At 36.4% G+C, this 72,089-nt stretch overlaps 4 protein-coding genes and 1 non-coding gene across 6 annotated transcripts; 4 read left to right on the forward strand and 1 right to left on the reverse strand.

Moving 5' to 3' along the window:
• Nucleotides 1-28,554: 28,554 nt before the first annotated feature.
• LOC111989006 (phytochrome B) lies at nucleotides 28,555-36,244 on the forward strand. The gene is made up of 4 exons (XM_024020805.2): nucleotides 28,555-31,046; nucleotides 31,946-32,753; nucleotides 33,884-34,177; nucleotides 35,412-36,244. The coding sequence occupies exons 1-4, from the start codon at nucleotides 28,970-28,972 to the stop codon at nucleotides 35,629-35,631; spliced, it is 3,399 nt and encodes a 1,132-aa protein (XP_023876573.1). The 5' UTR covers nucleotides 28,555-28,969; the 3' UTR covers nucleotides 35,632-36,244.
• Nucleotides 36,245-40,518: 4,274 nt separating this feature from the next.
• LOC111989009 (uncharacterized) lies at nucleotides 40,519-47,327 on the forward strand. Of its 2 annotated transcripts, XM_024020808.2 has the most exons (13): nucleotides 40,519-41,603; nucleotides 42,227-42,647; nucleotides 42,725-43,385; nucleotides 43,621-43,661; nucleotides 44,014-44,082; nucleotides 44,313-44,413; nucleotides 44,584-44,662; nucleotides 44,947-45,045; nucleotides 45,147-45,215; nucleotides 45,351-45,400; nucleotides 45,535-45,616; nucleotides 45,927-46,021; nucleotides 46,746-47,327. In XM_024020808.2, exons 1-13 carry the CDS (start codon nucleotides 41,116-41,118, stop codon nucleotides 46,861-46,863), a joined length of 2,373 nt encoding a protein of 790 aa, XP_023876576.1. In that variant the 5' UTR covers nucleotides 40,519-41,115; the 3' UTR covers nucleotides 46,864-47,327. The 2 variants fall into 2 exon arrangements, with proteins under 2 accessions (XP_023876576.1, XP_065626341.1); XM_065770269.1 differs by lacking the exon at nucleotides 46,746-47,327 and having other exon boundaries at nucleotides 45,916-46,021.
• Nucleotides 47,328-57,921: 10,594 nt separating this feature from the next.
• On the forward strand, nucleotides 57,922-59,150 carry LOC111989001 (glycine-rich cell wall structural protein). Its single transcript, XM_065770320.1, is given in 2 exon segments — nucleotides 57,922-58,275; nucleotides 58,278-59,150. Coding segments are annotated over 2 exon segments (717 nt in total). The 5' UTR covers nucleotides 57,922-57,983; the 3' UTR covers nucleotides 58,703-59,150.
• A 7,316-nt stretch (nucleotides 59,151-66,466) lies between these two features.
• On the reverse strand, nucleotides 66,467-66,569 carry LOC111989026 (U6 spliceosomal RNA). Its single transcript, XR_002880504.1, has one exon. It is a non-coding gene; the product is annotated as a U6 spliceosomal RNA (small nuclear RNA).
• A 2,120-nt stretch (nucleotides 66,570-68,689) lies between these two features.
• Nucleotides 68,690-69,907, forward strand: LOC136066256 (uncharacterized). Its single transcript, XM_065770299.1, has one exon. The coding sequence runs from the start codon at nucleotides 68,690-68,692 to the stop codon at nucleotides 69,905-69,907; it is 1,218 nt and encodes a 405-aa protein (XP_065626371.1).
• Nucleotides 69,908-72,089: the final 2,182 nt, after the last annotated feature.

A 72,089-nucleotide genomic window follows, 5' to 3' on the forward strand; every position in this document is an offset into this window, starting at 1 on the left:
TCCGTGTTGACGCACATTGTGTTAAGGTTGTGCGAAATAGATGTGTGTAATAAGCACTACTCTTAAAATAATTTATTTTCTACCCACACCAACTACAACCCATGGCCCAACCCATTGCAACAACCAACTTTAACCTAGAAACAACCCAGATTGTTGTCCGAAACCCAAAACCAAATCCACCTCCAACAAAATTGAAATAGCTAACATGACCACCACAAAACCAAAACAACCTCATAGCAAACCACCTCATGGACAACCTTATGACCGTTGCCATGACAACCCAAAACTGCTGCCACGACAAACATTGACAATCAACCCTAGCCACAATGACAACCACCAAAAACAAGCCTAGCAAAACCAGAGCCAACAACCCAACCTAGCTACAATAACCATTGCCCCTACTGCCACCAACCAAATGTATAAAAATGCCCTAATCCAACAATGACAAGTGACAACCATCCAATGAAGAGAGAGCCAAGTAGTCATAGACTCATAGTGAGGAGGTAAGAGAGAGAAGAGTGAATAAACAAATGAAAAAAAAATATGATATAAATGTTGCTACGATAACCAGGGCCAGCCTTTCCCTTAGGCGAGTTAGGCAATTGCCTAAGGCCCCCAAGTGGAAGGGGGGCCCCAAAATTTTAGAAAAAGAAGGGGTAGGAGGGGAAAAAAAAAAGTTTCAGATGAATATCAAAAATTTGGCACATCCTTTTAACCAAAAAACAAAAATTTTGGTAAAACTTTCTCTCTATATATATATATATATATTATTACTTATATGCTTATTTTGGTTTAAAAGTTGTTAACTATACAAATTGTCACAATTGGTTAAGACACCCAAACCTATGGTTAAATATTCGGATTCTGGATTGGAGTGGAGCTGGTGGCCATCAGGACTAGCCATAAGGCATGCTTTTATACTTTCTTGGATCACCCTTGTTTCGTAAGTGGTCTCAGGCACTCTCAGCTATTGTAAGACGACACTTTTCCTATTCTAAAACTTCGCCAACCTTGCTTATCCAATGTGGGTGTCTCTGTCTTGTTTTTTATTCTTTTTGCATGAAGCTCTTTTGTTTTGTTTTGTTATTTTTTCATGGTACGCTGCTAAAACAATAAAAAGCCTAAAATACTCCCTCAGTCCTACTCTAAAAACTAAAATAACCACACTACCAAAAAAAAAAACTCACTGCTTTAAGCCCACATGGCCATGGGTCCATGCCACATAGACCTTTCTATTTTTTATTATATTTTTATAAAGCATCATTGACCTTTTGTGGAAAATAAAAGACTGATGATCGTATCTATATATTTTATCCTAGCTAGCTAATTAAGTACGCCTGTTTACAAATATTATTTTTGCCAACTTATTTTACTATTTAGTTTATTTTTACAACTATTCATAAGTTTCATTGCACTTTTTGATACTATTTATGGGTCCTATTATACTATTTCAGCTGACTTTTATTTTTATCGACAGTACTTTCAGTAAAAAGTTTTCAATTTCAACAAAATAAGCAAATCTCAAATAGACCCTAAGAACATGCAAAAGTCCTTTTAAAAAAATGTAAATAGAGTACACCATTCACAAAAATACATAAAAACCCCTCCATCTTTTGAACTAGTTTTCTAAATATTTTACAACATGCTATGGTTATATGTAAATATAGATGTTATTGTAGCAACATCTATATCATTTTTTCCATTTTTTTATTCACTTTTCTCTCTCTTACCTCTTCACTATCACTTCTTAGCTCTCTCTTCATTGGGTTGTTGTCACTTGTCATCAGGGGCAACTTGATGCATTTGGGAGCTTAAGGCGAAAATTGATTATTTTGTTTTATAAGCAAAATTACTTCTAATTAACATAAACAACACACACACACACACACACACATATATATATAGAAAGTTTATAGGCAAAAAATGACAAAATTTTTAACACATGTTGATGTGGCATATTTATAATGGTAACTAGTAAGTAAAAGAGTAATATTAGTAAAAATTTGCTAACTCAATTATTGTGAAAAATATTGTGAATTTTTTTGTGTATTGTTCTTTTTTTTTTTTTTTTTTAGAAGTGTTACATTCACAATAGTTTTCACAACAAATCCTAGATGTTAAGGTACTTCTTGTTTTCTATTTGAATCCACCACTAAAATAATTATTTTTCTTTCAATAACAGCATATAACAACTTGCTACTTAGGATTTACTATAAAAGTGTTTGAGAAAAATGTTCTAAACATAGCATTTCTCTCTCTTTTTTGTTTGTTTTTCATTTGATAAAAAAATATTATTTTATTTATTGGTTAATATTTGGACTTAATTAATAGTTTAATACTATCACAGTGAAATAAATAGTCCTATTCATTAAAATTTGGGGGCCTTTTTTTTTTTTTTTTTTTTACTTGAGGCCTTAGGTGACCGCATCAATTGCTTATAGCATTGAGTCGGTACTATTTGTCATTGTTGGATTTAGGTGATTGTTTTATATTTGGATGGTTGCAGTGGGGGCAACGGTTGTTGTGGCTCGGTGGGTTGTTGGTTTTGGTGTTGCTAGGCTTGGTTTTGGTGGTTGTCATGGTGAGGGTGGATTGTCGATGTTTGTCGTGGCTATAATGGATTGTCAGTGTTTGTCATGATAGTAGTTTTGGGGTTATCATGGCAGTGGTCTTAGGGTTGTCCATGAGGTGGGTGCTATGAGGTGGCTTTGGTTTTGTGGTGGTCATGTCAGCAATTTCAATTTTGTTGGAGGTGGATCTGGTTTTAGGTTTCGACCGTCAATATGGGTTGTTGCTAGGTCCGAGTTGGTGGTAGCAGTGGGTTGTAGTTGGTGTGGATAAAAAATAAATTATTTTAAGAGTAGTAATTATTGCACACATCTATTTCGCACAACCTTAACACAGTTTGAACTGAAATTGTGATTTCAAGTGACAATTTCAATTCAAATTTTGTGTGTGTGTGTGTGTCTGTGTGTTTTTAAGGGACAAAGTCTGAATTGGAATATAACTTAGGGTAGAAAAATGTAATTTCCCTTGATGGTTATTAGTTCAATAGATAACAATGGCAGTTTTTATAAATTTATGTTATACTAGTTATGGTAAACTAAAAAGTTTTTGAATAGTTATAGTTGAGAACAATATTATGAACATTTATTATACAATATTTTTTTTTTCAGAAAACATTTATTATATAATCATCTTCACACTTTATTATTTATACATAAATTTTAATGAGAAAATAAATTATTACAAAAATTGTAATTCAATATCAAATTTTCTTAAGATCTTTTAACGGTAACATTAATTGTTTTTCTTCTTCAATCAAAACTCCTGCTTCAAAGAAAAATTATCATAAAAGAAACACTAAAAATATATCACAAAAGAAACACATGCAAAAAAATGCAATTACTAATAAAGACAAATGTTACGTTGACAACTAATTTCAACCCATTAATCTTCATACTTATAAATAATAATAAAAAAGTCTCTCTCATTTTCAATGTGGGATTACACATTTAATTATTTCCTTATCTTAACTCTAACATTTTTACATTTAAGTTACCAAATTATTTATTTTAATTATTTAATATAAACTACTACAACATATATATATGTGTGTGTTTGTGGGTGGGTGGGGTGTGAAACAGAAATGTTTAGGCCTTTTTGGATATACACCAAAAAAAAAAAAAAAAAAAAAAAAAAAAAAAAAAAAAAAAAAAAAAAAAAAAGCTTAGGCCGGAGCCAGGGGAGGTCTGGAAGCGCATTTGTTAATGTTGAATTATTTACAATAAATACTACAACTTTGGGATTAGGAAAGAAGCCAACATTTGTATTTTTACATCGAGACAAAAAATAAATGCCTTTAAGCTGAATTGTATATTCAATTTTTAACTTCTGCTTTGACACATTTTGTTTTGTTATGTTTTGTTGTTTTCACAACTTTCTTCGAATGTTATCTTAAGAACACGAAATGATTGGCATCATTATGACTAGTCACAGGTCTGTCTTGATTATATATTCTACTGCATCTAAACAAACCGCTAAATTAATTTTTTTTGGTCTACCGGAAATTTTTACAAGACCAAAAAGTTTGTGGTACAACGCCTTATAACTTTGCTGGGAGAGTCACTAGCATCTTCAAGTTAATCTTATTTGTCAAAATACAATAGGTAACAGATAAGTAAATATAGTATTGGTTTAATTAACATTAGAGGTTAGGCCTTTGTGTGATGACAAGTGCCTTTCATCAAAAGTGATAGGTCACGAGATCGAATGCTTGAATTAGACTCTTTAAATATATATATATATATATATATATATTTGAGGGCAAGGTTGCCTACAATCACCTTTCCTAGACCTCAAAAAAATTGAAACTTTATGCATGCAGGGTGTTTGGTTGAGGGGGAAAATAAGAAAGAAAATTGTGGGACTCAAGAGTTTTCTCACTGGGCCCACCATTTGGGGTGATTTTGGAGTCTCCTCAGTCCCCATTTTGGGGAAAATGTGGGGGGAAGAGTGGACTTGATGGGAAATTACCCATCTACCCCATCTCCTCCCACTTGTGTTTTAATGTTGTTTGTTTGTTTGTTTTGTTTTGTTTTTTTTTTCCTCTTCACTTTTAACATTTAGTTTTTACTTATTTATTTTTTATATTGATAGTAATTTTTTTCTTTTAATTTTTTTATGTTATAAGGGCATTGAAGTAAATTTATACAAACTGCATTTTCTATTTTTTTTTTTTTTTCCAGTTTTCTTCTCAATCAAATAAAAGATTTTGGATAAAAACTAGCTATTACACACATGCTGTTACGTACACATGAAAAAAAAATTGAATACTGTGTATAATAAACACTATTCAAAGATTTCTCTTTTTCACTACTTTTCAAGCTCAAACAAACAAACATAAGAGAAAACTAAATATCTTTTATCCTTCAACTTTTTCATTATCCCACCATTTTTTATTCCCCCAACCAAACAAAGTCTAAAGAAATGGCTACGGACGTAGGAAAAAACAAAAAAGGACCTATCACTTTAAAGAAAGCAGCCTCTAACATAGAAAAAGTAAGGTAGTGAGATATATATATATATATATATACTATTTTGTAGTTTCATTGCAATATTCTTAATTATTTTTGATTGATTTTTTTTTTTAATAAAATTTTTTTCTAAACTTTAGGTATTTAGATTAATTGATGTTAGGTTCTAAAGATTTAGGAATTTATGTATTTAGAACTCTAATGTGTAATGTTGGCAAACCATGATCAAAACAGGTTGTTTAGTCTTGTGTAGGCGTGCTCAAAGTTATGTCTTTTATGTAAAGTTAGAATCGAGCTGATGCAAAAGTTACTGTGCATCTTGGCCTAGCTCGATTGATCAAAGCTTAGGCTCGATCAATCGAAAATTGGGCAACATTCGTTTTTCTGCAGAATTCTAACTCAGCCCTATCTTATTAAAACATCTTGGGGTTCAAGTAAAACTCTCTTATATATAAGGGAAACCTTAAAAAGTTTTTGAGAGCTTTTAGAGAGATTAAAGTGCCGTCTTGTGCCTCTTTTTATTTTTTAGGGTTTTGTACCCAAAGGCTCTCTAAAGGTTGTTGCTCATATTGTTGTTTGTGTGAATCTCTTGTGAGATTTGTGAGGAGTTTTCCTTCACACAAGCTTAGGATTATCAAGAAGGAGATTCGTTCAAGAACTTGATGATCACTCAGTTGCTGCCATTAGAGCTTAAAGATACACAAGCGGGTGTGCTTGTTTTTGCTGGAGAATTCAAGAAAGAAGGAGTCTGTGGACTCAAAGCTTGCACGTGGTCGTGTCAGTAAATTCTACTGGTGGGTAGCAATAAGAAGTCAAGTGTAGGGGCTTGTAAGTCTTATTGTATGAACTTCAATTCTTTCAAGATAATGGATTCAGGTTTACCTTGAGGATAGCTAGGTTAAATCCTCCCTAGGTTTTTACCTGTGTGGTTCCTAGGTCATCATATCTTTGTGTTATTTTTCCGCTGCTATATACTTGATATGATTATATGAATGTGTTAACCTAGATTTGAAATTTGGACTAAATAATCACTTGGCTAATTTACTAGGTTAATTCGGTTATGTTTTAAGGGGTCTAAAAACTGTTTAATTGATTACTTTGATTCTTAGTATCTAAGAACTAATTATTTTTGTTTCTTTATCTTAATGATACAAATCATATACTTTTAGATAATTGAGATTATGGAGAAATATGATCATAATAATGAGTTTAAGTATTGGGAATAAAAAATCATATGGCAATTTTGAAATATGAAAAAGAAAACATTTAAGATTGTAGAGTAAATTGAACTAGGTGTGGTAGTTTTTTTATTTTTTTATTTATTTTTTTTACAACTATTTATTTATTTTGTTATATATATTGATTAATATTTTTGAGGTTGGTTTTGTTAGGTTCTAAAGATTTAGGAATTTATATATTTAGAACTCTAATTTGTATTGTTGGCAAACCATGATCAAAACAGGTTATTTAATCTTGTTTAGATGTGCCTAAAGTTATAATATTTATGTAAAGTTGGAACAAGCTGATGTAGGATTTAATAGTGCTTCTCGGTCTGGTTCGATTGACCGAAGCTTAGGCTCGATCAATCTAAAATTGGGTCAAATGCGTTTTTCCTGCATAATTCCAACTCAGCCCTAACTCCTAAAACGTTTAGAGTTTTATGTTTTTGCCCTAGGTATATAAGGCAAACCCTAGCCAAGTTTTAGAGTTTGCTCATATTGCTGTTTTGTGTAAATCTTTTGTGAGATCTAGAGGAGCTTTCCTTTACATAAAGCTTAGAGTTTTCAAGGAGGAGATGTTATCTACACCTTGATTTTCAACTCAATTGTTGCCATTGAAGCTTAAAGAAAAATAAGCGCGGGTGCTTGTACTTGCTAGAGAATCCAAGAAAGAAAGAGTCTATGGTTTCGGAGCTTGCACGTGATTGTATCAGTAAGTTCTTCTGGTGGGTTGTAATAAGAAGTCGAGCGTGGGGGCTTATAAGTCTTATTGTATGAACTTCAATTCTTTCAAGATAGTGGATTTAAGTTTATCTTGAGGATAGCTAGGTTAAATCCTCCCCCGGTTTTTACCATGTGGTTTCCTAGGTCATCATATCATTGTGTTATTTACTTTTCTACTGCTTTATATTCTTGATATGATCGTTTGATTGTGATAACCTAGATTGGCATAATTTGACTAAGTTAATCACTTGGCTAATTAACTAGGTAATCCGGTTGTTTTAAGGAGTCTAAAAATTGTTCAAGTGGAATCAGAGCGGGTAGCTCTCTGTTTGAGATCTTTTGATCTCTGAGCTGATCCTTGACCCCTGTTGTCATGGAACATGGACACTCTATGGTTGTTCCTCCTCACTTTGATGAGAATAATTATGCTTATTGGAAAGTAAGGATGAAAGCATTCCTGAAATCAATTGATGAGAGAGTCTGGAACTCCATTGAATACGGATGGGAGAAGCCCACTACTCTTGTGAGTGAGTGGCAAACTTCTCAAAAAGAAGCAACTAGGTTCAATAGCAAAGTTATGAATGTCATCTTTAATGCTATTTCTATGGAGGAATTTAAGAGAATCTCTAATGTTGAGATTGCTCACACTACTTGGAAAATCCTCTAGACCGTGCATGAAGGCACTAAGGCAATTAAAATCAATAAGTTGCGGTAGTTAACTTCTAGATTTGAAAGCATTAGGATGTCTAATGATGAATCTTTTGATGAATTCTATGCTAAGTTGAATGATATTGTTAATTCTGCATTTAATCTGGGTGAAATCTATGATCAACCTAAAATTGTTAGGAAAATTCTTAGATCTTTAACTGAGGACTTTAGACTCAAAGTGATTGCCATCACTGAGAGCAAGGATGTGGACTCCATCCCTGTTGATGAACTTGTAGGATCTCTCTCATCCTATGAGTTAGACCTACCTAAAACAAAAAAAAAAAAAAAAAAAAAAAAAAATCCAAATTAATAGCTCTTAAGTCTGTTGATGATGTTAATGTTGGTGGATTTGATGATGAGCTCTCTGCTACAAAAATTTCTTACCTTGCCAAGAACTTTAGAAACTTTCTTAGGAATAACAACAGAAATGCAAGAGGTACAAACACTGCTAAACCTAGTAACTTTAGGAAGAATGATCCCACTAAGGTTAATAACTTTGAAAAACCTAGAGAAAAAGTTGGTCAATATTTGAACAATTCTTAGGGTCCTCAGTGTTTTGGATGTCAAGAGTATGGTCACATGAAATTTGAATGTTCCACATACTTGAGGTCTAAGGGGAAGGCTATGGCTGTAACCCTTAGTGATAATGAAGTTTCTAATGATGAGTCTGGATGTGACGAGGATGGAACTTCATTGCTTTCACTACTACTGCTATAGTTAATGAAAGTATATCTGTTAAAGAGAACCCTTCTTGTTAGGACATATGTGTTTTCACTTGTTAAGAACATACGTCACTTATTTATGTAAATTGGCTAATCCTTTGACAAAACACACTCTACTTGTAATTGGGTAGTTCTAGGTGTTTTTAATACTTCAAGAAACAAGGTTTCAAGATCAAGTGTTGAAGTCATCAAGTCTGTCCAAGAAAAACAAGCTGAAGTGCAAAATCATTAAAACTCAATACCTTCTCGATAACTCCTCGACACCTACTATCTATCGAGATTTATAAAATCAGATTTTCTAATATGATTTCTTGGGATCCGTGAATATGTTTTTGAGCCTTCTTTTCTCCTAACCCTAAACATATAAAAGGATTGTTTTAAGAGCCGTCAAACTGTACACAAGTTGCACAGGCATTGAGCAAACTCTGTTCAAGCAATTTGTGATCAAAGACAAAGTTCTTGAGCTAGTTTAACTTCTCTGAAGAAGTTGCTGTGTATTTGCACCAAAGGGTTTTGTGACCAAGCATCTTCCTGATCTTCATCGTGTAGGATGAACTGAAAAACTTTACAGCCAACCTCTCGTTCTAAGTTGGTGTTTAAAGTCACGTACTGGGATCCGTGCATTGGTTAGTCACGAACTTGGGAGCCATGCAATAAAAGGGGGAACTGCCACTACAGATCAAGTCCAATTGGGTATTGGGGTAAGAGTTCAACTGTAGGTTGGTAAGGTACTTGAGATTCCTTTATTTATAACCGCTTGATTTGATAATAGTGGAGTTTCGAAAGTGGTGACCTAAAATCACCTAGTGGGGTTTTTGCCGCAAGGGTTTTCTCCATTCGTAAACAAATTACCGTATCTTTTAATTTCCGCTGCATATTTAGTTTTTGGTGATTTGTTTGTGCTTTCACGCGTTTGCATGATAAATTAATTTGTTTAATCACAAGGGGTTATTCAACTTGTGGCCTATCAAGTGGTATCAGAGTAGGCACACTCTAATTAGGTTTAATCTTTGCTGTGTTGATCTATTGACCCTTGTTTGTCATGGATAGAGGAAAGTCATTAATCATACCTCCTTTATTTAATGGCACTAACTATGCATACTGGAAAGTATGCATGAGAGTTTTCTTGCAGTCTTTAGATGAGAAGGTATGGCAAGCTGTAGAGATTGGCTGGACTAAGCCAAAAGAAGAGCCAGCGGATTGGGATGACTCCAAGATCAAGGCGGCAAACTTCAACAACAGAGCGTTGAATGCCCTATTTAGCGCAGTCACCAATGAGAAGTTCGAGAAGATATCCTCTACTGAAACTGCAAAGGAAGCATGGACCATCCTCTAGACAACCTATAAGGGTACAAAGGCTCTCAAGGATTCAAAACTTCAAAGGCTCATTACAAGCTTTGAAGAAATAAAGATGGAGGAGGATGAGTCGTTTGATGAGTTCTATGCCAAGCTCAAGGACATAGTAAACTCAGCCTTCAATCTTAGGGAAACCATCCCTGAACCCAAGATTGTAATAAAGGCGCTCAAATCTCTACCCCAGAGATTCCATGCGTAGATTACTGCTATAGAGGAATCAAAGGACATTGACAAGATTCCTTTAACTGAGCTAGTTGGAAACTTGCAGACCTACGAGATAGGATTATCTAGAATTGGCAAAACGGGTAAAGGTAAGAGCATGGTCTTGAAGGCAAAGAGCAGTGATACAAATGAGTCTTCCAATGATGAAGATTCCAAGATGAAGTCCTACATTACAAGGCAGTTCAAGAAGTTTATGTAGAATGCCAATGGGAAGAGCTTCGATAAGGACCGCAGACAATCCAATTCTTTCCAGTCTAAGGTGCAAGACAGAGGAAAAAAGGATACTAAAGAAGGTGGTCAGTACACTGTTCCTGCATGACCAAAGTGTTTTGGATGTCATTGATTCGGTCAAATGAAGCATGAATGCCCGACATATCTTAAGAGCATTGGGAAGAGTAAGGCACTTGCTGCAACCTTGAGTGACACTAAGCCCGAGGATGATTCCGATAATGAGGATGACGGAATCTTAAATGCCTTCACTACCATAGTCAATCCTACTAAATGGATTGTTGAAGAAGTGAACAAAGAAGAAGAACTGGTGGAGTCCAAATTTGAGAAGATGGATGATCAAGATGATATCCATTCAGCCTATGAGAAGCTTTACAAGCTCTCTGAGAAGCATGAGAAATTGTATAGGTTGGCCACCAAGAAGCTCAGTGATGTGGAACTTGATCGTGAAGAGTTGTCCACAAAGTTTGATGAGGCGAATAAAACTATTGGAGCACTGAGGTTTGAGAACAATTTCTTGGCTGAGAAGACCAAGAAGCTTGAAGCAAAGCTGTTTCAAGTTAGAGCTCAACTGGAGAGGACTTCAAGTGCAAAGCTTGATAAGATGCTCAGCATCCAGAAATCTGCTTCGGATCGAACAGGTTTAGGATAGGGTCTTTCTTCCTCTCATATTGCTTCTACTAGTGCTATTGTTTTTGTTTCTCCTGCTAATAATACTGATATTGAGAACACTGATGATAAAACTAAATTAGCTAGTGAGAACTTAGACAATGGTAAATCTATCTTAGGAACACCCCCTAAACAGGATAAGAAAAATGTTAAAAACCCTAGGGCTAAGAATGCTAACTCTCAAAAGCCTAAACAAAAGAAACAGCATCTCTATTATCATTGTGGAGCTGCCGGTCATACTCGACCAAATTGCTATAAGTGGCTAGTCACTCAACAGAGCAACGGCATGATCGCGTCTGGTAGCCAGAATCAGCTTCAATCCACTCTTACTCCTCTTGGTGATCTTCTTAAAGCCCTCATGCTTCTTTCGAACTTGAACGATTTCAATTCTTTCCCCTCACCTCCGGTTTAAGGGTTTAATCAAAAGAAAGGTTCTTCCAAGGTGTGGAAGAAAAAGGACTTTAAGTGATTTCATCACTTTCTTCTCTCTTCTTGTTTTTCTTGTTTGTTGCATGTGTGTTTTGCATTTTTGTTGAGTCAGTCTAGTTTTATACTTTGCTTTGTTTAATATGTTTTTGTGTGTTTACTTTCGGTTTTGTTTATTTTGTTTTTGATAAAAATATTAAAAAAAATTGAAAAAAATCAAAAAAATACAAAAACAGTATGTGTTTTGTGTACTTTGGTACTTGTGTACCTTTGATGGCCAATGAAACAGATTTTTCTAAATTTTGTATCTCTTGTAACTTAGATGAGCATCTTTATGCACAACTAAGCAAGTAAGCTTTGTGGCTCTTGTTTGTGATGAGTAAGATTAAATTATCTCTTAAACTTAACACTCATATCACTCTTTTTGACGGGTAGGACTAGAAAATCCTAAGAGAAAGGCATAAATAACCATATCACCACTGTCACCCGCCAATCATAATATGACACCTGTATGTTTCGGCATAGCAAAAATGCAGTGTCAAAGACATTCATATGCTTCGGCATAGCAAAAGTGCGATGTCAAATGCTTAATATCTTGGGTATTTCTTTTCTCTCTTTTTATGCCCATGCATGATATGCTTAAATAAAAGAAAATATGCAAAGAAAAATAAAAATCAAAAAGATAAAAAAAAAATGCTTTAAATATGGTTGCAAGCTTGTATTCCAGGAGATGTGGGAGTTATAGAATGTACCCCGAAGGTGATAGTCCCCATCAAACAGTTATGATTGTGTGTGAGTTAAAGTTATTTTCTCATATCTCAGATCGTCATAACATGTATACACATATGCAATCTTGCGATGTTTTTCACACACAACACGCAATATTCTTTGCTACTCTTGATACATGTGCGGGTACAATGTGATTTGTCCATCACAAAGGTTTTACATGTGCTAATTTATGCTCACTAAACTGTCTTGACTTATTTTTAAAAAATAAAATTGGTTAGACCTGTTTAGTGTGTGTGTGTGTTTTTGAGGATCCATGTGCTTAAAATTTTTGTTGAGAGATGATTTTGAGAGCTTAATATGTTGATTGGATCATTGGTTGAGATACATGTTGGATTGCATTCATATCTGTGTTTTTCTCTTCTTAAAAAACTGTTTTTAAAAGCTGCCTCGACACTTCCTCGATACCTTGTTATCTGTCGAGCTTCTCAAGCCTTTTTCTTTTCGTAATCTCGACACCTGATGGATCGATCAAGAAAGTTCTTGCCTCCTCGATACCTTCTCGATACCTTGTCGATCAATCAAGCTTCTGTTCTTGGTTTTGGTGTTTATTCCTTGATACCTTCTTGACACCTGTAGCTGTCGACGTTCATTTTCTCGACACCTACCTCGACAGTCGTCTAGACACCTCTCCACACCTCAGCTGTTGAGAATTACTGAAGCTCCTATATAAGTTTCTGTCGCGATCTGCAATTCATTTTCTCAATCTCTCTCGACCTATCCGCAGCTGTTCATCTATCCAACCTCTTTTTCTCACTCAAAGTCTCCAACCCACGTGATTTTCGGCCATTCCTTGCTTCAAATCACTTGGTAAGATCTCTTTTTCCTTCCTTTTTCATGCATTTCATATTTTGAATCTTAGGTTTTGGGGTTTTTGAAAAGTTTTGGGGTTTTTCAAAATTAATGAGTTTTTCTTGAAATTTTGGGTTGGGTTTTCACTTGAATGTATTCAAAATGTCATACATTGCATTTCATGTGCATTAGAATGGTATTTTCATGCATTTAGATGTGTGTTTTCTACTTGTGTGCTGGTAGGATTGGATTTGGCTGAGCCCATGATGCTTTTTAATTTGCATGTCACATGTTCATGCATTCCCCATGCATACGTACTCATTATTCAATATATTTGATATATGTGAACTATTTTGAGACTTTTTTGATTGTCTCCTTCTCTATCTCTTTCTTATTCTATTTACGTTAGTAGTGTCTATGGCACCTAAGCGTAAATCCACTCCTGCTCAGAACCCTATTCGTTTTGGAGCTTCCTCCTCTTCTGATTATGTTCTTCTTAATCTTCAGTTCCGTGATGATAATGCCCACAAGACATTTTCGGAGAACTTTTCTCGACGAGGTGTTCATTCGAAACGCCAAGTCATTTTAGCAGACTTCGCCGACACTGACCTTCCCTCTGTCATTCACAGTAGGGGATGGGAGTCACTGTGTGACGTCTCGATCACTTGTCCTCTTGTGCTCATTCAGGAGTTTTACTCCAACATGCACGGGATTGATCGTTCAGTACCTCTCTTTTTCACTCGCGTTCGAGGTATGCGCATCCCTATCACACCGCAGCAAGTTGTAGATGTACTTAGGGTTCCTAGGATAAGGTTTCTTAACTATCCTTCTTGTCAGCGTCTGTGGACTGTGTCCAAAGATGAGCTTATTTCTGCTTTCTGTGAGTGCCCTGCTAATTGGGGTGAGCATCAGTATACATCATGTAGACCTTTTGCTAAAGGTCCTAGATTCTTAAACATGGTGATGACTTTTGTACTCCATCCACTCTCTCACTACAACTCCATCACAGAGCCTCATGCTCGATTTTTTTAATCTCTTCTTGAGCATCTTACTATAGATTTTCCTTCTTATTTCATCCTTTCTATCATAAATGTTCATTTAGATTCGGCGTCCCGTGATAAGCTTATCTTTCCTTTCGCTATCATGAGGATCTTACGCCATTTTTCTATCCCTTTTCCTGTGTCCGACCACTTCACACACATCTGTACCATAGATGCCGCTACCGTAAAATATAGTGAGGCTCAATTTAGGTCAAGACAGACGGATTCCACTCCTCCCTCCCATTCAGCTCCATCCAAATCAGCTCCATCTACATCTGTTTCTTCTTTTTCTATGGGTGATGTTTCTCTCAAAGACATCATGGCGCAGCTGCAACACATGGATGCTCGCCTTGATACACTCTCCACTAAGTTGTATCAAGTGAATGTTCGTGTTGGTTGTATTGCACGACGGCAAGTGACCATGGGTGGTTTTGCTCTTGAGGCTACTCCTTCACCACCTCCTCTAGCGACTTCTGACTCTAAGGATGATGACGATGATGGTAATGATGATGATGCTTCGGATGATGATGATGATAGAAATGCTAGCTCTATTGATGAGATGTCCACGTGACACTCTACCCTTTGTCACTCGTGACAAAAAGGGGGAGTAGTTTTAGGTTATGAGAGTAGTCATCTTAGGGGGAGAGTTAGTATAGGACATTTTTGATAGGGGGACTGTTGACTGATAGAGGGAGTGTTGATATTTGAGGGATGTAGTGAGGTTTTGATGTATCTTTTCTTTTCTATTCTTTATAGATACATTGATCTTGTATATGAGGTCTTGTGACCAGTTTTACGTACATTGTACTTATTTTCTCTCTATATGTGGATGTATGTTTCTTTCACCTCTCTCTTCATGTGTTATTTCTTTTCTATCTTTATACACATGTTTATTATACTTGTATGCAATCTATTATTTCTGTTTCACCCAAGATGCCTTAATGAGTTTTGTTTAAAGTGTTTTAGAAATACAGGTTGTCAAAGTCTATTTGCCACAAACTTTCTTCTTGTAAAGTTTTTCAAGAGTTTGTGTTAGAATAGATTTTATTGTATTCAACAAGTGAGTATAAGTTGAGTGATTTATGACTTCTCTCGTATGTTCATTTGTTTGTTGTGATTTTGTCACGGATTGCCAAAGGGGGAGATTGTTAGGACATATGTGTTTTCACTTGTTAAGAACATATGTCACTTATTTATGTAAATTGACTAATCTTTTGACAAAACGCACTCTACTTGTAATTGGGTAGTTCTAAGTGTTTTTAATACTTCAAGAAACAAGGTTTCAAAATCAAGTGTTGAAGTCATCAAGTTTGTCCAAGAAAAACAAGTTGAAATGCAAAATCATTAAAGCTCGACATCTTCTCAATAGCTCCTCGACACCTGCTATCTGTCAAGATTTATAAAATCAAATTTTTTGATCTAATTTCTTGGGATCCGTGAATATGCTTTTAGGCCTTCTTTTCTCCTAACCCTAAACATATAAAAGGATTGTTTTAAGAGCCGTCAAACTGTACATAAGTTGCACAAGCATTGAGCAAACTCTATTCAAGCAATTTGTGATCAAAGACGAAGTTCTTGACCTAGTTCATCTTCTCTGAAGAAGTTGCTGTGTATTTGCACCAAAGGGTTTTGTGACCAAGCATCTTCCTGATCTTCATCGTGTAGGATGAACTGAAAAACTTTGCAGCCAACTATTCCTTCTAAGTTGGTGTTTGAAGTCGCATACTGGGATCTGCGCATTGGTTAGTCACGTACTTAAGAGCCGTGCATCAAAAGGGGGAACTGTCACTATAGATCAAGTCCAATTGGGTATTGGGGTAAGGTTTCAACTGTAGGTTGGTAAGATATTTGGGATTCCTTTACTTGTAACCGCTTGATTTGATAATAGTGAAATTTTAAAATCGCATGGTGGGATTTTTGCCGCAAGGGTTTTCCCCATTCATAAACAAATCACCGTGTCTTTTAATTTTCGCTGCATATTTAGTTTTGGTGATTTGTTTGTGCTTCCACGCGTTTGCATGATAAATTAATTGGTTTAATCACAAGGGGTCATTCAGTTTATGGCCTATCACTTCTGATGGGGAACTCTCTAAGGATGCAAATCTTCAAGAAGCCTGCAATAAACTTTGCAAAGTTGCTGCAAAGGATACCATGAATGTTGAATTAGGCTTAAAGAAAATTGCTTCTCTTGAGCTCGAAAAGAAAAATTTGCTTGTTAAATTGTTTGATACTAATGATCTTTTGAACAATGTGAAATCTAAGAATATGCTCTTGCTTGATAAAGTTAAAATTTTGGAACATGATTTATCTGTTGCTAGATCTGCTAGTTCTAAACTTGATCAAATGCTGAGTGTTCAAAAGGCTCCTTCTAACAAATCTAGATTAGGTTTTGTTAAAAGCATCTTTGTGTCTGCACCAAATTCCACAAACTTTGTTCCTTCTTCTTCCACTGAACCCCTTGTGAGTGAGGTTGTGAGTGAGATTGTTAAACCTGTAGAAGTCACATCTCCTAGGAAGATTAGGGTTGATCTGAAAGAGTCTAAAGCTAAGGAGTCTACCCTTTCTAAGGACAAGATGCATGGTAAGCCTGTTTGGGTTTGTCATTTTTGTGGAAAGTTTAGACACATTCATCCAAATTGTTATAAGCTACAAGCAGCTAAGTGAGTAAATAAGCCAAAAATGGCTGTACCTTAAACACAAGATCCTATGGCACTCATTGGTGAATTGGTAAATGCTATAAACCTTTATTCCAATCTTGGAGTTGGAAATCACTGTAATGTGAATAAGAACTCCAATGCTCGTAGTGCATCTAAAATGTTTTTAATGCAAAAGGCTCGATCAAACTAAGTCTTTCTGACATGGTCCTTGTGCTTCATTACTTTATCTTTTGTGACCTTTGTTCTTTGGTTTCTTTTTACCTTTTTGTTTCTAGGATTTGCATTGCATAACATTGATGTATTTCATTCTAAGATTCTTTTATTAAAAGAAAAAAAAAAAAAAAAAAGGAAAAAAATTGTGTATTCTCTCACTTGGTTTTTGAAAACAAGGTTGGTCAATTTATTTTCACATAACATGTCTTTGTACCTTGTTTAGCTTTGATGAACTTATTTATTGCACTTAACCAGTTGAAGTTTTGTAGTGCATGTTGTGTAGGAAAGATGTTTATGGTGTTTATCACTTTGTCTTAATCTTGAAGTCACATGTTATTTGACTGTCGAACTTGGTCTTTTTGAGAAAGGCATAAATAACCATCTCACCACTGTTCACTAGCCAATCATGAACAACTTAGTGCATATCGTAAGATTCTGTACTCGAGAAAGTGTAGCACATGTACAAAAAGAACATAAGGTGTATCCTCGGTTTAATTTCTTAATGCTTAAAATTGATGTGTACTATTAGGTTTAATGTCAAATCACATAATTAAAATTGGTGTGTACTATTAAGCTTGATGCCAAATCACATAACTAAAATCTGTGTGTACAATATAAGGCAAAATTTAAGAAACTTACATGATTGCATGCTTATGTTCTAGGAGATGTGAGAGTTATATGATGTAACTCTTTAAGTGATAGTCTCTTTTAAATTCTATGTGATGAATTTTGTAGACTTTGTGATTGATTGCTATTCACATATCACCTCACATGTATCTCAAACTTTTGCTAGTTGCACACACTACACAAGTTACTCTTTGCTAAATATTGTACATGCTATTGTGTGTGTTTTTTGTTTAACCAACCAAGTTTGAAATATACCTTGAGATTTATGCACAACTGATTTATTGCTTGAGAACTAAAAAGGGAATTTGTTTGAAATATAAATTATTGGGAGCATTGGGTTTAAATCTTGGGATTTTGAAAAAAATTTCATCTTATACTCATACATGTCATACTCTTTTTTTTTTTTTTTTTTTTTTTACAATTTCGATCGATCGAGTCTGTTTTTCGATCAATTGAAATTGCGATTAAAAATTTCTGTGAGCCTTTGTCTGTTTCGATTGATCGAAAATGTTTTTCGATCAATCGAGTATCGTGAATTAGGTTTTTAAAAAAATCAGATTTGACTTGTTCAAACCACTTTTTCAAAACCTTTTCTCTCTCCGACTCGACAAGGCTCCACAACAAATTTTTTTTCGTTTTCCTCCTAATTTCTTGCAAGGTTTCTCTCTCCATAAGCCGGTCTATCCGTATTACCCTTCTTTTGCATTGTTTTTCATGTTTTCATGCATTAATTCATGGTTTTTGGGTAAATTTTTGGACTATGCATAAATTGGGATTTTTGTTGAATCAAGCCTTCTTTTGTGAAATTGATCAATGGATTTTGTTGTTATATGGATATATTCATGATCTATGATGGTTAATTTGATCAATTTGGGGTTTTGTGAGAAATTAAAATTTCTAGGGCTTGTATTGAATCCAAATTGGGGATTTTGTTCAATTGGGTTTAAATTGATGAAATTGGCCTATTGTTTTGATGTAATTGATCATTCTAATATGTTTTCAAACTTGTGTGATGATCAATTCGTCAATTTATTTCAAAACATTCAAGTGGTTTTTCAATTTTTTAGGTTTTTGTTATAAACTCTATGCTCAAGCCAATTTTGTGCATTTAAACTTCAACTGAACCTTGTTTCACTGCATTAGAGCATGCATCATGTCATTTAATTTGTTCATGCATCATGTAGATTTATGTTCTATATCTATTTTGTGCTAACTTGCAGTCTGCCCTTGGTTTTTCTCTTTTCTTGTTTTTTCTCTTTTCTTGTTTTTGGCCCTGCTGAGTGTCCTTGTTCTCTTCTTCTAAGTCTCCCTCTAGGAGTGAGTTGTTCAAGGATGCAAAATGCAAAGAGGCCTTTGATAAGTTGAATAGTAGGAGAAAGATTTAGGCTGAGCGTTCTGATATCCTAGATGAGGTTGATTCAGCCATTAGGGCTAACTTTGAGAGTCGAGGTTGGTCGTCCTTGTTGGATATAGATCATCCACCTTTGACCGCCCTCATTAGAGAGTTCTATTCGAACCTCTCTTGCCACGTCTATGATTCCAACACCCTTGTTAGAAGTTGGATACGAGGTGTTGAGTACACCATTACCCCTAGGGTAGTGGCTGAGGCTTTTGGGGTCCCGGTCATTAGGCAACCTGACTATCCTTATAAGGAATCTCCACCCTTAGATGACGTCATGTCATACATCACTGGACCATCTATCCAGTAGGTTTCTGATCCTCGGATCACGTCCGTTGAACTTCCTGTGACTACCTATCTCTTTCTTAGGATATCTTGTCATTCTTTGTGGCCTATCTCTCATTGTCATTCTGATTCATAGGAGTAGCGCTGTTGGTCACGCTCTTGTCTATCCTATCTTCATTCATAGGATTTTGTTGTTGTTAGGGTTAGCTGGTTTCCCCACGTCTGAGCCCGTTCATATTACTAGTCCCATAGGTGCCTCTTTTCTTCATCTGAGGGCTGCACATTTGAGGCCTCCTCATGTTCAGTCTTTTGGAGTTGCACCCCATCCTTCCTCTTCTACAGGTGATGCATAGGCTGAGGTGTCTAGTGCTGCTACTGCCACTGATGCTGATGTTCCTCCACCGACTGCTTTAGATGATTCAGATATTCGACGTACATTGGATCATGTCTTGACCATTCAGACGGCTCATGGACAAATTTTGGTGGACTTGCTCGATGAGGTTTTCTGCCTTCCATGCAGAGTTGGCACATTCTAGATGATCTCCTACACCACCTCCTTTTGATGATGGATTGTGATTGTCCTTTGTCATTTCGTCACAAAAAGGGGGAGTTGTCTTTGGATTTTCTTGTAGAGTTTTTGCTGATAGGGGGAGTTTTGTGATTCTTTAGAGCCTGTGGTAATTAGACTGTATCTAGGAGCTGTACCTTGTATTTACATTCTTTTGGCTTTAGATGTATTTTTGTTGGGCCATTCATGTTAGGGGGAGATACTTTTATTGTTTCACTACTTATTGACTTATGTTTTGTGAGTTATTCGATTGATATATGTCTTTATTTTGTGTTTTTGTGAAATCAAGAATTTATTTTGTTTACTTGTATTTCCCACACATACGTTTATGCGTTTATTGAGTATTTCAGGAAATACAGGTTGATTCAATTGAGTTGCTGTCTACACTTGCAACTGATGGATAGTAGTTAGGATTGGATTTGTTATGTAAAGGGCTGTTTTATTTGTAAACTTTGAGCTTTAGTTTGTGTTTTGTCACGGATTGCCAAAGGGGGAGTTTATTAGGTTCTAAAGATTTAGGAATTTATGTATTTAGAACTCTAATTTGTATTTTTGGCAAACCATGATCAAAACAGGTTATTTAGTCTTGTTTAGACGTGCTCAAAGTTGTAATATTTATGTAAAGTTGGAATAAGTTGATGCAGGATTTAATAGTGTTTCTCGACCTGGTTCGATCGATCGAAGCTTAGGCTCGATCAATCAAAAATCAGGTCAGATGAGTTTTTTCTGCATAATTCCAACTTAGCCCTAACTCCTAAAACGTTTAGGGTTTTATGTTTTTGCCTTAGGTATATAAGGCAAACCCTAGCCACGTTTTAGAGGTTGCTCATATTGCTGTTTTGTGTAAATCTCTTGTGAGATCTAAGGAAGATTTCCTTTACACAAAGCTTAGGGTTTTCAAGGAGGAGATGTTATCTACACCTTGATGATCAACTCAGTTATTGCTATTGAAGCTTAAAGAAAAATAAGCGTGGGTGCTTGTACTTGCTGGAGAATTTAAGAAAGAAGAAGTCCGTAGTCTCGGAGCTTGCACGTGGTCGTGTCAATAAGTTCTACTAGTAGGTAGCAACAAGAAGTCGAGCGTTGGGGCTTGTAAGTCTTATTGTATGAACTTCGATTCTTCAAGATAGTGGATTCAAGTTTACCTTGAGGATAGCTAGGTCAAATCCTCCCCAGGTTTTTACCATGTAATTTCCTGGGTCATCATATCATTGTGTTATTTACTTTTCCATTACTTTATATTCTTGATATGATTGTTTGATTGTGATGACCTAGATTGGCATAATTTGTCTAAGTTAATCACTTGGCTAATTAACTAGATAATCCGGTTGTTTTAAGGGGTCTAAAAACTGTTCAGGTTTTTTTTTTTAATATATTATCTTTTAATCTTGCATTTCTAAACTGAGATTTTGGCTCTACCATTGTGTATTGGGTAAAACCCATTAGTTTTATTAACATTATGTTACCAATACTTAAAGCATCTCCAATAAGCTATTTAGACCTATTTTTGGAGAGCAAACACGCAATAAACCTACTTCAATAGCCTTTTCGAAATGCAAAATTCAAACTACTCCATTTTGCACTCCATATGAATTTAATCCAATAAAATATCAAATTACTCCATTTTTGTTCAGTTTTTTTTTTCTCTCTCCCCCATTCCTAACTTCTCTCTCTCTCTCTCTCTCTCTCTCTCTCTCACTCAAAAATACCCAACCCTCTCTCACTCTCAAATGTCTCTCTCCTTCTAAAACGTCTCTCTCCTAATCCAATCTAACCACCATTTGATTGAAGTCACAGCCACCACAAATGGAACCAAACGACACAAAACCCAACACGACAACACTACCAGTTGAATCTAACAACATAAAACCCAACCAGCACCATTGGGATCCTTGCTTTTAATTTAAATAAAACACAGCAACACAAAACAATTTTGATGTTGTTGGTTGATGAAATCTAAGAAAAAAGTTTGGTATTTTTTTCTCTTTTTTTCTCCCTCAACCCAACACATATTACAATTTTGATCTTGTTGGTTGATGAAATCTAAGCAAAAAAATTGGGTTTCTTTCTCTCTATTTCTCTCAACCCACCACCTCTATTTCTCACTCTCTATGACTTAAGATTTGGGTCTTTTCTTTCTAATAAATTATTTGGATGTTATAGTTAATAAAATCTTAGCAAAAGAAAGCTTTGAATTAGTTTGGTTGGTAAAAATCTAGGCAGAAGAAATGTGACTTGTGAGTGTGGTTGATTGATGAAAATGTGAAAGAGATTTAGGTGTTTGTTGAATGATAAAGTGTATCAGATTTGGGAATAATAATAATAATTAAATGGAGATAGAGAAAATATCATGGTTTTAAAAAGTGAACTAGCCAAAGAGCCAGAAAAGGGACATGTTCCTGGTTTTTGTTGGTTCTTGACAAGTTTTGACCAATTCCTTATTCAACTGGTTGAACTGGCCAGTTCGATCCGGTTTTATAATAGTGGAAAAGATAGAGTTTCTATTGGAAATATATATTTTAAAAAATATGTAGAAAAAACTATTTACTCTCTAACTAAGATGGAAATTTGGCTAAGCTGTTGGAGACATACTCTTGATAAAAGTAGGAAAAATTTAACAAATGCCCTAAGGGTAGTGTTATTAAACCCAACCTAGCCTAATAACCCGGTGACTCAACACATAGACCAGTTTAGGTCATTAATTGGATTAGATGTGCATAAGACCCAATCAAAACTAGTAAAACCTAGCAGGTCTTAAGCAAACCGTGTGACTCGGCTGGGTTTTAATAACTCAACTAGGTTTGTGAATTATGCAAAATTACATTAAAAGGTTAATCTGATTGACTTTACGGTTTAATGTGTGATAATATGATAACTTAAATAATAGAAAACCTAAATAAATAAATAAAAATGCACTTTTCAGTTTCACAAAACTAGTTAGCACGTAGTTATGAGTATATCCTACATAATTTATGCATAAACCTTTTCTCTTCTTTTTGTTTACATTTTTTGAGCTTTATTTTTTTTTATTGATTTAAGTCTTTAACTTTCTTTTTCCTCTTCTTTTATTTATATATATTTAAAATTTTAAAATATTTTTATTTGACCCTGCGATTCAAACCGTTGACTTACTAGTTGAACTAGTGATCCAATGACTCAGCTCATAGATAGGGTCAACGTTCGGTCTAGGTTTAAAACTATAACTAACGGCATTAGTTTAGGAAATATTTTTAGAAACTTTTATGTAAAAAAATAAAAAATAAAAAATAATTAATTTGGCGCATATTATATTTTCCAAAAATATGGAGTCAAAACTTTTCTAAATTGATTTATTATCAATTGCAAAGGCTTCTCTAATCTCTATCATTTCAATGAAAGAATTATAAATTGTGGCAAGCTTAAAAGAGAACTAACAGCATACAGTTGTAATTCTTGGGAAAGAACCCACTTTAGGACACAAAAGAGTATCCAACTTTTTCACACCTTGTCAAACCTAACCTCAAGTACAAAGAATGCAACTTAACAATGCAATAACAAACCCATACAAAGCAGAGATAAGAAACAGTTCACCCAAATTATGTAAAAAAAAAAAAAAATTAATAATTATTTTGATGCATATTATATTTTCCAAAAATATAGAGACAAAACTTTTCTAAAATGATTTATTATCAATTGCAAAGGCTTCTCTAATCTCCATCATTTCATGAAAGAATTATAAATTGTGGCAAGCTTAAAAGAGACCTAACAGCATACGGTTGTAATTCCTGGGAAAGAACCCACTTTAGGACACAAAAGACTATCCAACTTTTCCACACCTTGTCAAACCTAACCTCAAGTACAAAGAATGCACCTTAACAATGCAATAACAAACCCATACAAAGCAGAAATAAGAAACAGTTCACCCAAACACAAGCACTCCAAAACTAAATTTACACACACACACACACACACACACACACACACAAAAAGAACATCTAATACCCAAATATTCAGATGAGTCAGATCGGACCAAATGGGTAAAAACTGAGTAATAACAAAAAATCCAAACAAATAGGAAAAAATTAGGTACAACAATCCCTAGGCACTACAACGTTCGCATCACACTCCTCAAATCCCATCAACTGCCGCAATTTACACCATTCTATAGGCAAACTCTCATTAGTGCTACTTATTGCAGACTTCACACGCTCTGGTATATCGAATACGCTTACTGCCAGCGGCTGAGGCGGAATGTATTTAGCAACGAGAGCGATTACTGTGATGATGGTTGTTGGAGCCAAGATATACATAGCAACGAACTGCAACTATTTGATGAGTTCTGGTTGTCTTAGTCTTGGTGGTGACCATGTGGTTGATGGAGTGAAAGGGGGCAACTGGGGAAAAGGTGGGAGTGGAGAAAACGTAAACGTTGGCGATGGTGGCGGTGGCGATGGTGGAGAGAGGGTGGTTAATGGTGATGGATCAAGGGTTGGAACAGGTGGCTCCGATGGGGGTGGGATGTCGAGGATGAAAACATGAACAGGGTAGCCATGGTGAAATATTATTCGAATTCTAGGTAGGAGATGGAGCTGGTGGTCATTAGGACTAGCCATAAGGCATGCTTTTATACTTTCTTGGACCACCATTGTTTCGTAAGTGGTCTCAGGCACTCTCAACTACCGTAAGACAATACTTTCCTATTCCAAAACTTCACCAACCTTGCTCATCCAATGTGGGCGTCTCTGTCTTGTTTTTTATTCTTTTTGCATGAAGCTCTTTTGTTTTGTTTTTTTTTTTTATTTTTTCATGGTCCGCTACTAAAACAATAAAAAGCTGAAAATGCTCCCTCAATCTTACTCTAAAAAAAAAAAAAACACAACGAAGCATTGATTATTTATTGAAAAAATTCCTACCGTGAACTGGACCCTCTCCATTTCAAAGGGGAATGGAGAGGATCCGGATTCGGACAGGAAGCATATGACAACAAATTATTAAAAGAATTTAAACATCAAAAAGGGATGGGGTTTTGGGCGTTGGGGACGTGGGTCAGTCTCTGCTTTGTGTTTGTCTCATATATAGTTTATATGCTTTCGCAAATTTAGCAGTAGAATAATATAATCAAAAAGTTCACTTAAGATAACATTTCATATACTTAAGATAACATTTGGCGAAAGTTGGGAAAACGACAAAACATAACAAAACAAAATGTGTTGAATCAGAAGTTAAAAATTTAATATGCAATTTAGCTTAAAGGCATTTATTTTTTGTCTCAATTGTAAAAATTCAAATGTTGGCTTCTTTCCTAATTCCAAAATTGGAGTATTTTAGCTGTAGAAAAATATAATTTGGCAACTTAAATGTAATAATGTCAGAGTTAAGATAATGAATTAGGCAAATGTGTAATCCCACATTGGAAAAGATTGAGAATTTATTATTATTATTTATAAGTATGATAATTAATGGGTTGAAATCAATTGTAAAAGTAGCACTTGTCTTTATTAGCAATTGTACCTTTTGTGTGTTTCATTTGTGTTATCTTTTTAAAGTAAGAATTCTGATTGAAAAAGAAAAATAATTAGTGTTACCTTTAAAAGATGTTAAGAAAGCACTACTCTTAAATAAGGGTCAATTTAGTAATATTGTTCTAGTAACGTTGTTTAAGTTTTTTGGAAATACGTGTGAGTGAAAAAATGTTAGAAAAATACGTGTTGTGTTGTTTAAATAACAAAAACTGTTGTTCAAAAACACACACCAAATAGACCCTAATTTATTTTTTACTCACACCAACTCCAACCCATTGCTACCACTAACTCAGAGCTAGCAACAATCCACACTGACGGCTGAATCCCAAAACCAAATCCATCTCCATCTCCAACAAAATTGAAACTGCTAACACGACCCTCACAAAAAAAAAACTACCTCATAGCACCCACCTCATGGACAACCCTAAGACTACTGCCATGGCAACCTCAAAACAGCTGCCACGACAAACACTGATTATCCACCATAGCCACAACAAATATTGACAATATACCCTAGCTACGACGACCAAAACCAAACCCAGCAACACTAGTGCCAACAGCCCACACCCCAGTCACAATAACCACTGCCACCACCCAAATGTAAAACAGTACCTAAATCCCACAATGACAAGTGATAACAACCCAATGATGAGAGAGCTAAGGAGTGATGGCAAAGAGGTAAGAGAGAGAGGAATGAATAACAAATAGAAAAAAATGATATAGATGTTGCTACGGGAACGTCTATATTTAGATGAAACAGTAGCATGTTGAAAAATATTTTGGAAAATGGCTCACCAGATGGAGGGGCTTTTGTGTATTTTTGTAAATGGTGTACTCTATTTACATTTTTTTAAAGACCTTTGCATGTTCTTAATTAGACAGGATAAAATAACTATCATCATCACATACTTTTTTTTACCACGAAATGTCAACGATGCTTTATAAAAATATAATAAACAGAAAGGTCTATGTGGCATGGACCAATGGCCATGTGGGCTTAACGCAATGAGTTTTGTTTGTTTCGTTTTTTTTTTTTTTTNAAATCCTGTTTTCTGTTTTGTATCAAGAAGAGATAATGGCATGTAAGTGAAATTGTGCAGAGCATGCAAGTCATTATATTCTTCCCATTTTGGGTTATGTTAATTATTTTAATATGAATAATACCATTTCTATATCCTTTCTCGTCCACATATGAGACGGATCATTTGAAAGAAGCTTGAAAGTTCCTGAGCATGAAAATAATGTCTTCCTTAAAAGTTTTATATAATTAAATAAGATTGAACATTGAAATTTCTGTTTAGACCCCAATGATTAATTAGCTAAATTATCAAATTATATTGGTGAAGTGATCCACTCTGACAATTAATTTTTCACTATAATTAAGCAATTAACAAATCAATAAGTAATATAAAAAGCACAATTAAACATTTGGTGATGAAGTGGAAAATCAAAGAAGAATATTTTTAATGGAGAAACCACTTTGGGGATCCAAAAAATCTTGAAGAAAATTCACTGAGATAAGAAGAATAGTTACAACGATATACTTACAAGAGTTCTGTACAATTAGACCCTTTATCGTAACATATTAAAATATTCTGCACTCCAAGATCTTTAAAGATTTTGTTGTAGTGAATCTCATTGAAAAAAGACAATGGTTTCAATCTCACAAGCTTCACTTTGGAATGGCAAGTAGAAGCAGTAAACAAATGTTGTTTTTTATGAAGCACAAATAAAAAAAAGGCACAAAGTTTTCTCTCTGAATAGCATAGGCCATGGCATTTTTTCCCCTTTATTGAAAACTTGTGCAAAGCATAGTTTATATAGTTGCACAAATAGGGTTTAAAAAGACGACATAAAACTTATTTGTAAATAGAGTAGGAAAGTAGATTTTTACGACCTCACTCAAGCGAGAGACATGCAAAACTCTTGGACATGCAAAACTCTCGGACCTTTAATGTTCCACTTAAGCAAGTTTACCATCTTGCTTGAGCACACCTCACACCGCACTTAATTGATCTTGACATTCGCTCAAGCAAACCTCTTTAGTAAGCATTCTTTGAATAGCTCTAAATATAAACTAAAAAACTAACTAGATTTTCAAATGGATAAAATTACATCAATAAATTTGAATTTATTACCATAAAATGTTATGGAATGGACCAACACTAAAATCCTAACACACACGATCTTAATTCATAGTGTAATCAATAAGCTTAGTGGCACAATTAAAAAAAAAAAAAATCCATAGTTGTTAATATAGCCTATTATAATCGGTTCATAAGAAAATAGTATCAATGATGAGTTTATGTGAAATTAAAAAAAATGATTACTTGTATGCTTAATGTGGATCATGACATATATAGAGAGCTAAGAGAGGTGATCAAAAGGATACTGTTATGGTGTTGATCACAAGTTCTTAGATATTTAAATTAGTGAATTTCTCTCTTTTGAAAAAAAAAAAAATCTCATAATAAATAAGTTCTTTAATCATAATAAGAAGATTCATTTATAATGATTCTTGATGGCATATTATGGATGCAAGATTTTAAAGAACATGTTTATCATTGTCATGTTTAAATTGATTGGTCTTTGAGTGAGCCGAGTTGAAATCATGCTTGGTCACCTTGACTTGATTCAAATTAGGTTGATTCTAATACAGTGTATGCAAACCGAGTAGATGACATAGAAATTTTATGTTTAATAACCGAGTAGATAACATCTCTTTCATATGAAGTACATACTCATTACTATGCTGATTTTTCATACAAGTAAGAGAGAGTTTTGTTTTGTGTTAAAGGAGTTGATGAGATGTGGAAAACGTTTAAAATATTTTTGGCTGTAAAACATTTTCTTGCGCTCAAAATTCATTTCTTGGTCAACTGAAAATATTTTTGGATTAATTAAAATTTTATATCAAATAAACACTTGAAAATATGAAAAACATTTTCTAACAAAACAAACACAATTTTATAAAATAAATTAAAAAAAAATTTGCAAGTAGAAGAACCATTAACTCCAAATCAAATGCATCTCCCTCCCTTTTCCACATGATAATTAGTGGAATTGTAGACTCAAATAATACTACCATTTTATTTTCATCACTTATTGCTTGTCACCTAAAAAAAAATTTGATGCGGCCCCACAACAGAAAGTAAAATAAAAATCTGCAGTTTTTTAATGCATGGCATGCCCCACTTCCCAAACAACAGAGCATGACCACGAGTCCAAATGGCCTCATATTCCCACCAGCGTTAGCTTTTCTTATACCCACAAGTATTTCCAGCACAGCAAAATGAAAAAGAAAAAGGAAAAAAAAAAAAAAAAAACACAAACAACAGGAACAAAATAACAGCAACCAAAGCAAAAAAAAAGAAAAAAAAGACAAAAAACAAAACAAAACAAAAGGTAGAACAAGAGCCCTCAAAATCAGAAAAGCAAAGAAAGACCTCAATCAAAAAGAAGTTCAATCAAACCCCAATTTTTTTTTTCGTTGCCTTTTCGCACTTCTCAAAGGGCATCACATAATGCAACAACAACGACAAAAACAGCAACACCAAACACCAAACACAACAACACCAAATTTCGCAAACCTTGAAGCAAACACTTTTTCACTTAAAAAAACCTTAATCATACCTTAACAATTCTCTAATCAGCACTGAGAAAGTGAGAATTTTTCCATGCTCATGTGGGTTTTTGAGTATTTTAAGGTTTGAGGTTATTTATTTTTCATCACCAAATCTAACAAACTCTGAAATCAACTGGGAAAAAAAAGAGAGAGACCAAACTCATCAATGGCTTCAAGTAGCAGAGCTACACACTCACACAGCAACAAAACCAACACCAGCAATAGCCAAGCTCAAAACATGAGGCTTCAACAAAGTGAGTCCACAATCCCCAAAGCCATTGCACAGTACACAGTGGATGCTCGTCTTCACGCTGTGTTTGAACAGTCTGGTGAGTCAGGTAAGTCCTTTGATTACTCTCAGTCCATTAGAACCGCAACAGACTCAGTTCCTGAGGAACAGATCACAACTTACTTGTCTAGAATCCAAAGGGGTGGTCATATCCAACCTTTTGGTTGTATGATTGCTGTAGACGAAGTTTCTTTCAGTGTAGTTGGTTATAGTGAAAACGCACGCGACATGCTTGTTCTTTTGCCTCAGTCAGTTCCCAGTTTAGAAAAGCCTGAGATTTTGACAATTGGGACTGATGTGAGGACGCTCTTCACGCCCTCCAGCTCTGTTTTGCTTGAGAAGGCGTTTGGAGCTAGGGAAATCACGTTGCTGAACCCGGTTTGGATTCTTTCCAAGAATTCTGGGAGGCCCTTTTACGCAATTTTGCATAGGATAGATGTTGGGATTGTGATTGATTTGGAACCTGCAAGGACTGAGGACCCAGCTCTGTCGATTGCCGGGGCAGTTCAGTCGCAGAAGCTGGCTGTCCGGGCGATCTCGCAGTTGCAGTCACTACCTGGTGGGGATGTTAAGTTGTTGTGTGATACTGTGGTGGAGAGTGTGAGGGAGCTTACTGGGTATGATAGGGTTATGGTGTATAAGTTCCATGAGGATGAGCATGGTGAGGTTGTGGCAGAGAGTAAGAGGCCGGATTTGGAGCCGTATATTGGGTTGCATTATCCGGCCACGGATATACCTCAGGCGTCGAGGTTTTTGTTTAGGCAGAATAGGGTTAGGATGATTGTGGATTGTCATGCCATGCCGGTTAGGGTGATTCAGGATGATAGGCTTATGCAGCCTTTGTGCTTGGTTGGTTCAACGCTTCGTGCTCCCCATGGCTGTCATGCTCAATATATGGCTAATATGGGCTCGATTGCCTCATTGGTAATGGCGGTTATTATCAATGGAAATGATGAGGAAGGAGGTGGTGGGCGGAGTGCAATGAGGTTATGGGGTTTGGTGGTTTGTCATCACACTTCTGCTAGGTGCATTCCATTCCCTCTTCGCTATGCTTGTGAGTTCTTAATGCAGGCTTTTGGACTTCAATTGAATATGGAGTTGCAATTGTCATCACAGATGTTGGAGAAACATGTTTTAAGGACGCAGACCCTCTTGTGTGATATGCTTCTTCGTGACTCACCTACTGGGATTGTTACTCAAAGCCCTAGTATTATGGACCTTGTAAAGTGTGATGGGGCAGCCCTCTACTATCAAGGGAAGTACTACCCTCTGGGTGTGACCCCAACTGAGGCCCAGATAAAGGACATAGTAGAGTGGTTGTTGGCTTTCCATGGAGATTCCACAGGTTTGAGCACAGACAGTTTGGGTGATGCTGGGTACGATGGAGCAGTCTCACTTGGAGATGCAGTTTGTGGAATGGCTGTTGCTTATATCACAAAAAGGGATTTCCTGTTCTGGTTCCGGTCCCACACTGCAAAAGAGGTCAAATGGGGTGGTGCAAAGCATCACCCTGAGGACAAGGATGATGGGCAGAGGATGCATCCGCGTTCTTCTTTCAAGGCATTTCTGGAAGTGGTAAAAAGCCGCAGCTTGCCATGGGAGAACGCAGAAATGGATGCAATCCACTCTCTGCAGCTTATTCTGCGAGACTCATTTAGAGATGCTGAGCCAAGCAATTCTAAGGCTGTTGTACATGCCCAGCTTGGGGACGTGGAGTTGCAAGGTATGGATGAACTCAGCTCGGTTGCAAGAGAAATGGTCAGGTTGATAGAGACTGCAACTGCTCCTATATTTGCTGTAGATGTTGATGGCTGTATAAATGGGTGGAATGCAAAGGTTGCAGAGTTGACAGGGCTCTCAGTTGAAGAAGCTATGGGGAAGTCTTTGGTTCGTGATCTTATTTATAAAGAATACAAAGAAACAGTAGACAAACTTCTTTCTCGAGCTTTAAGAGGTAGTCGATTCACACATAATGTCTTTGTTCCTGCCAATTTTAAAAGTTTAATAAGGGGGTTGTATTGGCATCCTGTAGAAATGTTTTGGTCCAGTTCATTCTGTATTGCATCAAAAGGCACAAAGAAAACCATTGATCTTAAAATAATTACAAAAAATGAGTTCTTTGCAGACAATAAAAGTTGCAAGTATGTTGCATTAATTTTGATTTTTTTTTTTTTGAATCTGAAGTGCATGTTGCGGATTAGATTTAAAGCAAGAAGTTGCTCACTTTCTCTATGTATGCTGTGATGGCTTCGTTTGAATGGGATGTCCTAAATCTCATCAGTTGACCATTATATGTTAGCTTGCCTCTTAAATTATTCTTCCCATTTGACAGAGTAAATTTGTAATCTGCCAAAAGTTTAGTTGTTGCTTGTGCTGTGTAAATATATTTGCATTATATCTGCAAGATATTAGGAGATTTGAGACCATCCCTTACTATAAGTAGGTTTTACTAAAAAGTTGAAGTTTCCACTATGTTCTCCTTAAAAAACCTAATGGATGCCCTATCATGCGGTTGCTGATCATGTTGCTAGCATCCTGACATGGAGAGTGGCATGATGTCCAATATACATAAGAAATGCCAACACAGTGACAAAACTAAAATAGACCTGAACATGATGTTGGTGTTCAAAAATGGATTCTTGTGCCAAAAAGAGAAAGAGAAAACCATTCATCTCCATGTTTTATGGGTTGGAATGTTAGAATCTTATTTGTACTATTGGTTTACAATATATTGATTAGTATCCGAGTTTAGAAGCAACCTTCTATCTGTTGATACATAATATTTAGTATTTGCCTTGGATGGGAGTTGGTTTTGATAACATTTTGTATATCACTTTAGTTTGATCAATGCAGGTGAAGAAGATAAGAATGTAGAGATAAAACTGAGGACATTTGGCCCTGAGCATCATAAGAAGGCTGTATTTGTGGTAGTCAATGCTTGCTCTAGCAAGGATTACACAAATAATATAGTAGGAGTTTGTTTTGTTGGTCAGGATGTTACTGGTCAAAAAGTGGTGATGGACAAGTTTATCAACATTCAAGGTGATTACAAGGCTATTGTTCATAGTCCCAATCCTTTGATCCCTCCCATATTTGCTTCAGATGATAATACGTGTTGCTCTGAGTGGAACACTGCTATGGAGAAGCTCACTGGGTGGGCCCGAGAGGACATTATAGGAAAAATGTTAGTTGGAGAGGTTTTTGGCAGTTGCTGTCGACTCAAGGGTCCAGATGCTTTGACAAAATTCATGATTGTCTTGCACAATGCAATTGGAGGGCAAGACACAGATAAGTTCCCATTTTCTTTCTTTGATCAGAATGGGAAATATGTACAGGCTCTTTTGACTGCAAACAAGAGGGTAAATATGGATGGCCAGGTTATTGGGGCCTTCTGCTTCTTGCAGATTGCTAGTCCTGAATTGCAGCAAGCTCTGAAAGTTCAGAGGCAACAGGAGAAGAAATGCTTTGCAAGAATGAAAGAGTTGGCTTACATTTGCCAGGAAGTAAAGAATCCTTTGAGTGGTATTCGCTTTGCTAACTCACTTTTGGAGGCTACAGACATGACCGAAGATCAAAGGCAATTTCTTGAGACTAGTGCTGCTTGTGAGAAGCAGATGTTGAAGATTATAAAGGATGTTGATCTGGAGAGTATTGAGGATGGGTGAGTTTTCCTTAAACAAATCACTTAAAACTATCAGTTTATGCAAAAGAAAATGTGATGCTTGTAGCAATATTTTTTGTCAATTGCCTATTAAAGTCTTACAATTTTATTTCGTATGCAATGTATACTAGTTGTAAGTTATTGACATCTCTGTATTGGCTTTACAGGGAATGTAAATCTAATGCGTCTTTCTGCCAATTATATGATATAGACAGCCAGATTGATATCATGTCGTTCCCTTCAACAGTAGCTTTTGTTCTAGATAAGCCAAAAATATATGACTGTATAGATGATGATATCCTTCATAGTACTGTAAATGTACTTAAAAAGTTTTGGGGATCTCAACAAATCTACCAATGTGGATCCAGGCTAAAGAAATGTGATTTTATCCAATTAACTTGATTATTTTCCCTGCTGGTTCCACAGATTGTGGTCCATAACCCTGTTTAAGGAGAAGAAACATCATAATTCCTATCTGTTAAAATGTATAATGGCTCTAAGAATTGCCAACACATGCTCAATTTGTAATTCTGATAATAATGATTTTTTCGCCTTGCTTCTCCTTTTCATTTCCTTTTCCATTTCTCATTTTAAGCTCTATAGAAATGATTTTGAAAGGCTGCATCCCAGAGTCATGCTTTTAGAGTCTCATTTTGGTTCATGACTTCGTTTAAAAGGTCCTTGATTGATGTGATAGTGTGCTATGATGTTGTTATTGATCCAAATCTATTGACTTCGAGTATCACTTGATTGCTGTTAGCTCATCAAAAACTATTTTGACTGGCTATGTGGAATTTCTGAATTATCATTTCACACACACACAAGTATTATTACTGGTGTTAATTATAAGCTTTCCTGCTAGGATATGTTAAAAGAGGAAAATCCACACAATGTTCATGCTGATAGAATAAATAATCAGTTCTTTTATTTTAAATTTGCTTTGTGTTTTTGGTGAATTCCATATTGTGCCCTTTGATTGAACATGATGCCTTTTATTTTTATCATGTCTTAATTCATTGCTACCACGTTTAAATTCGTGTTTGTCTTAACATCTCATCTGAACTTCAATGTTATTTTGTTAATGAGAAAGATATGACTTGAGTTTTTAATTTTATTTTATTTGGAATCAGTTCATTGGAGCTTGAGAAGGGAGAATTCTTTCTTGGGAGTGTCATAAATTCTGTTGTTAGCCAAGTAATGATGCTGCTGAGGGAAAAAAATTTGCAATTGATTCGTGATATTCCAGAAGAAATCAAATCATTGGCTGTTTATGGTGATCAAATAAGAATTCAACAGGTCCTAGCTGATTTTTTGTTGAATATGGTGCGTTATGCACCATCACCAGAAGGTTGGGTAGAGATTCATGTTCGTCCAAGCTTGAAGCAAATTTCTGATGTACAAACTCTTGTGCATACAGAATTCAGGTATGTTGGATTCCAATTCATTTTTACATTTTTTCTAGTTATACCATGATGGATTATTACCTATTTATTAGAAACGAATAATTCCTTTATTTTATTTTTCCCATAAAGTTGAGCTGGTCTCAATAATGTATATGTTTTGTCTGTGCGTGCACAAACATAATTTTGCTGGTTTTAATTAATGGTTGTCTAAATTTTGATTGCTGCTTCATCTCATTTTGTCCTTCAACACTCCTAACCATCAGTATACTCAGTTCTCAATAATATTTTGCGTTCTTTAAAAAAAAAAAAAAGAGCAAGTGTCATATTGGACTGATTCAAACAAGTTAACCATTCAATCAGATCTGAAGTAGTTGAGTCGTCATGTGAGTTTAACAAAATCATTTGACTAACACTTATCATGTAGGTGTTTTATGGTGGCAACTATTGGTCCTAGAATGGATTGTTGTTTGTACTATCTCTGTAAAATTTCACAATATGATGGTTTAAAGTTGTTAGTATTCCTCTTACCTATAACATGCTGAGGCTTTTCCTTAGTTGTCCTTATCAGTGCCAAAGAGGCTTGTGACTTGGGTTTTGTTGATATATGACATATCCTTACAGTTTTCTTGAGGTCTGGAAGGTTGACTACACTTTAAGCTGTCGTGTGAGGTTCTCTAACATAATCTTGAGGTCCTATGAAACTTAGATGCCCTCTTAGACTTGCTTGCATCATCAATTTTTTTATTTATGCTAATCCATCAACACTTTGTTGATTTGTTTGCCAACACTGAAATCCTGCTAAATACTGTTAAATGTTTGGGTTTTTTATTTTTAATAATTAAAAATGTTAGGGTTAGACTAACCAGTCAGAGTTGCATTCCTAATATATGATAATTTATTTTTTTGGGGTAGAATTTATCATGTAAATCTCTTAGAGCAGCAATTTTACAATCACGTTCTTTAAGCAAGTTAGTTGCTTGATATTTGGTGAATAAACTTGTGTTAGCATACTTATGATTCCCCTGTGCATTATGTTGGCATGGTCTTCTGATATGTGCTTTTGATTTAATTTCAATTATGGATTCCTTGTTAGCCAACTTCTTTTGTAAAAAAAGATTATATGGAAGTAATTTTTGATCACTTGCAAGTTGCTACTTATTTTATCTTTAAGTATATATATGTGTGTGTGTGGACATGGATCTTATTATTAATTTCTTTGATATTGATTCAACTAATATTGATTTTATTTATGAAGGATGGTAAGCCCTGGTGAAGGTCTTCCTCGTGAACTGGTTCAGGACATGTTTCATAGCAGTCGATGGTTGACTCAAGAAGGCCTAGGGCTGAGCATGTGTAGAAAGATTCTAAAGCTCATGAATGGTGAAGTCCAATATATCAGAGAGTCAGAAAGAAGTTACTTCTTAGTTATTCTAGAACTTCCTATGCCTCGTAGAGGCTTAAAGAGTATTGACTAAATTATTAGCATTAAAAAGAGGCCCCAAAATCAAAGCCTTTAAGTTTCAACCCGATATACTTCTTCTGGCATATACCCTTTGGATGGCTTCCATAACCTGGTTGGTTACAAGGATTACACTTGCACCAAAGTTCATTCAGCTGAGTATTGAATAAGATTAAGAACATGTCCTTCTACCCGCTTGGCATGTTACTCACATTGCTTTTAGGCAAACACCAGTCTCGACTTCCAAACACAGTTTCTACTTATATAAGATAGCTGATTGATTTCTATCTTGAGTGTGGTCTTAAGAAGATCTCTCAGATATAGTTATGTGCCAACCTTTGTTGCATGGTGTGCCACCATGTGTATTTATCACGTGAGCAAGTGCAAGCGGGTGCCATTCGAGATTGGTATTGAGGATTTCATGGAATTACGGCAAGATTGACTAGCATCTTTCTACTGCCATAAGCATGTGTTGTAGCAATTGTTTGTACTATATATCTTCCCAAGTTCCCAAAAATAAATGTAAAAATATTCTACTGCTTTTGGGTTACTCCTCCTAAATATAGTTTGTTGTATATCCTTTCTAATTGTGTAATAAAGCCAATAGTCCTGCTATAGTTAAATTTTTATGTTACAAGTTTTTTTTTTGTTTTTTTTTTTTTTTGTTTTTTTATGAGGGGGTTTATGTTACAAGTTGTGTGAATCTGATTAATATATGTATATGTTTTTGGTCCATTCGGTAGACAAGTCTATTTTTAACTCATGGTCTTGTCTACTTTATGAGTCACGGTTTGGCGAAGGCATCTCTTGAATAAAATTCCTTTGTCTCATCTCATGAATAAAAATCCCGTGTATCACTGCTAGTGTTCTAATTTATGTTTCATTAATCACAACTTCTCTTTTTTTTTTTTTTAGAAAAAAAAAATCAATTGAAGTTTAAAAAGAAAAAAAAAAAAATCAGACATATGACAGACTATGATTAATGAAGCATAAAGTAGATTATTAAAAATGGGATAGAAAATTTTTATTTGTATTTCATGCATTGTGTATTATTCTTCTCACAATGTGTGAATCTCACATGGCTATGGAGTCTACACATTGTAAAAGTGATGATGCATATATCAAATATATGAAATATTGNTTTTTATGTTACAAGTTTTTTTTTTTTTTTTTTTTTTGTTTTTTTATGAGGGGGGTTTATGTTACAAGTTGTGTGAATCTGATTAATATATGTATATGTTTTTGGTCCATTCGGTAGACAAGTCTATTTTTAACTCATGGTCTTGTCTACTTTATGAGTCACGGTTTGGCGAAGGCATCTCTTGAATAAAATTCCTTTGTCTCATCTCATGAATAAAAATCCCGTGTATCACTGCTAGTGTTCTAATTTATGTTTCATTAATCACAACTTCTCTTTTTTTTTTTTTTGAAAAAAAAAATCAATTGAAGTTTAAAAAGAAAAAAAAAAAAATCAGACATATGACAGACTATGATTAATGAAGCATAAAGTAGATTATTAAAAATGGGATAGAAAATTTTTATTTGTATTTCATGCATTGTGTATTATTCTTCTCACAATGTGTGAATCTCACATGGCTATGGAGTCTACACATTGTAAAAGTGATGATGCATATATCAAATATATGAAATATTGTATTGTTCCGTTTTGTTGTGTTTTTGGGGTATATTAGCAATGGATGCCAAGCAATATGTGAGATTTGGTGTCAAGAACATCTTTGAGCATTTGGGTGGTCCATTCAGTTTGCCGTTGATATTCTGCAGTCATTTTTCCCCCCATAAAGCCATTCTAAAAAAAATATGGTGGAAGGAAAAAAGCCCTTTCCAAGGTTAAACCTGGAGAGATTATTCCATAGTGTAGTAGGGCATGTGAAAAGGGACAATGAACGATCACCACCAATTTCCCCATCTCTCTAGATGGGGATGTTCCACTATCCTTTAACATTATGGTATGGATATGGTAGCTCTATCAGATAAAAAAGTGACCTATTATAAGTTTAAAGTTAGCTGACATGGTTTTGCAATTATTTTTTGGACTGTTGTCCAAGCTGCCAAAAAAGTTTGGTTCATTGGGATAAAGTGTACCCGGAGATATTAGTTTCAATAAAACATTTTAAAAATATGCTGAAGCACAAACTGTATAATTAATTGAAGATAATATACCTTTTAAAATTTATGTACCTTTTGAAATTGGGAATTGGATGTGACTGGCTGAAGCAATTTCAGAACTTGAATGGGTGATGAACTTTTAAGGTCAACTTTGCTAGTTCGGTCTGAGTTCAAAGATCATGGGTTTGAATTATTTTTGTGGGTATATGGTGGAGATAAGGATGCATTGCAATGCCATCTTATAGAGCTTATTAAGGGCTTTTCCTTTAAAAATGATAAACGCTCAGCCACAACATAATGGAAGTGTCACTTGTTTCCCTTATTAATGGCAAAAGTTATCCTCTTAGTTGGGAAAGAGAACTTTGAAGATTTGGTGCTACCTCTAGTTGTCTCTATCACACTCACAATTCTACTGTGCGTGCACGCCCTTAATTATGCTGTGCACGCAAACAAAGTTCCAGCGAGAATAACAAAGTTTGAGAGAAAGATAGAACCTTGTGTCTTGCTTTCAAGTTTCAACCGTGAAATCGAGAGTAAATTAGTAAAGTTCGGTTAACCTATACCTTTAAGCATTTATTAATAATCTATTTTAAAATTATTTTATAAGAAATTGAAAAAATTGTCAAAAAAAAATTTGACAACTTTTTTCATAAAATATTTTTTAAAATTGTTTACTAATGCATATTCTAAGGGCATACGTTAGTAAAACCCAATTAGTAATACAAGGTATATCAAAATTTGCACAATTGTTGATGTAGTATATTGTGATTGGAACATTACTTTTATTTGTGTCTACTATTAATATTATTTTTATTATGACAAATGTAGTTGTAAACTGGATTTAGGAAGGGAAACTAAGTACCAAAAAAAAAAAAATGAAAGAAAGAAAGAGAAGACACTGTTCTTAGGAGTTAGGGGGACAATTAATAGAGAGTCCAAGGTTAAGAACATAAAAAAGATAAACGAAGTCATATATTATATGTTTTCTATTTTGTTTGTTTTCACTTGCATTAATAAAGCCTGTGTGTATTGAACTTTGGCGTCTTGGTGAAGAGAGGTAACAAACAATTTCTTTTATCGTGGTCCTCCCAGTGTTTACTTATACCTAAAATGTCAACAAAGCCAGATGAATATGATCTAGACAGCTTCTAGATACAAGCAATTTGAATTCTTTCTGACATGCATGAACCTTCATGCGTATTAACTTCTCATGCCTAATTACATGATTACATCCATTATCTAGCAAAACTAATTGAATTTCCAGCTATACAAAAAACTAGAAGACCTGTATTTTTTTTTTTTTTTGATTGAAACCAAATAGGGGTGGCCTAAGTCAGTCCAAGGATCATGAGAATTAAGTAATTTAAGCCTAAAATTAAACAAAATTCATATAAATTTTTTGGGTAAATTACACAAGGTTTCATGAAATGTAACTATACCAAACTATGGACAAAATGATGCTCCACTTTTAGGTTTATATTTGTATAAATATGATAGATAAGTCCATGATTGACACTTTCTAATGGAATATTCTACTTTGAAAGAAATATCTTTGCTCAAACTATGAGGAGCGGGGAGAATGACATTCTCTTGAGTTATAGATAAAAAATATTTTTCTTAAAAACATTTGCTAAGGGAGATGAAAACGTCATTTTATCCATAATTTGGGGTTTGAGAAACTCTAGCACTGGTGTGTATATCATGGTGCATATGTATCATATGTAAGATTCGCCTTACAGTTGTGTTTTTTTTTCCTCTTACATTATTGTTTTATTTTGTTTTATTCATTATAATTTTTGAGAAAGAAAGAAAAATATAAACAAATAATCAAATAAGTGATTAAAAAGATAGAGAGGGATCAAATCGAGACTGTTGGGCTATGACCACAATATTATCAATTAACTATTAGTAGAGATATTTCTTTTTTTTTTTTGAGAATGACTATTAGTAGAGATAAAAAGTCACAATTTTATCTAATTGGAATAGGAACTACGTAACAATATGCTTAGTGATATAAATATTTTCATAATTATTAAGGTATTATATTCTATTCTCTTTTTAGGAGAGAATGAAAAAAAAAAGAATGTGGCTGAGTTAGATCACTGACTATAAAAATTTGAGATTAAATTGTTGTATTGAGGTAATATATTATAATTGATGCATTAAATATGAATTGTGTCTATATAAAAATAAAAATGATATTGCATTCATTATAATTAACACTTAAGTTTTGTTTAGAATTTGATTATTTTGCTTAAATTGAAATTTTTTTTATTAAAAATAAAAATTAATTAAAATAGTATAGTAAAATTTATTAATAGTTTCAAAAAATATAATAAAATTATAAATAATAATAAAAATAAATTAAATGGTAAATTAAATGGACAAAATTAATCATTGGAAAAGGCCACTTTAATAACAAATGGTTAACAAGAATTGCAAAACAAAAACCAGAATTTGCAGCCCAATAGAAGGGGATGAATAGTATAAGATCGGACAGATAGAGATGGAGTGGAAGTGTAAAAGACACAGGAGCGGAAATGAACCAATAGGAAGAGATTCTTACTTAAGAGAAAGTATAAAAAAAAAAGAAATTCCCAACTCTCACAACAGTTCCTGTGGCGGAAACGCGCCTCATATATTGGGACTATAGAAAAGAATCATGGAGCATTACTGGCTACGATTTTCCACGCGCTCCTTTATCACGTGGCTAAAACCATTCCCAATCTGTCTTTAGAATATAAATAATAACATCTGGTCTAAATAGTTTAGATTCAGATCATAATGATGACATAGAAAGAGAGGCACAGAGAGAGAGAGAGAGAGAGAGAGAGAGATGTAGAATGAGCAGAACCATAACCTAACAAAGAAGGAAGCTTTTGAAAGATAAAAAGGAACAGAGAGAGAGAGATAGAGAGCTAAAGTAGAGAACTCCTTGACCCCATCTCTACAGTTTTGGCAATTGACCAACACAGATTAGAGAGAGAGAGAGAGAGAGAGAGAGTGAGCGAGAGTCAGAGATAAGACATTTATAGAGAGAGAAAGAGATTCATAAATCTCCATATCTTATTAATTCCAACCCCATACTTGTTCATATCTCTGAAATTTATCAACTGGGTCATTTTCAGAAAAGAGAGAGAGAGAGGGGCACATGAATCTTCTAGATATGGTATCATTTTCCATTGTGGGTATGAAGTATTTCACTATTTCTTGAAATTTTATCAACTGGGTCTTGTTCAGAAAAAGAGTATGAGAGAAAGAGAGAGGCACACGAATCTTCTTGATACTGTGTTATTCCTAAGTGGGTGTTTCATAGTCTAAAGACAGAAACAGAGAAAACAAAAAGATTGCATTTTTATCACAAAATCACAACATGGGTACCCCACCAGCAGAGGAGCTTCTAAGGAAGATAGAGGAGCTAGAAGCAGGCCATGCCAATCTCAAAGAAGAGATGTCAAAGCTCATTCTCTCAGGGAATGAACAACAACACCACCACCATCACCACCACCACAACCACAATCAGCAGAGGTCGAACTCTGTGTCCCCACAGCGCTCTGGTCCACAGCGTAGGCGAGCTGGTGCTTCAGGATTGGACAGTGGAGCTGGAGGAGTGTGGAAGAAGGCTGGTTCAACGTCGTTTCGGCATTCGTCGCCGTTACAGAGAGAGAGCCGGAGCCGTGAGCCTACGAATGTGGATGTGAATGTGAATGTGAGTGGTGGTGGTGGTGGTGGTGGTGGTGGCGGCGCCGGCGTTGGTGGGCCATCAGCTGTGAATTTCACTGATAGGCAGTACTTGAATATATTGCAGTCAATGGGACAGTCTGTACATATATTTGATCTTACTGGTCGTATCATTTACTGGTCAGTGGTTTTAGTACTTTTTTTGGTTAATTAAATTCTCTATTGCACGTTCTTTTATTGGTCTTTTGGTCATTTGGGTAATGCTTTGTTTTGGCAGATTTTAATGGAATTTATTCGTTTGGGTATTGCTAGTTTTGAGAATGTTAGCAAAACTTAGGTACTGTTTTTTAGATTCCTCAATTTAAATTCAATCATGTGGTTGCGTTGACCAATGAACTACACTGTTGAATTTAAGCATTGGTTGAATAAAATTAGGGAACCAAAGTTAGAGCACCTAAGAAACTCTACCTAAGTTTTGCCATTTTCTTTTTCTTGTGTTTCAGTGTGTGTTTGGTTTTATGTTGTTTTGAGTTTTAATTGGGTGGTTGTTTGATTGCAATGCTTGCTGGAACTGTAGATTGATGATGTGTTTATTGGAATTGAGAATTTGGGATTGACTCTGGGTTGTGATTCTGAAATTGGGTTGGTACTAATGACAAACTCTGAACTTGAAATTGCATTTTAGCTACTTAATGAATGTATTTTTACATTGATATGTTATTTGTCTTATTGACTATATGAATAACAGCTTGGTTTACTTAATTTTCCACTTTGGTCTTTTTGTGAATGTTCAATTTTGGCAGGAACCGAACTGCTGAGAATCTATATGGTTATTCTGCAGCGGAAGCCCTAGGCCAGGATGCCGTTGAACTTCTAATTGATCCCCAGAACTATGCTGTGGCAAATAATATAGTACATCGGGTCTCCATGGGAGAGAGCTGGACTGGGCAGATTCCTGTCAAGAATAAGACGGGGGAGACTTTTTTAGCTGTTGCAACCAACACTCCGTTCTATGACGATGATGGTACTTTGGTTGGGATTATTTGTGTATCAAGTGATTCACGGCCCTTTCAAGAAATGAGGGTTCCATTGACAGGTGTGAAGCACCCAGAACCAGATTCTAGTTATGGTCGTCCCAGAAGTGGTGTCTCAATCACAAATAAACTTGGTCTTGATCCTCAGCAGCCTCTGCAATCTGCAATTGCATCAAAAATTTCAAATCTGGTTAGTGTTTTTGTTTTCTCATTTTCCTGTGTTTTATTATAGTGTGGCATTTCTTGAATGTTAAACCACCAAAACAGGCAACCAAGGTGAGCAACAAAGTTAAGTCAAGAATTCGGACGGGAGAGAATAACATTGATCATGAAGGTGGGAGTGGCGATAGTCATCATTCTGATCATGCTTTCTCAGACACAGTTCTCTCTGACCATAGGGAGGATGCAACTTCAAGTGGAGCTAGCACACCCAGAGGAGATATACCTCCATCTCCTTTTGGTGTATTTTCTCATGGTGATGAGAAGTGGCCCGGAAAACCCTCCAGAGATTCTGGTGATGAGAGTGAAGGGAAACCTACCCTTCACAAGATCATAACCTCAAAGGCAGAAGGATGGATGGGTAAGAAAGGGATATCATGGCCATGGAAAGGGAATGATCGAGAAGGTTCAGATGCAAGGACTGCCCGTTTTGCCTGGCCCTGGTTGCATAATGATCAAGAGAATGAATCAGTTCATCAGAAGACTTCCTCTTCTGGGCCAAAACCAGAATGCCAGGCAAGTGAAAGTAACCGGCCTGGCAATAACGAGGCATCAGGGTCCTGGTCCTCATTTAATGTTAACAGTACAAGCAGTGCCAGTAGCTGTGGAAGTACCAGCAGTACTGTAAATAAGGTTGACTTGGATACTGACTGCTTTGACTATGAAATCTTGTGGGAGGACTTGACAATTGGAGAACAAATTGGGCAAGGTAATTTTATGTTTGTGAACAGTATATTCTTGCCATTTAAGTTAATGATGGTAAAGCATGTGACTGAATGGCAAGAATGTCAATGAGTGTAAGCAGTTACCCATTATTGATCTTTCCTATTTTTCCTTTGAATTCATGCTTCTTTGTCCATAAAATATGTACCATGATATATTGCTTGGTCCCATACCAATCTGATTTTTTTATTTATTTTTTACTGAATTTTCTTCTTCTGCAGGTTCTTGCGGAACTGTATATCATGGTCTGTGGTATGGATCAGTATGTTCCTTGTTCTCTAGCTTTAGTTAACTTCAATTTCATGTGGATGCATAAATACAAAACATGATTCCAATTATTTGAGATGAGATGCTGCAGCATTGACTTCTAAATAGGCAAGTCCAGGGCTTGTGTCCATAGGTTATGCATTGAGATTTCACCTCTGCATGTCATGCACATGAGGATACAGTGTTACATTAAATGTGGGTTACTAGACGCCACTATTCTACTCCTATAAACTGATGATGCAGTTGCATGAACTCAGATATTTTTTCCTGTTTTAATTACAAAAACAAGAAGCACAGTTGTGACTTGTCATCTTTGTGTGGTTGAAATTGTATCCATGTTATTGCAGGATGTTGCAGTCAAGGTATTCTCCAAGCAAGAATATTCAGATGAGATATTGGTTTCCTTTAGACAAGAGGTTGGTTTTCTAGTTATCTTGTTATCATAGTTGCTCATGTAATTGGGACAAAGTCATAAATGACATATTTTCTGGCCTCTTGTTCATATATAGAGCATTCTCCATATCTGGATTCTTCTTTGGTTTGTAACTTTTACACACCCACCCATATGCATGTCACATTTTTTCCATTTTTGGTGAGTACATTTTTGTTGAAGACTGATGTCAAGATATGGTTTTTTGCTCTCAAGGTATCTCTTATGAAAAGACTTAGACATCCAAACGTTTTACTCTTTATGGGAGCAGTAACCTCTGCTCAACGTCTCTGCATTGTTACAGAGTTCCTCCCACGGTTCATCCTCAACTTCTCCTTTCAAAATACTATATTACAAATCTTCTGATTCATATTTCTCATGTTCATCCATGTAACTATACCCATATTAATTTGGAAGTTTTCAAGAATGTTGTATGTGCTGAAGGATATTTCTTGTATATATATATATATATATTCTATCAATGCAGTGGAAGTTTATTTCGCTTACTACAAAGGAATACATCCAAACTAGATTGGAGACGGCGTGTTCATATGGCTTTGGATATAGTGAGTTTTGAGTACTTTCTTGGTTTTTCATTTTTCTTATTTTTAAATAGTGAAGATCTCTACGTATGTTGGGCATAGTGGATGTGTTGGTTTGCGTCTGTTTTGTGCTATTGCTTTAATTTTTCAGTGATCCCTTTTGTGGTGTTCTCAAGCATTCTGTTTGCATTGTTACTTTTATTCTAGATTTGGGTTGCATGAATTTGTGTGCACAAGCTGGTCTACAGTCTTGTATTATCTTCTCCTTAGTGATTTATTGACTGTTACATTGTCTAATCCTTCTACAGGCTCGTGGTATGAATTATCTTCATCATTGCAACCCACCAATCATTCATCGAGATTTGAAGTCTTCAAATCTTTTAGTTGATAAGAACTGGACTGTGAAGGTCTGCCTTCTATTATGGTGTATATAATATATATATATATATATATATTTTTCTTTCCCTATCAAGGCAAAGCATAATCTCATCGGTTGTCATCTGAACAGGTTGGTGATTTTGGTCTGTCGCGTCTCAAGCATGAAACATATCTCACAACTAAGACTGGGAAGGGAACGGTATGAGGCTATGAGCTAGCACTGAGCAATTTTTTCTTTATGGGTTATATCAATCTAGTCCTTCTAAACTATCTTGCATGAATCTCCATAGAAATTTTCTGTTGACCTGCATTCTACTTTTTTCATGTTTTGTAGCCTCAATGGATGGCACCTGAAGTTCTTCGTAATGAACCTTCAGATGAGAAGTATGTTATGATCTCTAAGCTGGGTCAACATTTAACTTGACTTTGAATCTTGCCATTGAAGTGTTTCTTTTCTTCTCTTGAATCTCCAAAATTAAACGTACATTTCTTGATGCCTTAATTTTGGATACATTTAGGTCTGATGTGTACAGCTATGGGGTTATATTGTGGGAACTTGCCACTGAGAAGATCCCATGGGATAATCTCAACTCAATGCAGGTATTGTTTTCATTTAGAAAATATCAGGACATTCTATCCAAGAAAAAAAAGAAAAAAGAAAAAACCACTTTTCAAATTCTTATGCTAGGTAAATATTGTGTTTAGAGTATATTCGTCTGTTTTATCTGTGAAAGAATCTTTTTTCACGTGACCAAACTGGTTGTGACAAATTAAATTCCTCAGCACTCAAAAGTATATAAATTTCCTGGCAATAAGTGAAAATTGTGTTCTCCGTTGGGTTTTTTATATGGCATTTCTAAACAACAAGAATGTGCTGCACATATGAGCAACTTCTTTAGGATACTTGCAGGTGATTGGAGCTGTAGGGTTCATGAACCAACGGTTAGAGATTCCTACGGATGTGGATCCACAGTGGGCTTCTATAATTGAAAGCTGCTGGCACAGGTGTTTATTCTTTTTATGCTTGTCACTTTGTCTGATTTTGATTACCTAGAGCCACAAAAAAGGTCATACCCAATGCACAAGGCTTTCTATCTTTTGTGGGGTCTAGGTGAGGTGATTGGTAGGTAGCCTTATGCCCAATTTTGGAGAGCTAATTCTTTTATCTAGAGCCATAAATAAACTTTAATCATAAGCAATGGTACCCTTCAAAAGAATCACTTGGATTAAATTGACATTTAGATCAACGTCTGAATAGATGCTTGTGCATACTTTTATGTAAACTACCGGACATGCCACTCTATAGTCTATCCATTCGCTTAATATTATTTGATGATTTCTTTTTTAGCTGAAATTTGCTTCATAGCCTCTGAATGTGTTCATGCATGACAAGAAGCTATGACCCTTAGAGCTAAATAAATGATTCATATAACTGGAGCACAAAATATTTGGATTGGGTTTCTACTAGTGAGTTTTACGTATCTTATGTATCCTATTCAACTTTAAAAGGTCATGTCAGATGCTTGGTTTTTCAATGGTCAATTAGTTTGGCATGTTTGGGTTAGGATGTTATGGATTATGATAGGAATATGATTTTGACAATGATCAAAGCAGTTGTTTTCTTCTTAACCTCATTTTCTATAGTTTTTATTTATTAAAACATTTTTTTTTATCATTATCAACTTGCAAATCTGGGGAACATGCTGATCTAAAACTTTGTCAAAATCAGTGATCCAGCAAGCCGACCAACATTCCAGGAACTGTTGGAAAGGCTAAGAGAATTACAGAGACAATATGCCCTTCAATTCCAGGCAGCCCGTTCTGCAGCTGGAGATGGCGCTCAGTAGGAATTGTAGACCCAATTCATCGTGGCTTTGGATTTCATGTGCAATATTGACACCTGTGGCATTTTTTCACAAATATTTGCCCCCATTATTGGCGAGCATGTGGTGACCACAGATTGCCTTGATCAGTCCGTGGCTTTCGAACCACAAAGTTGAAAGTCAAATCCATCCTTGCTTACCACTAGGCCAGATGAAGAGTAAAACAAAAGGAGAAAAGAGTGGCTGTCGTTCATGTGAGCTACCTAATTTTGGTGGTGATATGGGTTGATTATGTGATGCTTGTCTATTTACATGACATCATAAAGAAATCTTCATAATGCTGTGTAGTGGGAATCATGTTGGTTGGTATATGTCACCCAACTTGTGGTTTTATATGGAGAAATGTCAGGACCACTTAAACAGAAGTTGTACAAAAGAAACACAATTTTATATTTGAGTAAATAGAGTGCCATCAATTACTTTCTTCACTTGTATGATTACTAGTTTAGATCTTGTTGGGTCTCTGTTTTGCCACCTCACTGTTTAAAGGGTGAATTAGCTGCCTTGTCGTCTTGAATCAACAGAAGCTTTTGGCTTTGGCCAGATGGAATAGCATAGATGGGCATGCATGATTCCTTCCAGAGTCAGCTTTTACGTTTTACCGTCATGGTTGTCGAAATCGCGATCTGGATCGTAGAATTGCACGATTTTACGATCTCATCTCACCAAAACGTTTAGAATTGCACTAGGATCGTAAAAATGGTAGGATCGTATGAGATCTTACTGAACCTACCCAAACATTAGTTTTTGGGTTTTTTATTTTTATTTTTTAAAGGGATAAATTTTTGGTTTTGATGAAGAGCATCCGCTTCTGGGTTGGATATGGCAAATGTAAGATGAGTTTAGCATAAAGGCCCTTAAAACAACACCACCACCCCCCCGCCGCGCCCGCGCCCGCGCCCCGCGCCCCCCCCATTGGGTTGGATATGGCAAATGTAAGATGAGTTTAGCATAAAGGCCCTTAAAACAACACCCCCACCCTCCCCCCCCCCCCCTGGCTGGGCTTGTATAAAGCAAGCATTGCAAAAAAAAATTTGCAATACTGCTACAGTGCAATTCTATCTTTAGAATTGCACTGTAGCATAATTGTAAAAAAAAAAAAAAAACTAATATTTTATTCGGTTTTCCTTTATCAATTCCTCTCTCTAGCCTTTTTTTTCTTCTTCTTTTTTAGTTCACTCATTCAATCCCTCCCCCTCTCTCATCCCTCTCTTCCCTTTCATTTTTTTTCCTCTCTAATTTCTCTTGAATCAAGGTTTTGATGTGTTGGCAGATGGGTTTGATGTGGTGGAGAGTTTCTGTGGTGATGGGGATTGGTGATTGAGGGTGACGGTGTGGAGCTTGCTGTTCGGTGTGGTGGAAATTGGTGTGGAGCTATGGGTGTTAACAGTAGATCAGATCGGAGGGGAGGTGGAGAAGCACCAAGCCACAAACAGAGAGAGAGATGAGAGCGGGTTTTGCATTGATGGGTTTTGCCGATTTGGGTTTTGCAGAAATGAGAGTGGTTTTATTTTATTTTATTTTATTTTTTTTCGCCGATCTAGGTTGATATAGACGATGGAGGATAAAGGAATGGAGTTGTGTGGAAGAAGGTGAAAAGTAAAGTTAATGGAGGAGTCTGGAAGGTAGCATGTGGAGGAGAAAATTGGGAAAAAACAAAAAAAAGAAAAAAAAAATTTATTGCGTAGAAATATTATTTTAATGAGTAGAATAGGAAAATAAAAGTTGGGATGTTGGGAGTATTGTAAAATTGTATTGTATACTTGATAAAGTGGCTTTTTGGAATGGTAAAATAGGATGAGACAAAATTTCCGGATGTGGATGCTCTAAAGCTTTAAAGGTTTTTATTTTTCTATGCTGTGATGGTGTGGCTTTTTATTTTTATTTTTTATATAAAATTATGTTAACCTAAGCAAATGTTTTCTAATTTTTAGTTCACTTGTAATAAAAATGAAGGAATGCTTCATCATTTCTAAATGAAGAATTTATATTGGCTTTGCTACATTTTAAGCTATAATGTTGTCAAATTTGTTTGATCAATATACTAATTTGTGTTATAATATTACTAAAATGTTTTTCTTATATATAATTTTATCAGTATGCTTATATTTGTATATTGATTAATTGATTTTTTTGAGCAAGCTCTGTAATTGTTGCTGAGTAGTATAACTTGAATAGTTGAGTATGAAGTTGTATCTTGATCTTTTTTGTAGCTCTAGTATACAAATATACAATGTCTACATAGATGATAAAATAGTTGATGATGATTAGGATGGTGGTTATAAGAACTCGATAATAAGAATAATTAAATGTTCACTTCACCTTAATATTAAACTTACTTTTGGATTTCATATTTTAGTTAGCTAGTTTCCATTTGATAACTTATTTTGGATTTCAAACTTGGAACTTGGAAAATATTTCCATATTGTTGATAAATATTTTGATATTTGGTTGCTAATTAAACATTTATTGAACTTTTTAGATACATTGGGTCAAAACGTAAATATATTTGTTTTGTTAGTATAGATGTAGCGATATATGACATGCAAATTACATCATATAATGGAAATATTTGTTTTTCTATGGATAAATTCATAATTTACGTGATTATTCAACATATAAAGTCATTATCAATGTGTTTTTTGCTTTAAATATGAAAATATGTAAGATCTTATGATCTACGATCTCACCTACCTCTCACAATCCTACGTAAGATTCCGATTTTGACAACCTTGTTTACCATTGCTATTTTAAATTGAGTTACCATAAAATGCACTATGGTGCTGGGATGTGGCAGTGTGCTTGGTTGAAAGAAGACAGGTTCTTTAGCAAAGCAGCAAATGACATGGTATTAATCTATTAATCCTCCCTCCATTAGTGTGCATTTGAATTGGCTTATTTGTTGAAAGTGGTATACAAGTAAGTTGGAAGTACAAAAAATAAAATAAAGCCCTTGTTTATTTGCTTTTGTTGGGTGGTTTACTTAAAAAAGTGGGAATTTACTAATTTGCTGAAAGTGGTGTAGAAATGAGTAGGGTGTGAAAAAATATGCAGTTATTTTCTTTTGTCGAGTGAGTTAAAAAAGAATAGTGTTGCGGTATCTTTTATAGTGTTTCATGTTTATAGTTCAAAAATCACCTTCTACTCCCTAACTATCTATGTAAAAAGATAAAGAGCAAAAGCAAGTTAAAATGTTGAGGCTCACAACGTGCAATTGCAACAATCAAAGAAGCCTAGCAAACAGCCGAAGCAAATGCACATTAAAAAACATTGAAAAAGAGAGAAACAGAAAAAGAAAAGAACAAAAATTTCATTTGAAGGTGTGTTCATAATAGTATCGGGGTGAAGGCTTGCCTTGCTAGAAGAGGAATAGGGGATGAGGATGTGTGTTCCATATGTCGAAGCAAGCTAGAATCCATAGTACATGCCTTGCGAGATTGCCCTCGGGTTAGGGCTGTGTGGCTTTAGCTGGGTGTTAAGGAGTCGAATCAAGTGTTTTGGGGGAGTAACCTTCAAGATTGGTTGGGTATAAATGGGAAAGTAGGTAGCAAGATGAGCAATGGGGGAGTGCCGTGGAGTGTGCTATTTTCCTTTACTGTTTGGCTGATTTGGAAGAGCATAAACCAGATTATGATTTTTGGGAAAATGCAAAATCCCAAGTTGTCATTGGAGATTGTGAATCAAACAATGGAGTTCATGTGTTGTGTCAACTCCCCAAGAAATCCAGTCCAAAACAAGGTGAAAAGGATTTGCTGGGAGAAACCCCGTAATGGTTGGATGAAGTTGAATACTGATGGGTGTGTTGATGCCTGTTGGTAGTCCAGGACAAGCTGGTTGTGGAGGCATTGTTAGAGACAGCCATGGACATTGGGTATTTGGGTTTTCTAGGCATATAGGGATAACTAATAGTTTTGTGGCAGAATTGTGGGGCTTAAGGGATGAGCTGATTCTGTGCAACAATCTAAGTATCATTTTCCTTCTTGTTGAACTTGACACTAAGGCCGTTGTGGATATTTTAAACAGGTCAGATTATGTGAATAATGTGGTTTCCTTGATTTTGGATGATTGTAGGTTGCTGGCATCCTGGTTTCATCGGATCCAATTTAAGCACTATACTGCCAAGCAAATGGGTGTGCTGATGTGCTCGCAAAGAAGAGTGTTGGCCAGGAGCTAGATTTTGTGTCTTTTGAAAGTCCGCCTGTCAACATTTTTAGTGTTTTTGAGCAAGACCTTAATGGAATGACTTAATAGGCTGTGTCCTGAACCTGATGTAGTTTTTTAGTTTTTAATGAATCGTCGTTTTAACCACAAAAAAGAAAGGAACAAATATTCATGTTAAAGGACAATTGTATGGTACACTATTTTGTAGGGGTATTAGTGATAGAGATGCCAATATGGTGGTGCTGGATCGGATCACAAAGGTCTCTTTCCCATCTTGTCTCCTCCTTGGGGCAGAGAAAATCCATTCAAAGTGGGCACAAGTTAGGTTGAGCTGGGACTAATGAAGACATTTTACTATCGTTAATGAGATGGCATCGATGTTGATAAGAGAGAAGAAGGGCGGAGAGTAGTTGCAAGAGTATTAAGAAAGAAGGATAAGTATTTAGTGCTATTAAATTGTTAATTTTGATATTAATTGAGAAATTGATTTTCTTTGGCAAATCCATTTTTAGAAAAATTTCACTCTTGAACTTCAATAGCATCTCCTTCTGAAACTCCTTTTGAATTTCTCACATTTCATGGGAAAAGATATGAATTATCAGCTATATGAAATGAAAATGAGGGTCTTCTTCAAAACCCACTTACACATGCTTCACATTTTTCCATCAAATGCCATTTGATCATCTTCTAAGATTAAATTATGGATTGAAATGGAGTGTCTACGTAAGTTAAGACTTTTTAGGTGTACATTACAAATATTTTTGGACCCCATTCATGGTCTAGCTTAATGAACATGGAACGTTTTCAAAAATGAGAGGATAGCCACATCACCTTGGGCTTCTAAATGACAACAGCCAATATTGATATGCACTGTCTTGAAGTTTTTATTGGGCCTTTATTTTGGTTTCTAAAGAGAAGATATTAATGGGGTAGTGGGGTTCAATCTCAAATCCATAAGGGGGACTAGACCAGGTTATGACACCAAAAATTCTAAGTAGGCCAATCATTTTGCTACCAAATTTAAACTAGGCAATACTAACAAGATTAACCTTGTTAACACTACGAGATTTTGTATCAAAGCCACTCGGGGTATAGTGCCTGAAATGGTAAATATTGGCATCCCACTTCAGAATTTTTACTTATCTTTTGGTATTGAGTAAACAAGATTCATCATTACCAAAACAAAAATAACATGCAACTATGCAAACACGATTCATTACACAGAAACATGGTTTCAATACAAAAAATGTGGGTATAGCCGCGGTTTTTGTAGTGAAACCATGTCAGACCCATAGTCGTGGACTTTAGGCCACATCTTCAAATGCGGCTATAGAAAATGCAGCCATAGGTCAAATGGGGCTATAGCCGTGTTTTTAGGAGCTATAGCTGCGTTTTAAAAACGCGGCTATCAGACGCATTTTTTGTAGTTTTAGACACTTCCATTGACTAAATTATCTCTGTAAGCATTAACCATTTCATATTGCAATATCATCAAATGATTCTAACAAAATTTGAAAATCCAAATTCCTGTAAAATCCTTCAATGGCTCTCTATCGAAGCAAATGTAGAATGGCAGCTCAGCCCAATTTGGGTCTATCTCTTCTAGATATTGAAAAATAAATATATTGTAAGCCTTTGGAAGCCAAAGGAATATGTATATTAGAGAATGGATTTTAATAGGAGGCACTAACCTCTAGTTCATTTGCAATTATATCAACATTAACTGTCTTGATCTTAAGGGCACTTGTTAGCATTTCTCCAAATAAAATACCATCTTTGCTTGAAATACAACCACAAAAAAATTGATAAAATTGAAGAGAGTGAAATGAAATCTATATATTACTAAAAGCTGAAGTATAGCGTTTAATGCTGTTACTCTCACGTTGCGCCATCAGCTGCCACGTCATTTAAAAAAAAAAAATTTCATACAATTTTAAAATGGTTTTTACAATTTTTAGCCCTATAAATACAACCCACTACTTATTTATTTACTTCCACTATCACTCTATAATAAATCCATCCCACTACTTATTTATTTACTTTCATTATCACCCTGTAAATTAATCTAGCACACCTCTTATTTATTTAGTTTCACTATCAAGCCCAACTCAAAACCTTTTCAATTCAGTTTTAGGGTTTTGTGTGAGTTTTTTCAGCTTAAAAAAAAAAAAAAAAAAAAAAAAAAACCAATGTTGAAGCCTTTCAAGCTTTAGGGTTTTTTTTTTTTTAAAATTAATTAATTAATATTTCTTTCCAATTTTCCTATCATTGTTTTTAACATTTATTTTTTTTTAATATTTACAATTCTCCAACCTTTCTCTCTCTCTTACCATTTCATCTCCTCACTACTTCTTCAATCTTTCTCCCTCCCTTACTTTTTCATCTCCCCACTACCCTCTACATTAATATCATTCTTCCTCTATTTTTGTCTCTTCTTATTCACACACTCTTACTATAAATTTGTCACTATCTTTTCTATTCTATGCATAATTTTTCCTCACAAAAAAATGGTTCTCTCTCTCTCTCTCTAAATTTTTTAGTGGATTTTTTTATTTATTTATTTTTCTTGCATCTCTACTTTAGGTTGATAATTTTTTATATTCTTTAAAACTCTATTTTGGGTTAATGCGATTTAGTTTTGTTTTTTAAATTGTTGTTGTTGTTGTTTTTATTTTTTTTATTCTCTTTGATTGTTAAATGTTATCATATTGCATTGTAAAGAATTAAATATAGCATATAAAAATATAATATTATTATATTACATAGCATGATTTGAATAATTTGGTATTTATTATGTTATATATCATGATTTTTTATAGTGCTCAATTTAGACGTTAAACTATGAGACTTTACTAATTTTTGTTTATTTTCTAATCCTTTGTGGTGGACAAAGTACTCATAATAGTTGTATTAGAAGTACTCTATAATGCTATTCATTTAAAGAAAAGCAAATGTTAGCCAAACGAAAATAATCGAATAGGTGATAAATTTTAACTTTTGCAATTTTATTTTAACTTTTATTATTTTATAACAATGCATGTATAGAAATTTAATTCTTAGATTTTGCTAATAATTGTTTATTTGATAATATATTTTGGGTGGCCGAAATTATAATTTTTACAAAGGAAATAACCTTAATAGATTATCAAAAATAAAATTTTATCCTAATATTGGTTCAATTGATCATTGTTAAGTTTTATGATTTTTTTTTTAGTTTACGTTTTTTTGGTGTTTTGGATTGTTCCTATATTATAATTATGATTGTTCCTATAATAAATAAAAATATAATTACGAAATACATTACTCATTATTAGATTAGTTTAAGTTGTAAAAAAAAATTTAATAAAACTACCATAAAAATAATTATCACACACAATGCACGGATTTGCGGCTAGTTTAAATAAAATTTCGTGCTACAATCCCCAATTAACAAAGTAAAAAAAAAAAAAAAAAATCCAGATTTGACCTGTATCAAGTAGTGAATACGAGTTTAGAAATATTAGGGTTTAATTTACAATCATATTACCAACATGCCCAAAATTCCAGGATGATGAATCTTTTTATTTTTATTATTTTATATTATTTTTTATAAAAAATTATTATTGTTGTTAAGTCACATACGATCCTAATAGATTTTGAACTTATAACCTCACCCTCTATCTAAAATTTATAAGGAGAGCAAAAAAAAATTGAGTTAGAACTCATTGGCGATTCTAAGATATTACTTAAAGCTACGATAACGTGGCAAACACAGTGGAAATAAACATCCCATCTTCAGACCTGAAGAAAAATAAAAAAAGTCTATTAAGAATGGGAAAACAATATAATTGTGATTGTATCAAAAGATATGGCCAAAAATGGAGATGGTATCTTGCGTGCCCACTCTTTATGGAATGGGCCACTCACAGACATGTGGGTTCTGCTTCATAAAGTGGGCACATAAGATGGTTTTTGCCAAAATGAGTTCATCCATTTTAATTGTAGACAGCAGCACGTAAGCAAATGCCATTTTTACTGTTTTGAGAACACAGATATGGTGGTCTTAAGAGTGTGGTTGGGCTTATGACATTGGCTTTAGCATTTGCTTATGATTATGACAAGAGTCAACTATTGCACCATAGTTTGGCCCGTACGTAACTAAAGCAAAACTTAAAAAGTTTACCTAGTAATTGAACACACTTCAGAAGATTTTTATTTTTTATTTTTAATAAAAGTAAATGCTATTCAAGAAAAAGGAAAAGAAAAAGAAAAAGAAAACAAATGGTATGCAGTATGCACTAATATTAGCATTCTCAAGAAATAAAACTTTTACAATAAAGATGGCTAAATTCACCTAAAACCAGTTTGCATCAAACTCAACAATTTGTAGACCAAATTTATTTATGAACAGTACCTCAATACAAGTATTGAGACATTGTTCATCAACAAAACACCAACAAATAATTTTATCTCTCTCTCTCTCTCTCTCTCTCACACACACACACACACACACACACACACACCTTAGACCACCACAATCCACCCTTACCACAGACCACAATTAATCCACACTCAAGTTGAAACACCTTCAACCACCACAAAATTCGACCAGTAGCGCATCCTAGTAGACTTACTCAAGATCCTCCTTACATCAGTGAGCCCACTATCTTTGTTCATGTATGTCGTCGATCATCACATATACCAGTTCCCAACACCATACGTGATTGAGTGAATTGTGGATTTTCTGGATTGATACAAGTGGAGCAGGGAAATCAAATTGGATCGATGTAGGTTGTATGGGGAAAGATTGGTTTTTTTTTTTGCAGGTTGAATGTGTTGTGGATATTTTTGAGTTGATTTGGGGTGAATGGAAAAATCAAATTAGTGTAATTCGAGTTGTGATTTCGTCTTGGAGTGTAAATGTGTAGTGAAGAATGAAATAGAGACTGAGTAGAGAGGTTGATGTCAGTATACCAAATATGTGAATAATGATAGAAAAAACGGAATTTTTATATTGGATTTCGCTAAAACTCTATTGAACCTAATAGTAATGGTCTAATTAGTCCTTCTACAGTGTCCCCCCTTCTGATATATAAACTTATTAATAAAATATTGATATTTTCGTATCCATTCAAGCATGCACTCCTTTAGATAAATAAAAATATTTAATAAAACATCGATATTACCATATCCATTCAAGCATGTCAAGCTAAAGTGACATCAAGAATGCCCTGACCATGCTACGATTTGGACCTGTATTACACGTTTAAAAAATGTTAACATGTAATCGCGGAAGGACATTGGAATTATAGAGCTTAACTTTCACAGTATGCATAAAAATGAACATGTGAGGCAAAGCAAATACTCAAAATTACTCAGAGAACAGACTCCATTAACATAGAATGGAAGGGGCCATTGTAGTCAAACACACACACACACATGTGACATGTGTACGCACAAACTTATAAGCTACTCGAGATATCAAGTCACATAATCAAGGTTTATATATCCTAACTCCACTTGTGTTAGCTTGCCAGGAAAGGACCAGACTTAGCACATGATTCTGCTGTTTATGATAGTCAGTCTATGTACATCATGTTCTTGCTTTGTGACAATTTTGGCACGTACTATAAGAGGCTTTGTCCTACTAACTCATCTGCTTCAATTTAATCTATGAAGCTCTTTCGTTACCCAAAAAAAAAAAAACCTTTACTTGTGTTTATACTTAGAATTCGTTTGGATACAACTTATTTTACTAAAAATTGAAAATTGAAAACTGAAAATACTAGCAAAATAATTTTTAAATGTATGAATAGTGCCGTGGAGCCTATTTTTAACATATTTTTTTGAATAAAATAATTGTGAGTTCTGTGAATAGTACATGAATAATGCTCCTAAAAGCTAAAATGCGTACATAAAAAGAAAAAAGAAAAAAGTAGAAACACTAAAAACGCAAACGCGCAGCAAATAAGCCCAATCCAAAAATATCCTTAGTATCATATATTTTTTTACAGTCAATTCAAAGCTCGAAAAATGAAAGAAGGTAGCTTGACTAGCATAAAATTTTAGTTTTTTTTTATTGTTATGAATAGATTTACTACATATACAACTTAGGGCATTGCCTACAAAATTATATATGACTAATTCTCATTAGTCTATTGAAGATCTATAGGTGATTCCAAAGTTTTGAAATACCTAAGGCTTGATTATTGTTGTAATTAAAGTTTAACTTTGTCACAATTTAGGCCAAGAGCCTTGGAGCTTAGAAAGAAAAATAGGTAACAAACTCAAAATACTAAAATTTTGACTCGAAAATTTTGGTTTAGTTTTGTTAAGAATGCAGTTAATAGCCGTAGTGGGGTTTTCAATTTCATATTCATTAACCCAAGCAAACCCAAAAGACAATTCATTCTAATAATTCCTATATGTATATATACCTTCTAACTATGAATCGTAGAGTCTAAAAATTAATTCCATTTGTTTGTGAACAACAGGCTTCAGGAACGTTGGGATGGGTTTTTCTGACTTCGGAGAGTTTGGGCTTGGGAATAGAAATCTCGGCTTAAGTCAACTGATTAGAGTCTGTCAGTTGGGTCCGGTCAGTGACAGTGGACGCCATGTACGTACGATTCAGAAGTAGTTGGCAGATGAGGCTATTAGCTACTTCGATATTAATGAGTTCACCAGCCAATATGCCAATAAGCATTCATTTTCCCAAACCAGTTGAATATTCAGCCATTTCATTAAGCATTTCTTAGTTGGCCACAGTCGAACGTACAGAAATGTGAAGAAAACTGAGAACCCCTTTAATTACGTGCATTAATGTCGTCCTCCGTATTTGACACTATAAAGGCTACCGATACTCTTTTCTAATCTGTTAACTCAGCAAACATATCCTTTCTTTCTTGTACCAGTATTTGTTTCCTCTTATTCTAGAAAAGAAGATGGGGAAGCTTTCTAAGTACTGTGGTGTGTTTGGTGTGATGTTGGTATTGTTAGTGATAGCTGTAGGGACAATAGAATGTAGGAAAATTGAAAAAGATACATTTTTTGATGGCATAGGAGGTGCAGGAGGCGTTGGGGGTGGTGGAGGAGGGGGAGTTGGAGGAGGTGGTGGTGCTGGGGGAGGAGTTGGAGGTGGTGTTGGTGGGGGTGGGGGTGCAGGTGGTGGCATTGGGGGTGGAGGTGGTGCTGGTGGGGGTGTAGGTGGTGGCATTGGGGGTGGAGGTGGTGCTGGCGGGGTGCAGGTGGAGGCATTGGAGGTGGGTCTGGTGGTGGAGTTGGAGGGGGTGCAGGTGGTGGCGTCGGAAGTGGAGGTGGTGCTGGCGGGGGTGCAGGTGGAGGCATTGGAGGTGGGTCTGGTGGTGGTGTAGGAATTGGAGGTGGAGCTGGTGGGGGTGCAGGTGGTGGCATCGGAGGTGGAGGTGGTGCTGGTGGGGGTGCAGGTGGAGGCATTGGAGGTGGGTCTGGTGGTGGTGTAGGAATTGGAGGAGGAGTTGGTGGGGGTGCAGGTGGTGGCATCGGAGGTGGAGGTGGTGCTGGCGGGGGTGCAGGTGGAGGCATTGGAGGTGGGTCCGGTGTTGGTGTTGGTGTTGGTGGGGGTGCCGGTGGTGGCATTGGAGGTGGTGGCGGTGCTGGAGGGGGTATTGGTGGTGGATTTTAAACCAAAAGTTGAAGTTTATATCTTGGAATGTAATGTACTGTAGTATAGTATAGTACCATGGTAGTGCATGGATATTGCTTATAAGCAATTGAAATAAATTGAAGAGCAAGAGCTTTCTCAATAGCTTCCTTCACTTCGTCCAGGCAGATTATAATTCTTAAGTTCCATATAATCATATGAAGTGGGGACGGAGTCAGGATATTAATTGAGGGGCTGAAGTATGATTTTTTTTTTTTTTTTTTTTTCATGAAATACAATAATTCATTAAAATTCCACGAATCCTTATAAGATTTTTGTTTTGTTTTGGTTTTTTTTGAAAGGTTAAAAATATGGGCTTCTTGTTAGATTTGTTGTTGTCATTTAGGCTAGTTTTGTTGTTGTTTGGGTTATTTTTGTTATTGTTTGTGTTAATTTTTGTTGTCATTTGGACTATTTTACGGTTTAAGAGGTCAAATATTATGTGTGGGTTTGGATATGTGTTTTGCTCTCATTTGCATTTTCACCCCTTTTTTTTTGTTAAGTTGTAAAGATTGACTTTTCAATCGTGAACAGTATATTCATGTACTGTTTATCAACCCACAAATATTACTTTTTAATAACTTTTTTATTAAAAATAAGTTTTACAATACTATTCACATATTTAAAAATTATTTTGTTACAGTATTTTCAATTTTCAATTTTTAATTTCAGCAAAAAAGACCTATAAGGCCCAAATTTATTTATTTATTTTTTTTTTGCTGAGTAATTGTTTATACAAGAGCTCAAACCCTTGAGTTGAAGGTTACTAGTTGAAGGTTAGTAAGGAGACTGGGTAACACTTGGGCCAACAGGCCCGGTGGTAGGCCCAAATTTAAATCAACCTTTTTAATACACACATATATATAACCTGGGGGAGCAGGCATCCTTGAGCCAGTACGTGGCTCCTAAAGTAAAAGTAAATATAATTAGCAACTTACTTTTTATTTTTTCAAAATAAAATTATATAAAAAAAGGGGGAAAAAGACAAACCAACAAACTTGATAGCTTTTTGCGGTTTGTATTCCATAGAAAAAATTTAAGATTTCAAAGCAGCAATAAAACAAGAAACAAATATATATCTTAGAGTTTTAAATTAAATGCAAAAGCTAACAATATATATGACTGCACTCGCATATTGGAGATTCGTAAAATCCATACAATAATAAAAAACCAAACGGTGCTACCTAAATTTACCTAATTGGCCTAAAATTATAAGCGAAGAGTGTGTTCTGATTTTAAACAAGCATTGATTGAGAACACTAGAGTGCGTAATACATCAAATGAATCATATATAAAGTCATGAGACTTGCAGGGTCGCTGTGTTGCATGCATGCATGTCAATTGTAAATTGTGAAGCACACCCCCAACAGTTTCTTCTACTTGCTAATAGTGACCAACTTCATAGCCTCACTGGCAGCCATTTGCCCATTTGGTGCCATCAATGTAATCTACGGATACGAAGGGTGCAACTTCTTTGTTCAGCCAGTTTTCGTGACAAAGGAGCTCGCTCTTATGACTTTCCATGGCACTTAAACTAGTCCACATGTTTAGATTCCTGTTTAATTTACAATATTCTCGATTTTAGAACACACACACACCAAAAAAGAAAAAGAAAAAGAGTTTGCTGCACAGAAAAGTGAAAGAATTTGAAGCTTATGATTGTATACAACAATGGCGGAAATAAGAGCAAACAGTGAAAAGAGAGAGAGAAAAGAGAGAGAGAGAGAGAGAGAGAGGTTATGAAGAGAAATTCTCAAGAAATATTTCACTAAGCTTAAAATGAATTTACAACCCCAAGACTGTTCATATAGAATAATTACAGTTAGAAAGTCTCAGAGAATAAAACTGCTCTAACTGAAAATAAACTACCCCGCATTATGCTCCACATTTTGTGCCGTGATTTAAGGGATGTTAGTTGGAAGATAGTTGGAGCTCTCTCTCTGAAGTAGACTCTGAAACCCAGAATAGGAGCTGAGGACTTGGGAGCAGTCTTGAACACGATGAATTATAACAATACCCAAAACACTCCGTTTCATTTAAACAATACTCAACACACCCAAAACGACACGTTTCCATGAAGAATAAAAATAGGCTAAGTTTATACGACATCGTTTTCTAATGAATTAGAAAACTAGCCGTTAACTAGCCGTTGAATGCTCTTCTTCTATCTTCACTGAGTGCTTTGGGTTATTATCTTCAACATCCCCCTCAAAACCATGGGGTCAAAGGACACCAGGATTTTGGATCTGAGAAAAATGAACCAAGAAGTAGACAAGCTCTTAGTAAAGACATCAGCAAGCTGATCACCAGTGGAGATGTACTTGACTTGAAGATCTTTGCGAAGAACTTTTTCACGAACAAAATGATAATCAACCTCCACATGTTTTGTACGAGCATGAAAAACTGGATTCGAGGCAATAGCAAGAGCGGAAACGTTATCACACCAGAGTTTGGGTGGAAAAGAAAGAAATATGCTCAGGTCTTTCAACACTTGACGAAGCCAAGAAAGTTCAACAGCAGTATTTGCTAAAGCCCTGTATTCAGCTTCTGTGGAGGATCTGGACACAATCTCCTGCTTCTTGGCACACCAAGTAATTGGATTAGAACCCAAGTAAACAATGTACCCTGTGATGGAGTGTCTGTCAAATGGATCTCCAGCCCAATCTGAGTCAGAGAAGGCAGAGAGAGACAAGGACCCAGGTTGAAGGAAAATTCCTTAATTCAAAGAGCCATTGACATATCGAAGGATCCGTTTAGCAGCAACTAGATGAACATCAGTAGGAGCAGACATGAATTGGCAAACTTGCTGGACAGCAAAGCTAAGATCAGGTCTGGTGAAAGTTAAGTAATGAAGAGAACCAACTAAGCTTCTGTACTCATGAGGATTAGATAAGAGAGAGCCCTTAGTAGGAATCAATCTTGAATTAGGAGCACAAGGAGTCCGAGCTGGTTTGGAGGATACCATATTAACTTTGACCAATAAATCCTAAGCACTTAGCCTGGGATAAGAATAGGCCTTTGGAAGACCTGGTGATTTGAATGCCAAGAAAATAAGAGAGAGGACCTAAGTCCTTAAGTTCAAAGGCAGTGCTGAGTTGGGCAATCAGACTAGACAAGAAATGAGGATCATTCCCAGTCATTACAATATCATCAACATAGACAAGAAGGAATACTACTTGATGCCCTTGTTTGAGGATAAATAAAGAGGAATCAGCAAGGGAGGCTTGGAATCCAATATGCAGCAGCTGAGTAGAAAATCTCTCAAACCAAGCCCGAGGGGCTTGTTTGAGGCCATAGAGAGATTTCAGAAGTCTGCAAACATGAGTAGGATGTGCTGGATCCACATAACCAGGAGGTTGGGCCATATAAACTTCCTCTCTGAGATAGCCATGAAGGAAGGCATTGCTCACATCAAGCTATCTGAGAGGCCAATTGAATTGAACTGCCAAAGAGAGGATGATTCTGACAGTGGGTGGTTTGATGACTAGACTAAATGTTTCTTCAAAATCAATTCCATATTGTTGATGAAATCCTTTTGCAACTAATCTGGCTTTGTATCTGTTGATGGACCCATCACTGTTGTGTTTAAGCCTAAATACCCACTTGCAACCCACTTAATTTTGAGTGGGAGAAGGAGGGACCAAAACCCAAGTACCCTGCCTTTGAAGTGCTGCAAATTCATCATCCATGGCTGTGCACCACTGAGGAAACTGTGCTGCAACCTTATAGGTAGGTGGCTCAGTGAGGGTATAGTCAGGCTTTGGCATGGATCTGGCCTTAATGGAGTTTGTACCACACTGCACCTTAATGGATTTTGTACCACACTGCACCTTAGGCTTAGGAGTAGAGGCATGTAGAGCTGCATCAGTCATAGCAGTAAGAGCTTTGGGTTTAACAATGCCATCCTTGGACCTAGTAATCATGGGATGGTTGTTTACAGTAAGAGGGGCCTGTGACTGTGTTACTGTGGGAATGGTAAAGGATGTGGAAGGAAGGGCAGATTGTGAAGATGTAGGTTGTGACAAAGGAGCAAGTGTAGGAATAGGCTGAGGTGACTGATCAACTAAAGGAGCAATAGTGGATGTGTTGGGAGATGCAGATTGAGGAGAGGTGGACTGATCTGAGGAAGTGACAGATAAAGAGTTGGACTGGGCAGGTAAAGAAGATGAAGGATTATTAAAGGGCATAGGTAACTGAGTTACAGGGAAAGAACATTGAGGTATGACCAAAGGAATGGGAATATGATGGGATGGAGGTGAGGTTGAACTAGGATTAGTAGAAGACCCAGTGGACAAAGGTTGAGGATAAAGAAATTCACTTTCATTGAAATGCACATTTCTTGATATATATATCCTAGAAGTGAGAGGATCTTGGCAAATATAGCCTTTTGTGTGAGCAGGATAACCAAGAAAGATGCAGGAAGTAGTGTGTGGTAAGAGTTTGGGGACATGATAAGGTCTTAATAAGGGAAAACAGATGCAGCCAAAGGTTCTTAAATGTGTAAGATCAGGTTTTGACTTGAACAACCTTTCCCAAGGAGTGGAATTTTGAAGATTAGGTGTTGGTAATCTGTTAATGATGTGAACAGCTGTGGATATAGCAGAAGACCAGTAGGATGGAGGTAACTGAGAGTGAGAGAGCATAGTTAGAGCACACTCAACAATGTGTCTATGCTTTCTCTCAGCCACTCCATTCTGCTGAGGAGTGTGTGGACATGAAAACTGATGGACAATACCTTGAGTGGAACAGAAAAGTTTAAAGGCATTGGAGGTATATTCACCACCATTATCAGTTCTTAGGATTTTAATCTTAGAATTTAACTGATTTTCTACAGTGGCTTTGAAGAACTTGAAGATGTCAAGAACATCAGATTTGTGTTTAAGAAGGTAAAGCCAAGTAAATTTAGAGTATGCATCAACAAACAAGACATAATATTGAAAATCATTGTAAGATGTAACAGGAGCAGGACCCCAAACATCTGAGTGAATTAATTCAAGAGGTTTTGAAGCTTGAAAGTCAGATATAGGAAAAGAAAATTGATGCATTTTACCATTCAAGCAATGTTTACAATGAGAAGGAGCTTTATTGGCATTGGAAAAACAGACATGACCAACAGATGACAAGGCTGTGTTCAACACAGCATCACTTGGATGTCCTAACCTATGGTGCCATAGCAACCAGTTGGTGGACTTATTTGCATGAAAACTTGACAAAAGGAAGTACCATTTGATGAAAGACTCTTTTGTGGAGATGACACAAATTGAAGTGAGGAGGTAGCTTGTTGAAGTTCTTGGAGTAGATAGGATAGACTCCATTCTCACTCAAGCCCTTGTAAAGGAGTTTCCCCGTAGGAATGTCCTGGATTTTGATTTGATTAGCATCAAAATAACAAGAACAATGATTATGCAGACAGAATTTGTGTACAGACAGTAAATTCAAGGCAATTTGTGGGACATGAAGAACATTTTAAGAGTAAAATCATGATATTTTGTGTGTAAGGTAGTATTACCTATGTGATTAATTGGTAAGGTTTGGCCATTCCCAACAGTAACCTGATCTGGCCCTTGGTACTGAGATTGGACTGAGAGGTTATTGAGACTGGCAGTGAGATGATCAGATGTACCAGAATCAGCAAGCCATGGGTCTTGATTATTGGTAATAGCTCATTAGACACACTGGCCATAGCAGCAAGCTTTAGTGGAGGATTTTTGCCTTGATAAGCAAAATCCATCCTGTGATAACAATCTAAAGCTTGATGTCCAGACTTCCCACAGATTTGGCATGATGGTCTTTCATGTTTAAAACCTTGAGAAGATTGTTGTTGAGGAAAATTGTGAGAAGCACCATGCTGAGGAGAGAAATTATGAGACTGAGAACGGAAATTGTGAGAGGCCTGTGGTGAAAAATACTGCTGATGTCCACCATGAGTAAACCTGCCTCCACCTCTTCCTCTGTGTGCATTGTTTCTTCCTCTTCCTCTACTGGAACCATGATTCTGTGACTGGTTTGATGATGTACTCCCATTTGCTTTACCATTGGCAGCAAACATGGCAAGATTGTAAGAGACTGAATCCATGTGATCTGTCATAGCCTGTTCTTCACTCTGTAGCATGATAGCTAATTGCTCATAAGTGATTGGATCACTCCTAGTACGAATTGCAGAGCAAAAATGTGCAAATTCTCTAGGAAGTCCTCTTAGCACAATGCAGATCAGCTCTTCATTATCAACTATTACTCCAACAGCAAGGAGTTTATCTCGAGCAATTTTGATCCTCTGGATGAATGAATTCACAGATTCATTACCTTTCTTGATACTTTGTAGTTCAAGCTTGAGATTTAGAATGTTGGCTCTGGATGTGGATGTAAACCTTTGCTCTAAAGTGTTCCACACCTCTCTTGAGTTGGTGATACCAACTACTAGTGAGAAAACTTGTGGTGTAAGGGTTGAGTTGATCAGAGAAAGAAGTGCTTTATCCCTGATTTTTCAAGCTTGAAATTCAGGATTAGCAACTGAAGTTATATTTCGTGTAGTATCAAGTGTGAACGGTGATGGTTTTAGTGCTGTACCATCAATGTGCTCAATCAATGAGTAAGCCTCCAGTATGGTGAGTAACTGATGCCTCCATGGAATGTAGTTGGTGTAGTCAAGTTTGATTGACATAAGATTGGACATATTTGAGAGAAACAGCAATGGCAATTGAATTGCAGTAGGTAGTGTGGAGGTTGAAGGTACAGATTGAGTTGTATCGGTTGGTGTTGTTGAGGCCATAGATCTTGGCTCTGATACCATGAAAGAATTTGAAGCTTATGATTGTATACAACAATGGCGGAAATAAGAGCAAACAGTGAAAAGAGAGAGAGAAAAGAGAGAGAGAGAGAGAGAGAGGTTATGAAGAGAAATTCTCAAGAAATATTTCACTAAGCTTAAAATGAATTTACAACCCCAAGACTGTTTATATAGAATAATTACAGTTAGAAAGTCTCAGAGAATAAAACTGCTCTAACTGAAAATAAACTACCCCGCATTATGCTCCACATTTTGTGCCGTGATTTAAGGGATGTTAGTTGGAAGATAGTTGGAGCTCTCTCTCTGAAGTAGACTCTGAAACCCAGAATAGGAGCTGAGGACTTGGGAGCAGTCTTGAACACGATGAATTATAACAATACCCAAAACGCTCCGTTTCATTTAAACAATACTCAACACACCCAAAACGACACGTTTCCATGAAGAATAAAAATAGGCTAAGTTTATACGACATCGTTTTCTAATGAATTAGAAAACTAGCCGTTGAATGCTCTTCTTCTATCTTCACTGAGTGCTTTGGGTTATTATCTTCAACAAAAAGAAATAAGAAGATTAGCGCCCTTGAAATTGTGTTATCTTGGACCACACCATCTATGTTTGTTTGGTTGTTTTTTTTTTGATATCCTAATTCCTTTGTTCTTGTTTATAAATCAAGTATGATTGGAGATCCAATTGGGGCCAGTGGAGCTTGAGCTTTCTTACTCAGTGCCATCATAACTCCAGTTGGTCCAGCCTTGTGGTACAATGGTCTTTAGAGGTATGTCTTTGCAGAAATCACTCATAGCGAAAATTCATGATATAAAGAACAAAAAGAAAGTGAATTTAATGAATTAAATGGAAGGCGGATCTGCCACGGCCAAGATAAATTCAATTCAACCTTGGATGTAACAACTGTCATAGTAATGCCTGCCTTTGTAATCAAAGAGAGTGTTGTTTTTGATAAAAATTTGGACAATTTCTCAATTTATACATGTCATCCTTACGTAGGGGCCAAGCTAATCTTCTCTGTATCGTTTCAATTTCATCGGATGTCCCCAAAGGGATATCAAAGAGAGTGTTATGTGTACTGAAGAATGTGCAATGGTAAAATGCAATTTGGTCTGCGCAGCAACAACCGCAGCCACTGATTGATTTTGTGAGGTATAGCGATCCCAGTGGAGGCCTCATTCTGCATTGTTGAAGACAAAAAATAAATAAAGTTAACGCTGAACATTGAATGAGAAATCATTATTGGAAAATACAGAGACAAATTTAAGGTTGATGTTGAACTTGGTACATATATTGTTTTCCCCGCTGGGCCGCTAGCTGCCTTATAAATGGTTTATTAAAATATGATTAATTTTCCTTTCTAAAATATTATAATACCTCCGTCCCAGTTTGTTTGTTCTCTATTTTATTTTAAGATATCTCAAAATATTGTCCTGTTTCTAAAAATAAAAGTTATTAATTTACTAATATTCCTATTATACCCCTACTTTAATTTCAAAACTATTTGAAAAGAAAACTAACAAATACTCCATCCGTCTTACTTTTTTTGTTCTTTATTCCATTTTGAGATGTCCCAAAATATTGTTGTGGGGCCTGTTATTTAAAAAGATATAGGAATCTTCAAAAGTGGGCTCAGGGCCCAACGGCCCAATCCGAGGACGCCTAGTTATCCGAGGATAGTGTAAAAAATTATTATTAAAGGGATAATATAGGAGAAAGGGGTGGATATTGTATACAGCGGCATAACGCACGTCCGAGGACACTAAAGTCCGAGGTGAATGTAACTTTCATTTTATTCAGGAGACTCTGCAAAGTTGTATCTGAACTAGAAATTGAGTATAAACCTAAGGAGGAGTCGGGGAAGGTAGCAAATATCTTACAAGGCCATCACCTCCACATTAAATGCTTTCCAGCTAACCCTCTGGTCGCATTAATGTGGAGGTGATACCTGAACAGTAACTAAGCAGCTTTTTGACCACTAAGCAAAGGTTCCGGTAGGTGCTGGATGGGACAGAAAGGAGTTCCCAAGATGAGAACTACACGTGTACAATGGAAATGGAGGATAGAACGGAGTATATAACATAGAAACGGATGATACTAAAGGAAGGAGGAGGAAAAAAGAAAGAACGGAGGGTCCATGCATAAGAGAGGCTCACTGAAACCTAGCCGAGGAGAATTTTTCTCATACAATCAGCCTAATATATCCCTTGTTACTTAGTGAATATAACCTCTCCTGTCGAACAGTACTAGTTCTTGTACCCATGCTCTAAAAATTTATTGTTTGGGCTTGTTGGGCTGAAAACTCATTCATATTCTGGGTCCAATCTAAGTTGAGTCCCTACAATTGGCGCCGTCTGTGGGAAGAACTTGATCTGTTGAGAAGGAAAGGCAAGTGTGTTACTCGCGATGGAAGAAGGAGCACCGCAGCAACCATTGACGGGCCCGCAACAGGTGGATGCTAATCAGCACTAGGCAGAGTCTAGGGGCTCTCAGCACAGTAATCCATTGGTAGCCCACGAATACAAGGGGGATCATGAGGGAAGTACACGAACAACCCATACAGATAGAAGCCGCTCTCGGGGGAAAGGCCATGTTTCCCCTGCAAAGAGCGGAGGAAATATGCAGCGTGAGATTGACAAGTTGAAGAGGGAATTGCGACATGAGCGACGAAGGCGTAAGGCTCATAACTCTGGCACTCCTCTGAGGAGTCGGATGACACCAGTTATAGGCGAAGGTCGAGAACTCCACCCAGCGAATCTTTTTCGTGTGAGGAGGAGTACCACCATGGGCGAAGGAATAAGAGTTCGACTCGCCAGGGTCAGGGGAATGACGCCTTAAACAAAGCTTTGAGTCAGGTCTCTAAGTCGCCCTTCACGCGATATATTGAGGACGCTAGTCTTCCTCGGCGATTCCATCAGCCTGTGTTCACCATTTATAATGGTCGAATAGACCCAGTAGAACATGTTAGCCACTACAGCCAGAGAATGGCTATTCATGCCAGGGATGAGGCCTTAATGTGCAAGGTTTTCCCATCTAGCCTAGGCCCAGTGGCAATGAGATGGTTTAATGGCCTGAGAACTAATACTATTGACTCTTTTGAGAAGCTCACCTAGGCCTTTGGTACCCGTTTTATTACATGTAGGAGGGTTGTTCAACCCTTGGGATCGCTACTATCCATGTCTATGCGGGAGGGGGAAACCCTAAAAGCCTACTCGGACAGATATTGGGAAATGTTCAACGAGGTAGATGGAGCTCACGATGACGTGGCTATGAACACTTTTAAGGAAGGTCTTCCAACCGAGCACGGTCTGAGGAAGTCTCTGACTGGCAAGCCTGTTACTAGTGTGCGTCAACTTATGGATCGGATAGACAAATATAGAAGAGTAGAGGAGGATCAAATGCAGGGCAGAGGAAAGTCTAAGGCAGTAACTCAGGAGAGGAGGGATTTCAGGCCGGACCGATATAATAACAACCGACCTTGGAGGGACTTTGGGGGGCAGTCAGGACCTGCCAACTCCCAGGTGGTTAGCGCCGTGTTCCGAGAACCAGTGCAGCGAGTTCTGGAGAAGATAAAGGACGAGCCGTTCTTTAGGTGGCCCAATAGGATGGCGGGGGATCCTGCGAAGCGTAATCGGAACCTTTATTGCCAGTACCATCAAGACCATGGACATGTCACCGAAGATTGTAAAAATTTGTGGGACCATTTAGAACAGTTGGTGCAAGAGGGGAAGTTGACCCAACTTCTGCATCACTCCAGCTGCCGAGGAGGCCACGTAGGCTCGGCGTTTCAGAGGGATGCTTCGAGGGGACCTCCTTTGGGCACGATAAACGTTATATTTGCTGCCCCGGGGAGAACTGGGTCTTGCCCTTCCAGGGTAATGTCTGTGTCTCAATGCTCGGAGGAAGGCTCTAGTTCGAGGCCGAAGAGGGCCAGACCGGGCACCTCGTTGGTGTTAGGCTTCTCAGAAGAGGATAAGAGAGGAACCATACAACCGCATGATGATGCTTTGGTGGTTACGATTAGGATCGGAGGGTATGACGTGAAGAGAGTGATGGTTGATGATGGAAGTGCCGCCGAGGTGATGTACCCTGATTTATTCAGGGGGCTGAATTTGAAACCTGAGGATCTGACAACATATAGTTCCCCGCTAGTGGGCTTCGAGGGCAAATCGGTCGCTCCGTTGGGGATGGTTAGGTTACCTGTGCAGACTGGTTCAGATATGGTGGAGGTGGATTTTATTGTGGTGGATGCTTTTTCTCTGTACACGGCTATCTTGGGCAGACCTTGGTTGCATGCTTTGGGGGCTGTTTCTTCCACTCTTCATCAGAAAGTGAAGTATCCCTCGGGAGGAGAGGTTTCAGAAATTTTGGGAAATCAGACCATGGCTAGGTAGTGCATGATAATGGCCATTCAACATCGGCCAGAGACAAGTACTTCGGCTTCAGCCGAGGGTGATTTATAGCAATCAAGGATTTAGGAAGCCCAGTTCGGCGCGTCCACAGAGGAAATGAGGTGCGAAGATTTGGAAAGGGTGAGCGTTGGTGGTGATCCAGAGAAGTACTTTCAGGTCGGGGCTCAGTTGCCTTTGTCAGAGAAAGAGTAGTTGGTTGAGGTTCTTAGGAGAAACGTTGATGTGTTTGCATGAAGTGCCTATGAAGCCCTGGGAGTGGATCCGGAGTTCATTTGTCATCATCTGAACGTCAATCCCTCATGTATTCCAAAGAAACAACCACCTCGGCGTCCGTCTAGGGTACACGTCGAGGCTATTAAAGACGAGGTGACCAAGTTAAAGCAGGCTGGGGCTATCAAGGAGGTATTTTACCCTCAGTGGTTGGCCAATATAGTCGTAGTGAAAAAGAAAAATGGAAAATGGCGTGAGTGTGTTGATTTTACGGACCTCAACAAAGCGTGCCCAAAAGACCCTTTTCCTATGCCCCGTATAGATCAGTTGGTGGATGTAACAGTGGGCCATCCTCGGATGAGTTTCCTAGACGCCTTTCAAGGCTACCATCAAATCCCACTGGCATTGGGCGATCAGGAGAAGACCGCTTTTTTCACTCCCACTGGAAATTATCACTACAAGGTAATGCCCTTTGGTCTGAAGAACGCGGGGTATACCTACCAGAGAATGATGACGAAAATGTTTGAGCAGCAGTTGGGCAGAAACATTGAGATTTATATTGATGATATGGTCGTAAAGAGTAAGGTAGTGGCCGAGCACGTGATGGACCTTAACCACACTTTTGGGATTTTAAGAAGGCATAAATTGCGGCTGAACGCATCCAAATGCTCATTTGGAGTAAGTTTGGGTAAGTTCCTGGGTTACATGGTGACCCATAGGGGAATTGAGGTTAACCCTGATCAAATTAGAGCCATAGCTAATTTGCAACCACCTTGGAATCCCAAGGAGGTCCAGAGGCTGACCGGGATGACCGCCGCATTGAATAGATTCATATCTAGGTCGGCAGATAGGTGTAGACCTTTTTTCTTACTGCTCCACAAGTGGAAAGGATACGAATGGACTGAGGAGTGTGCCTTAGCATTTCAGCAGCTGAAGGAGTATCTATCTCGGCCACCCATCATGTCTAGCCCCGAGGTAGACGAGGTTCTTTTTTCCTACCTAGCGATCACCACTTATGCGATTAGTTTTGTGCTGATACGAGTGGACAATGGAGTACAGCGGCCAGTCTACTATGTGAGTAAGTCTCTTCACGAGGCCGAAATACGCTACCTGCCATTGGAAAAGGCCATTTTAGCAGTGGTGCACGCTACCAGAAAACTTCCCCATTATTTTCAGGCGCATACAGTGGTTGTCCTGACTCAATATCCGATCAAAGCAGTACTTCGAAGTGCAGACTATACTGGTAGGGTTGCCAAGTGGGGCACAATTTTAGGGGCTTTTGATGTCAAGTATATGCCCCGTACTTCTGTGAAGGGTCAAGTGCTCGCCGATCTAGTGGCCGAGTTTGCTGAAGGTCCTGAAGAAATAGAGACAAGCCCAGGTGACATGGATGAAAAATCGGTTGGCCTCATCTCTGCGCAACCTATTTCATCCTGGACGGTGTATGTGGATGGGGCAGCAAACCAGCGGGGGTCTGGAGTGGGACTTGTATTGATATCTCCTGAGGAAGTCATCATTGAGAAGTCTCTAAGGCTGGGATTCTCAGCTACTAATAACGAGGCGGAATATGAAGCCTTACTAATAGGGATGGCAATGGTCAATAAGCTGGGCGGAAAANTCCATCACCATTGCAAAGCTTAGTTGCTGATTATTTCGAGAAGGCCAGAAGTTTTGAATCACTTCAATCCTCCTTTTCTACAAGTGTGATGTCTGAACAACGTGACAAGCAATTGGCAGATTGTAACTTTCGCCTTGCTGAGCAATCAACTATAAAGAATGAACTAATAGCATGTGGTGAAATATTTAGGGATGGACTGGCGAGTGTTGAAGCTAAGACAGTGCAGCTGCAAGAAAAGCTGGAACATCTATCCAATCGCAAGAAAGATCTTAAAGCTTCGATTCTAAATAATGATGAAAAGTTGTCAAATCAGAGCTCTATCATCTCGAACATTCA

Source organism: Quercus suber, unplaced genomic scaffold (assembly GCF_002906115.3).
Source record: "Quercus suber isolate HL8 unplaced genomic scaffold, Cork oak 2.0 scaffold_29, whole genome shotgun sequence".
In the NCBI taxonomy this organism is placed as follows: Eukaryota; Viridiplantae; Streptophyta; class Magnoliopsida; order Fagales; family Fagaceae; genus Quercus; species Quercus suber.

What these genes read in the sequence shown, in the direction of transcription:
- LOC111989009 (XM_024020808.2), top strand. Translation starts at nt 41,116, where the DNA reads ATGGGTACCCCACCAGCAGAGGAGCTTCTAAGGAAGATAGAGGAGCTA. An exon ending in TGGAGAACAAATTGGGCAAG is followed by an intron (nt 43,386 to 43,620) that starts GTAATTTTATGT and finishes CTTCTTCTGCAG; the next exon opens with GTTCTTGCGGAACTGTATAT. An exon ending in ATTGAAAGCTGCTGGCACAG is followed by an intron (nt 46,022 to 46,745) that starts GTGTTTATTCTT and finishes TGTCAAAATCAG; the next exon opens with TGATCCAGCAAGCCGACCAA.
- LOC111989006 (XM_024020805.2), top strand. Translation starts at nt 28,970, where the DNA reads ATGGCTTCAAGTAGCAGAGCTACACACTCACACAGCAACAAAACCAAC. An exon ending in CTGGAGAGTATTGAGGATGG is followed by an intron (nt 32,754 to 33,883) that starts GTGAGTTTTCCT and finishes ATTTGGAATCAG; the next exon opens with TTCATTGGAGCTTGAGAAGG. An exon ending in CTTGTGCATACAGAATTCAG is followed by an intron (nt 34,178 to 35,411) that starts GTATGTTGGATT and finishes TTATTTATGAAG; the next exon opens with GATGGTAAGCCCTGGTGAAG.
- LOC136066256 (XM_065770299.1), top strand. Translation starts at nt 68,690, where the DNA reads ATGTCTATGCGGGAGGGGGAAACCCTAAAAGCCTACTCGGACAGATAT.